Here is a 71,888-nt window from a genome sequence, read left to right as displayed (position 1 = left end):
TCCTTCTCACTCTAAGTGGGCTCTTGAGGAATATCAGATCAGCTGGAGACAAGTCTAAGCAGCTAGGCTTTCTCGGGGCACCTGGCTGGCTTAATCAGTTAAACTCTGACTTTGTTTTAATTTTTTTAAACGTTTATTTTTGGGAGACAGAGGGAGACGGAGCAGGAGCATGGCAGGGGCAGAGAGAGGGCGGACACAGATTCTGAAGCAGGCTCCAGGCTCTGAGCTGTCAGCACAGAGCCCGACGCGGGGCTGGAACTCACGAACTGCAAGATCATGACCTGAGCCAAAGTCAGACGTTTAACCGACTGAGCCACCCAGGCATCCCAAGCTCCCGACTCTTGATCTCGGCTCAGGTCATGATCTCAGTCATGAGATTGAGCCCTATGTCAGGCTCTGCATTGACAGCATGGACCCTGCTTGGGATTCTCTCTCTCCCTCTCTCTGTCCCTCCCCTGCCCCCACTCCACAACAAATAAGCATTTTTTTAAAAAAAAACCTGCTTTCTCCACACACCTCATTTGTAGTTTAAGTAAATTTGCAACTCTATGTATTCCCTAATGACCTTCTCATTCTAGACCAGGCTTTCTCAACTTCAGCACTAACAGCATGTTGGCCTGGATTACTGTTTGGGGAGCAGGGTAGGGGTGCAGAGGCAGGGAAGCCAGGGTCCTGTGCATCCTGAGGGGCCGCAGCATCCCTGGTCTCTCAAAGTAAGTGCCAGTAGCAATCCCCACATTGTAACAACCTAAAATACCTCCAGACATTGCCAAATGTTCCTTGGGGAGAAAAAATGCTCCTATTTGAGAACCCTGTTCGAGACTCATCCCTTCCAGACCTTTTCCCATAGGGGCAGGAGAAATCTAAGACAAGCTAACCACGAGCCTCCCTGGCCACATGATGAGCTCTGATGAACACCCGGGGCAGGCAGGAACTTCCATAGCTCCTCGCAGCCTTCAGAGGGCGCCCTTTGACCACAGGCCCTTTGTGAGTTGAGTCAACCTGCATTGGCATTTTGACCTCCTGCAGCCTTCACAATCCCCAAACATCACATAATGGCCTCAAGATTTGTTCATACTCTTGACACTTTGTATTTGCTTTCCCCTATGTCTACAATCTCCTTTCTCAACACATCCATCTCCCTGAGAGTTTTTTAAGCCATCAGACAAAATTCTACCCATGTGCCAAGTTGTACAAGTTCAAGGCTAGGCAATTCCTGTCAAGACTTTGTACAAATTGCAATTATTGGCTTACTCATCTTCTCCTAGAGATCAAAAATTCCTTGCAGAGTTTCTACGTATTCAGCACCCACCACCCCTGATAGAATTTAGTAGGCTAATACTTTCCCACACCTCTTCAAAATCGAAATTTTGAGGGCTACAATAATAAGGTTAAATGCCACTAGAGCGGGGGAGAAAAAGAGAAACATAAGCCACAAAGGAATATTCAGCAGGAAAAAAAAAAAAAGAGACTGAAATTTCTCATACGTAGTAAGGACATCAAGACAGCAATAGATATACTTTGGAGAACTAAGTAATCAACTAACTTCAGTCCTACGGATTTTTAAGATTGCTGGAGAAAAATAACCCGGGTTGAAACTAATTTTAAGCCTTCTCTTCCAAAAGCTGTGTACCAACCAAAAGCTACGTATTAGGTTAAATCTCCACTGGCTTCTCTAAATTTGTGTGCAGACAAATTGCAAACATCACACCATCCAGTGGTCACCAAGTCTGCTTTTAACAGGCTGATTGATTTTTATAATGTTCCAGGCAATTTCAAGTTGTCAGTAAGAACTAATTCTGTCTCATTACCGTCTTCACTCTTGGCAGCTCTGTGACCACTTATTGGTTTTTTTGTCTTCATGTTCATTTTCTTCTGCTAATTCTAAAGTCTTTTTTCCCCTCTTCAGCCCCATTCAAAGGTCTGAAGTTATAAGCATAGGATGCCCCCAGAACAATTATAGGTGCAAACCTTGGCTCTTCTCATGGGTTCCAAAGCTGAACCCTGAAGGTCCGTATCCCATGAAACCTTTTGCAAACCCAAAGCCATTAGAGCCTGCGATGCTGTATTGCTTCATCAATGCAGCGACTCTATAGTGGATGCCTTCTCTCGAGCTGATATTAAACCAACTTGTCAATCCGTAATTGTGCAATTCCACACTCTCATTTCATGCAGCTTGGCCAAAGAATCTGACCGACACCCACATGACCCCTCTACATCTATTTCCATACCATCTAAAATTCTAATAATTTATGAACTGTTTTACTCAGAACCCCTATGGTGGGTAAGGCCTCATCACCCTGAGATCTTAACAAGAGCATTTTGCAGTAGCAGGGTTATTAAACACATTCCTAACAGCGTTTGGATATTCAGAATAAAATTCTTGCCATTAAACAGAAACGCAGGCAATTATTCCCTTTATATCATACATGCTTCTTAGTGGAAGCCACTGTAAGACCTGTACTCCAAAAAGCACTAGAGACATAGCATGGCAAGTATTATAAATAAAATACTCTAGGCCTTTTTCCCTAGTTGGGGAGATCTAAATTTTAGGAGGAAAAAAACTGACAGATCTTCCCACAAGATATATCATACCTTATACCACATGGATTATTGAGAACCAAACATTTTTCAGGTGGAACCAGTAAGATGAATAAAATATGCTTGTGCCCTGAGGCACTCAAAATCAACTGAGGCCCTTAAAACTGAGAGACAGTGCCATAAAAGCAGCGTAGACTCTAGGGGTCCATGGAGGAAGGAAGCACCGATCACTTGAAACTGAGCACCAGAGAGAGTCAGGAGCAGTGTCTGGACAGGAGGTCCCAGAGAACAGAGAACGGCCAGGACAAGGTAAGACTTCAGGTCCCTTTCTAGAATGGTGTAGGCACAGCCAATAACGCCAGGGAGCATTAGTAGGCTTTAGGAAAAGGCAGTATGGCAACAGATGAAGCTACAGAGGCAGACATTGGAAATAGCCTGGATTATCCTACACACAAAAGAAATTTTAAGTTAATGATGTATCTGTTTTAGAAATCAACCAAGATTGCCTCAATACTCCCCTCGGCTTGACTAAATTTCTTCCTAAGCACCTGACCTCCCTTTTCTTAGAGCATTTTCTTTAGAAAACATAAATTCTTTCTCTGCCCGTTTGAAGTATACATACATCTTGATAAAAAGCCTCTTGCCAGTTTCATAGTCCAGGACTGTCTTAAAGACTTGGGAACCATCTCCTGAAATACAATCAAAAGAGATATACCCTCATCACCCAGTTTCTAGGATGAGAGCAGTCGAGGACAGTTGAATGCAGACCAAATTGTGTCCTCTCTCCTCTATTGCAATAGCCTTTAACAAAATCTTCCTTGCCAGTTTTGCTCTGTACAGGTTAGTTTTTGCCTTGACAAAATATTCTTCCTTCTTGGACCCTGAATCCCCCTTCAGCTAACCCCTCCCCCCATTTCTGTTCCCTTTTACAGCAAAACTCCTTCTTAGACTTGAGTATATCCTGTCCCCCAGTCCACCCCACTCCACTCTGACTTCTGTACCCACCACTCCACCAAAACTGCCCAGTCGACCTCACTGATGAACTCCGATTAGGACTTTGTTAAATCAACACTTATTAAGTGGAGCACAGAGTGCCCATAGGTGAATTGCACTTCAACAGACCTTAAGAGAAATTTAGATCATCAAGATGATTACTCACAGATTCTGGTGGAGGGGTGTGGTACACCTTGTGTGGCCACCCTGGGAAGTCAAGGCAGAATGCAGACAGAGAGGCAAGACTTGGGGCACATGCCTTTATTAGGGTCTGCGGGTAGAGTGCTTTGGGGTTCGGGGGCTATGACCGGATTGGTCAATTCAAACCAAGAGTAGAGGTTTGATAAGCTCTACAAGGGTCTTATCTAAGGGGAACATAAGGGGAAGACCCCAGGAGGCAGGGGAAGACTCTTGATCACAAGTGCTATTGGGGAATTTCTAGCAAGAACTGACATCTTCTTATAACTCTGTGGGCTGTTATCCAGGGCATGTGTTTGCATGAGGGGCTAGCATCAGTTCTGTGGGCCACTTAGCCAAACAAATGGATGCCAAGACAGCTACGTTATGGAGTCACTTAGCTAAGTTCTCAGCACTTCCCTTGCTAAATCCAAGGGAAACTTTCGGTCCTCATCCTACTTGACCAACCAGCAGCATGTGACTCAGCTGATCACTCCGCCCTTCTGGAAATATCTTCAGCTCCCAGCTCTTCACACTCTTCCTCTTTCCTCTAGCTGCTCCTTCTCAAGTTTCTAGTCACCCTCTGACCTGTAACTTTGAAGTTACACCTCTTCTCCTCAGATGCTCACTCCTAAGGGTTTTCATCCAGGCTACCACATTAAGTACAATGTATTTGCTGAACGCATCTCCAAGTGCATGCCTTCAGCCTCTACCTTGTCCCTAAACTCCAGATGTGCATTCCAATGGGTTATAGACAAGTGATTAGTAAACACCTCTACTTGCATATTTTACAAGCAAGTCAAACTTAGCTTGTCCAAGACTGAGCTGTTTCCCCTTCAGACTTGATCCCTCCTCCACATTCTTCCCCCTAAAGTTGCTTAGTTAAAAAAAAAAAAAGAGACATGCACGCACGCGCGCTCACACACACTCACACCTAGAATCGTCCTTGAGTCCACTTTGTTGTGTAACTACTTCCAGTTCGTCGACATCCTGCACATACTTTCAAAATATACCAGAATCCAGTCAGTTCTCACTTCTCCTCCTGCAACCACCTTGGTCAGAGTGGTCACCTCTTGCCTGGATAATCGAAATGACCTGCCGGCCGTCTCCCCTTCCTGCGCCACCCCCCACTCTGTCATCGCGGCGAACACATGATCCAATACATGACTCTCCAGCTCACAACTTCCCTGGGGTGTCCTACGTGGCGCACAGCCACGTCCCCGCAAGCATCTAGGAGGAATCCCATGACTGGCCCCCACTCTATCTACTATGTTATCAGTAAGACTTGTGGTCAACAGTAGGCTATTAGCAGTTAAGTTTTTGGCGAGTCCAAAATTATGTACCGATTTCCAACTGTGCAGGGGGTGGGGGTTGGTGCCCCTAACTCCCCTGTCCCTGGTAGCTCAATGGCCAACGGTACTTTCTATCAAAAGCTGTGATGCACATTGCACAGGGGAGTAACAAGCAACAGAAGTGCCTGGATCACAAATCTTTTCTTCCTAGCTAGCTAGTCCCCAGCCTGTGACAGGTGAGCCTCAGCGTGTCCCGCTCTGATGGCAATTCCAATTTTCTTCCCCAACAAGGCTAGTCTCAACCCTGCTATGCCAACTTCTGCTTCCTCTGTGTCTGAATGTCAGAAACTCACATTGAGGAAGAAAGGATAAAGCCCAGGAGAGGCACAGGCAGGTGGAACCCCACATTCGTTCTGACATCTGATTGAAGCACAAGTGAAATGAGCCTTATGCTGTCCTCACCAAGTTCTAAATATGATGGACTGTGCTATACACACAACCCTTGAATAAGAACTTGAGATAAATTGATTGGGAAACTTTCTCTCTGAAAAATGGTCTCAACCTGAGAGCACCAGTTTTTCTGCACCATTTTTAGTATCTATTTTTGCAAACCATTTTTCAAAAGTCACCGCTAGCAATAAGTCTAGAGCGTTCATTTCCAAACTTGAGCATTTTTATGCAAACTTTTCATCTTCCTGGGCTAGATAAGCCCAAGAAGAAACATTTCATTTATTATATGGGCTGCAGGGCGAAGGCTTGCCACATGAGACCACAAGCTCCATGAGAGCAGGAATTTCTGCCTGGTTTGTTCATTCAGTGACCCCAGCACCTAACCCAGTGTGTCCAAATCAAAAGAATACAATAGATATTAGTTGATTAATGTCACAGGATGACAGTCCTTGTGCTGTAGGATAGGTCTGGCACCACTCTCCCCTTGAGAATTCAGATATTGATGGAGCTTCCTTCAAGATCAATGGCATGCCCTGATGAGAAATAGGGATGTGTAGGAGGAAAGCATGTGAGCCAAAACTATCTATTTAGCCTTAAGTGGAAACTCTCAAGAGACACGCACCAAAGGAGCTGGTGGGAGGCTCAAAGTAACAGCTCTTCTCAGGAAGAGCTATGTCGTGCTAGGAAGTCACTTAACATTAATAACAACAAACACTTATATAAATGCCAGGCTTTAATCAAGTGCTTTGTGTAAATTACCTCACTTAATCCCCAGAACAGCCTGTCAAGCAGATACTGTTATGTCCCTTTAACAGACTGAAAAACCGAGGCACTGAGTTCAATTAACTGCCCATTTTCACATACCCAGCTTGGGTCAGAACCAGAATTTAGGCCAGGGAATTCTGTTTAAGTATCTGGGTTCCAGATATCACCACTGTGGCCACTTTGGCCTCCCAGGACCTCCAGAATCCCTGTTTCCTCTCTAAAGAGGGTAGGAAAAACCGGGGGAGGGGGGATGATGGATCAGTAGCCTTCCAAACCTCCTCAACTACAGGACTTTTTTTTTTTTAAGTTGATTTATTTTGAGGGAGAGAAAGTGCAAGCACAAGTGGGGGAGGGGCAGAGAGAAGGAGAGACAGAGCCCCAAACAGGCTCAGCTCTATCACCATCAGCACAGAGCCGGATGTGGAGCCCCAAGACACAAAACATGAGATCATCACCTGAGCTGAGATCAAGAGTCAGATCCTTAACCAACTAAGCCACCCAGGCGCCCCAGGACTGTTTTCTTAAAAGAAATTCTACTTGGCTAGCCAAATTCATCGACACAGGAAGTAGAATGGTGGTTACTAAGGGCTGGGGCAGTGTGGTGGGGAAAGGGGAGTTGTTGTTTAAAGGGGTTAGAGTTTCAGTTTCTGCAAGATGAACAAGTTCTAGAGATGTGTTTCACAACAACGTGAATATACTTAACACTACTGAGCCTTCAAGTGATTAAGATGGTAAATTTTATGTTATGAGTTCTTACCACAATAAAAATGAAAGAAATCTTACCTAGAGGCTCCATAAGTAAAACCGAAGTGTTGCTGCCTGATGCAGCAGAGCAAGAGCCTAAGACACCAGCCTCCTGGCTTCTTTTCCCAGGCTCCCACCAGAATGGAGCCCCGGGACTCTCTGTGATGCCTCATTTATCACTGTGACACAAAGGCAGTGGTGCTCAACCGCTACCCCAGCTGGGAAGGCTACTTCTATTCCCACCTTAGTCATGGGTGAGGCTCTACTTCTAGTCCATGGTCACCCCTGAAGGCCCAGCCTCTGCCTGTTCTGGGGACATAACGAGTGTCCAGGACTCCCAGATGGAAGGGTGGAGGGACTAGCTCAGAAAAGACCCCTCCCTCTCCACCCTGCCCCCCACCGCCAGAGAACCATTAATGACAGCCCATCCTTCCCTATCCTCTGTGCACAATATGGTTCTGAGCCTAAGGAGTAGATGTGGGCTGCCATAACCAGTTCATAGCAAGATAACCAAAGAACTCCAAAACCAAAGTAAGTGAGAGCATCAGCACCTATTGTTTCATTAAATATATATATATATATATATATATATATATATATATATCCTATATATATATATATCCTAACTAAAAGACAGAACAATTACCATCTTTGACAGTCAAGTTCATCTTCCTCAGGTCCTCAACTGACCTACTTCAATCACATGTACATTGCCCAGTACCTGAAACTTACCTCAGCACGTGTCTTCTCTTCTGACCCAGTTTATATGGAGCTGACTGAAAAGAGGCACAGATCAGGAAAAGCAGGATTTTGAAAGGGAAACCCTAGTTTAGATCTGCACCAACACTTTTGCCCACCCCAGGAAATTATTTGGTTACTCCTACAGTGTAACCCCTTTCTCTTTGTTTGGGAACATGGTGATTATACTCACAAGAGGGAATAAGATAAAGGGCCTAGCACATGCTAGATTTCTCATTTGGCCAGCAGAATGAGAAATCATCTGAACAGATCCCTGTGGAAAAAATAATCAATTTTTCATAGACTTGTTATAGGTTTCATAAAATATATCGTGCACATATTTTTAAAAGAAAATGGCTTTTTAATGATATTTAAAATATATGGCACAGCAAGAATTATTTAAAACGTGTTTCTGAGGCCTCAAGTTTGGTTCTCCCTGTTAAAATATAGATGATTTGGATAAGTCTGTCTTCTTAGGATAAATGTGTGACCTAGCTCATCTTGTTATAAAGCTCATGTGAAGGAACTTGGTATTCAGGCAGTTAAGGAATTAGTATAAATCCTCCCAAGGTATTCGATCCCCTGAACTTCTACCAGTTAGCAGTTGTCTGTTGACCTGTGTGCATTCAATCACTACTCTTAACCCAGGGGACAGCAAAACATGGTACGCACAGAGAAGTCCACACAGAGAAGAAGAGGCAGCAGAGCTGAAGCCAACCAAATGTGAACACCGCCCATCCAACACGTGTTTCCTGGGCTGCTGGAGCAGGTGCAGGAATGTAGGGATACATGATGCAGGTGGTCTGGGTTCTCAGTCCCTGATCCAGGCAGATTACCTTCGTTTTTTGTGAGTAAATGGCTTGATTTTCTATATTGGTGAGCATGCTTTTCATGGGAATACATGTCCATCCTAAGAGGAAGACTATGCCCCTAGACCCGTGCCCAGCCTCATATGAGCATTTAATGTAGGTCTACAGAGCACAGGTAAGAATTAGAGAACTTTATCACCACAACTGGGGAAACAGGCATCTTCAAAGCCATGGTTAACAAGTCATGAGGGTCTTGTCCATAGAGCATGGACTGGCTCATCTACCCCTGTTCTAGAAAACCAAGGTGTTTTCTCCACTCTCTGCCAAACAGAGACATGGCTGAAATATATCTGGCACCACACACACACACACACACACACACACACACACACACACACCTGAATGGATGGATGAATGGAGTTTTTTTCATCTACCTGAAGCAGATCCAATATACAAAAACAAGTTTGGGAAAAAAAAAAAAACTTGGCTTTTATCATGTAACAAGTTAAACATTACACTATTTTTGTGTCTAACATCTTCCTTCAAGAAGCTATGAAGACGTTTGACATCACTTATGTCAGAATAGACAACCCAGCTAAGATAAAAGGATATGCCCAAAACAAAGATCATATCAAATATATGACACCAACTTTAAAGCTTCAGGAGTTTACAAAAAAGAAAGTCACTCCAGGACCAAGTTGACTGATAGGATATGGAGCAGTGGGTGTTGAAGGCCTTGAAAGATGGTAGGCTTTAGATTACTAAAGGGGTGGAGGAGACATTTTGAAGAGACAGAACACAAGCCAAGATCTAGCAGCAGAAACAAGCCTCCTGTTTGCCGATAGCTAGGACAGCCCCAGCCCTGACCAGGGCTGCAGGAAATAGGGCTCATTATAGGGTGGAGGCTGGCCATAGAGGAAAAGCTAACAAGCTGTCTGAGAAGTTGATTTGTTACCTCAGGGAATCATTTTAGGATCTTGAGTAGGAGTAACAGGGTGTTCCAACAGGAAGGAGAGAACTCACCCCAGGACTGCTTTAAAGAACACACTCCTCTTGACACTGAGTCAGTGATTTCATTTGCACTCAGCTTTTCAATATCCTGTCTCAGTGGTTCCCATCTTACAGGCCACAGAGTTACGGCAGCGGTCCCCGAAGTCAAGTAAACGCTGCCTGGAGAATGACTTGCTCCCGGAACATGGCCGCTATCGTGTTCTCATAAGCGTAGACAGAGTGTGAGACCTAAAATGCAAATTCACTGAAAAGCAACAGTAACCAGAGTCACCCCAGGCACCAGCCCCGGTGTCACTGGCACCAATCTTGCCCTATTCAGCCGTACTTCAGCCTCCACCAAAATGCACTCTTCAAATAAATAAAATGACCCTCAAGCATTTCTAGAAGTTTCCGGGAATTTTGTACCTGTGCCCGCAAATGAGTTCATGCTCTCCAGACAGCCGCTGGGTGGCGCTGCGTCTGCAAGGCTCTGTCTCCAGCTCCTTCTCGCACCCCTTGCCCCAGACCCCTGCAGGGCCAGAAGCTGCAGGATGGTTGGTTCATCGAGAGCAGGGGAAAACCCTGCTTGCTTGCTTTTGAGCTACCCCTCCCAAAGCGGGCATCTTTGTGCCACACGTACTATTTTACCAAGGAATTTTTTTTTAAGATTTATTTTTGAGAAAGAGAGGGAGCATGAGCAGGGGGAGGGGGATAGAGAGGAGACAGAGAATCCAAAGCAGGCCCTGAGCTGTCAGTGCAGCAGAGCTCAATCTCACCAACCATGAGATCATGGCCTGAGCAGAAGAGGGACGCTTAACAGACTGAGTGCCCCACCAGGGAATTTTTTTTTTTTTTTTTTAAACAAAAAGACTACTTCTAAGGTTTTCATTACAGCCCCTAAACTATAAATGACAACCATCCGATACAGGTAGGTCAGGAAGACAACTACCAGGGACAGATCCCATGCTATGCTCATCATGGTCTCCCATACACTGCTGTCAGAAAGCAGATCCTCTTTGGCCCAAATTAAATATCAGAGCGTGTGAGTGAAAAGTGTGGGAGGATGTTCACTACAGATCCTTAGTTAGCATGCCGAAGAATACCAGGTATAGAAAGGGTTGTGACATTTCTATGGTAGGATGACAGGGGGCTATTAAAAACGAGGAGGTTAGCTCAACAGTACTGCTATGGAAGATCCAAGGTGCATTCAGTAAAACCAGTCTGTCGAAACTGGTAACCAGAGAGTTAACACGGCAGGTAGGCACAGCCCCACGCTTTTACCCCAATCTGCTCATTCTAGGAACGCAGCATACTACACGTTTCTCCCAGATTCTTGCCTGACACCACGATAGGCAAGTGTTAAGCGTTTTTGCAGATACTCCAGGTTTCAAGAAGCTGGCCAGAACCAGTCAGGACCACTGACCGACCTCCTCTGTGAGTACAACAAAATGAAAAACCCTCCCCTACTTAGTAACTTCCCTTATCTGATTTTGAGTCACACAGCTCCTATCCCCTTCACCCAGACCCTTTTCCACATGCCTTTAAAGATCATGGGGGGCACCTGGGTGGCTCAGCTGGTTCAGCACCCAACTTCGGCTCAGGTCATGATCTCGAGGTTCGTGGGTTCAAACCCCACATTGAGCTCTGTGCTGACAGCTCAGAACCTGGAGACTGCTTTGGATTCTCCCCCTCTCACTACCCCTCCCCTGCTCACACTCTGCCTCTTTCTCACTCTCTCTCAAAAAAAAAAAAAAAAAGATCCCGGACTCTTCCCCTTCCCAGAGGTGGATTTGAGGCTTACCATCCTGTCCCCTCCTGTGGCTACATCTTGAATAAACCCCTTCCTCACTGTGTACTTGATGTCTCAGTGATTGGCTTTCGCTGCATGCGTGGACAAATGTGGGTTCAGTTACACAATCAGGAGACATTAGGCATAATGTGATCCCATTTCAAAATGGAGGATGGTGGAGGAGGAAAGAAAGGGGTATATATGGTATACGTTGTAGTACTGACATTTCCCCCACCCCCATTCCTAAAGCGGAGTGGTTTCTTACTACACGGATCCATTTTAGAACTTACCTGGGAGACAAAGACAAGTGCTAAGAGCCCTCAGTTGGCTGAATTGTCTCCAACTGCTTAAAATCTGGACCATGGGAGGAGAAAAATCTGGCTGAAGTAGGATGTAAGCATCCACCGCTTGGTCAAGTCCCATGTAACCCCTCCACGGAGTCTGACAATAAACCCATGACCAAGATCTAGAACACCAGTGAGGTTTGGGAATCAGGCTTGTGTTTCTTTTGCCTGTTTCTGTGCTGCCTATGAGGTGAGAATAAGGAGCCTAGTTGAAGGCTGCAGGTTTAAGAAAGGACCAAAGAAAGACATTCCAGAAATTGTCCCAGTGGTTACCTCTGCAAAGTTAGATTAGGTACTAATGGACTTTGTTAAAATGAACATGTATTATATTCATGCTCTTAACAGCTCTGTCTCTTACTAACACTCAGACAGGAATTTGGGTGAGGCAAGTAGGGTGCAGAGTTTAAGGAAACATTGGCTCTCAGGGTCTTGCCAGCTCAGTCAGCAAACGCCCCCATGAGGGACTGCTTGCTTAAATTTAGCACCCTAGCCACCCTGCTGGCCTCACCCCAGTCCTGGCTTTTCCAGTTAACTCTCAGAGCTCTGAATCCCAATTTTTTTTTAATTTTTTAATGCTTATTTGAGAGCATGTGAAAGCATGAGCACAAGAGTGCGCAAGCAAGGGAGGAGCAGAGAGAGGGAGACACAGAACCACAAGATTGTGACCTGAGCTGAAGTCGGACACTCAACCAAATGAGCCATCCAGATGCCCCCCGAGTCCCATTTAAATTCAAGCTGGATGCTATCTGCCACACACACAATACAGAGCACGTGGTCATTGCAAAAGTATTTTCATATACCTATTTCACTGATTCTTTACAATAATCTTGGAGGAAAACAAGATAGGTATTGTAATTCCCATTCTACAGATGCAAGACTAGAAAGGTTAAGACACCCATCCAAGGGCGCACTGCTAAGTGGCATAGCACTCAACCCAGTTCAGCTGACTCCAATGATTCCCACCCCCTAGTGTTTCCATGGCACTGGGCACACACGACAAAAATGATACTGTTCTCGTATCAAAGAGAAGTGAATCTCTGAAGCGAAACATAACCCAGATATTCACATCTTCCATCAAATAAGGCTGTGCATCCGCCTTGCTCCCTTAGCAACCACAGCAAGCAGAAGCCCATAGAAGATGAAGGCACCCTCCAGTCAAGATGGCCGCACCACCAGGAGCAACCTTCCATGAGGGCTTACAAGCAGGTCCATGGCTGTGGGTTGGGACCAGGTGTGAGCCTTAGAAAGTTTTTGCAAGCCTGGGGGAAGGAGTGCACTGCCCAGGAGACCTCAATCTAAGAGAATCTGAGTTAGAAAAAGCTAACAGGAATGCAAGCCACTACTGGTGGCCAGCACGTCCAGTGTTTCTCTTAGACATTAGCGAAAGGGATAATATAGCACCATCAGCCGCAAACCTAAAAGCTCAGCCAGGTGGCCTGGTGACCTGGAAGTTTGCTTAGGGCGTTAGTTCAGGCAGCCCCTGAACGGCCCTTTCTGTCCAGCGCCGTTTTAGGGTATTGCAAGATCCCAACACTGCACTTGATAAAAATGAAGTCTATCTCTCCCCCCTGCCTTCTGAGGATTTGATTTTTCTCTGTTCCCAATGGTACTCTTTTAAAACTGAAGTAAATAAAAAAAAGAAACCGGAAAAATACTCTGGCTTGCTAAATGTGTGTGTCTGTGTGTGTTTCCATTCACGGAGGCTGTATCACAGCTGGCAGAATTCTTCCTGTTCTTGTTTACCTGCTCCTTTAAGAAGAAAAACAACTCATTCCTCTCTAACCTGGGGTTCAAGTATACTGTTTAGCCAAGTCTTTGCCTCCCTCTTCTGTTGAAAAGAGAAATGACATGCAGCAAATCCAAGTTCCAAATTTGAGAAAACTCTTAACGAGGAACTCTACCCTAGGATGTTTACATAAGCTGTGTAAAGTGGCTTTAAAGAGAGTCTGGTATTACAGTGTTATCCATATAACAGATTAATACTTCCCAGAAAAAATAAACTTTAAATCAGAAAAAAATCAGGGGAAATTGCACACCACCTGGATAACTGAACAAAATCAATGGAGAGATTCCTTGGTCGCTGGACTAAAAGATTCAAGATTGATTTTTCTCCCCTTTTTAGTAAAATACGAAACTCCCCAGCAAACTGAAGTATGACTGGAGGCTTGTATCTTGCAAGAATTTATGTGGCAAAGACATAGCAATTTATCTAAAAACTTTCCTTCAACAGCTATACAGAAGGCTGAATTTGCATGATCTCATCAGGCAATGATTTTTTTTTTTTTTAACGTTTATTTATTTTTGAGACAGAGAGAGACAGAGCATGAACAGGGGAGGGGCAGAGAGAGAGGGAGACACAGAATCGGAAGCAGGCTCCAGGCTCCGAGCCATCAGCCCAGAGCCCGACGCGGGGCTCGAACTCACGGACTCACAGACCGTGAGATCGTGACCTGAGCCGAAGTCGGACGCTCCACCGACTGAGCCACCCAGGCGCCCCAATCAGGCAATGATTTTTGAAAGCATTAACTTCAAAACTAGGGGGGGCGAGGGGGGGGGGGTGGAAACCCAAGTTTCCTGCCAAGTATCAGAAATCTCTTTTTTTTTTGTAAACTCAGTTATATCCTAAAATAATCAACTATGACCTCTTGCAATATTCAGGGATACGCAGGGCACTGTGAATTTTCTAAAGGGCCTCATGCTTCCATAAAGCCACGGAAGATTCCTTTAAGGGAGTTTTTCTTTTTGAGGCAGATGTCCGTGCACCATGGACTACTGCTGGGTCCCCTTTAATTACGAACTGTTTCCACGGTGGGGTGATCTGGTATGCACACAGTGCTGCTCCTGACCACTACTGAGCATTGTATTAGGCACCGTGCACATATACAATGAGCCACGATTATTTTCTTTCCCAGCCTAAGAAACTGAGAATTTAAAGTAACTTACCTGAAACGGCAGGTTAGGTGAGAGGCAGAGCCACGGTCCTAGACAACGGAAACTGGATGTCTGTGCTCTTGAGGGCAACGCCGCCTCTTTGGGGTTTTTTTAAGTTTATTTACTTCTTCTGACAGAGCGTGAGCATGTGGGAGAGAAGGAGAGAATCCCAAGGAGGCTCCATACCGCCAGCACAAAGCCCGCTGTGGGCTTAAACCCACGAACCTCGAGACCACAACGCGAGCCAAAGTCAGAGGTTCAACCAACTGGACCACTCAGATACCCCTACACTACCTCTTTTAAAAGCTCCTCCCTTACCAGGCAACAAAGCACACCTGAGACCAGTATTTCTCTGGTGATGAGAATCACCTGGGAAGCTTATCCACTACAGTTTCCTGAACTCCCTGCCCTGGAGATTCTGACTCCTCAAATACCAAGAAACCGTGCTTTTAACAAATGATCCAGGTGATTCTTATCCTCAGAAAATTACGGGAATGGTCTCAGACCAGGGGTTAGCAAGGTAAAGGGCCAGAGAGTATTTTTGGCTTTGTGGAACATATGGTCTCTCTCACAACCATTCAGTTGTCATGGTAATGCAAAAGTAGCCAGAGAAATTTGATAAATGAATGGCGTGGCTGTGGTCCAATATTTAATTTACAAACAACAGGTGGCTGGCTCTAGTTTGCTAGTCCTTATCCCAGACGTTCATGGTGTCGTTAAGAAGAGCCATTAATGCTTGCTGTTTGTCACCGTACTAAGGTTGCTTCTCAAGAGGGCTACTGATCCAGTGAAAATCTCCCCAACACCATGAGGCATCACCTACATCAAGAGGTATAGTCAAAGTTGTGTCTTCCCTCCCTCTTCGGGGAGCAGCACTTCTAATATCGGATGCAGGTTTGTGACCAACTCTGTCATCGCAACTCATGACATAGGGGAAGACATACGTAGGTCAGGCACAGGCCAATAGGCAAAGCTTTCACTTCCGCCTGTTGGTAAGTGCGGTAGGCAGAATTCTACGATGGCCCCCACGTTTTCCAGCTCCCTGAATACACACCTTCTTCCAATTATCCGAAGTGCCTCTCTGCAGCAATTTTGCAGATGTAATTAAGGCCCCAAATCGGTTAATCTATACCTTAAGATATGGAAATCATCTGGGGTGCCTGGGCGGCTCAGTCAGTGAAGGTCCTGGCTCTAGGTTTCAGCTCAGATCATGATCTCACAATTTCATGGATTTGAGCCAACATCGGGCTCTGAGCTGATGGTGCAGATCTTGCTTGGTATTCGCTCTCTCTCTCGCGTGTGCTCTCTCCCTCTCTCTCTCTCTGCCCCTCCCCCAATCGCACTTCCTCTGTCTCTCTCAAAATAAATAAATAAAAACAAAAACAAAGAAGGAAATCACCCTAGTGAGCCTGATCAAATCAATTAAGTCCTTTAACCCTGAATCCAGAAGTCATGGAGTCAGAACCAACATGAGAGGAAGATATGACTTGAGGGAAGAGTCTCTATTTTTGGCGTTAGAGATAGAGAGGGCCACGAGGCAGGAAAAGTGGGTGACCTATAGGAGCTGAGAGTTCCCCAGCTGATAGGCAGCCAGGTTAGGTGTCCTCAGTCCTACAACTATAAGGAAACGAGTTCTTCCAATGACTAGTGAGTTTGGAAGAGGACGTGGGACCCCAGGTGAGCACCGAACCCCAGCCAACACCTTGACATCAACTGGGTGAGACTCCAGCAGAGCAGAGATCCAGCCATGACATGCCTGGACTTCTGACCTCCAGAAACTGTGAGACAATAAAGTGATGTATGGAAAACTGCCAACTTTGTGCTCATTTGTTATACAGCAATAGAAACCTATTACAGAGAGGCCCAGGGCCTTGGGGTGTCCATGACTGTTAGAGATTTTTAAGTCCAACAATTTCTGGGTTTAAATATAGGTGGATGTGTCCTTTATAGCCATATTCATCCATCATGCCTGCCTCCTGTGATGCAGGCCTGTGTGCACTGCCCACCTTTCAGGAGTCTAGTTAAAGATGCCTACTGCAAGGGGTGCCTGGGTGGCTCAGTCAGTTAAGCGTCTGACTCTTGATCTGAGCTCAGGTCATCCATCTCACAGTTTGTGAGTTCGAGCCCTGCATGGGGCTCTGCTCTGATGGTGTGGAGCCTGCTTCGGATTCTGTCTTTCCTTCTCTGTGCCCCTCCCAAGTTGGGCACAGCTCTCTCTCTCTCTCTCTCAAAATAAATAAACAAACATAAAAAAAAAAAAGATGCCTACTGCAATGACGTTTATCCAAGATCAACTTGCAGACTTCTTTCAACACACCTGTCATATGCAAAGCATCAAACCAGGTATTGGGAGGTGGATGGGAGATCGGGGATGAAGTTTACATCTTGGATGAGTGAGGGACAGATGTTTGAAAAAATAACTGCCAGGGAGGCGTTATAACTGAAATGGAAGAAAACCGTACAGGGGCTTGGAAAGCAGGACAGTTAATTCCCATCAGAAAAAGATGGGATTTACCTGAGAGGCCACCATCTAAGCCAGAGAAAAGAAGTGCACAGTATTTTAAAGAACTAGAATGAGGTTGTAAGGGTAAAATGTTAGAGATGGTGGGGGGCTTTGGACTATGTTCTTTGTGTAATGGACCCCAAGGGCCCCCAGATCTCTTCCTACGTCCTGGTTACTAGTAGCTCTGACCACCAAGTAATCTTTCAGGGCACCTACTTTTCACTCCTACATCAGGATGACTGATACTTGGCTGAAGCCCGAAAAGCGTGTCATGTGCCTGTTGTCCTCTGGGGATGCCCCTGCCCAAAGGCATGAAAAGTCACTCAACATCACAGACCATTCAGCCACGAGTGTGAGGGCCTCTGTCACCTTATACAGCTTACAACAGCCAACAACCTCTTAAGATGTCCCCCCAGTGCAAGACAGAGGTGGGAGGGCGGGTGGCAAGGAGGGTGTGTGGCTTCATACAATGGAGTTTCTACTGGCACCGACTCCCAAGCAACCTTTTAACAGAGATGTTTAATTGATCTTTATTGAGCAGAACCTTCCCTTCTGCTTATAAAAGAAATGATGGCTCTTCCCCCTGGTTCTGTCTGGAAGACTTAATAGCCCCAGTATCCTCTTGTAGCAGAGGTACTTAACGACAGGGAGACCATCATAAATAGAGCTCATTGTCCGAGATACAAGCCATGTTCTAATCAGCCTTCACACTGAGATGACTTTGGCTGTGTCTGTTGATTTTTGAAGGGGCTTTTTCCCGGCTGACAAGTGCACTGCACTTGTCCATTCAGGGTCTGCTGACAAATTAACAAATGGCTTCAGCAAAATAATCCATAGGGCCTTGCCAAAGACCCTTGAGGATGCCGTAATGGGTATCGATTGGATCCCCTCGTGCAGTAGCTCCTAGATGAGGTCCAAGAGCCCAGCCATAATCATTTGCACGCAGTGTGCACGGGTACACAATGTGTGTGCGGGTATGAAGAGGCTCATTGCAATACTGTCAGGATTCAGAGAGAATTCCAGGAGTCAGGACAGATAGAACCATGCTTGGTGAGTGATAAAGAGTGAGAGGAAAGGTAATACTTTCTACATTGCTTTGGTTCCTTTTCAGAGGGCTTTATTCATGTTAGCATCACTCCTTGAAATAACCTTCAAACAAGCAAGTATTAATACTTCCATTTGGGGCGCCTGGGTGGCTCAGTCAGTTAAGCATCTGGCTCTTGACTTTGGCTTAGGTCATGATCTCATGGTTTAGGAGTTCAAGTCCCACATTGGGATCCACACTGACAGTACAGAGCCTGCTTGGGATTCTCTTCCCCTCCCCGCTTGTGCTTTCTTTCTCAAGATAAATAAATAAAGTTAAAAAAATATTGGGGGGGGGGGCAACACCTGGGTGGCTCAGTCGGTTAAGCATCTGACTTTGGCTCAGATCATTATCTCTCAGTTTGTGGGTTCGAGCCCCGCGTTGGGCTCTGTGCTGACAGCTCGGAGCCTGGAGCCTGCCTCAGATTCTGTATCTCCCCCTCTCTCTGCCCCTCCCCTGCTCACGCTCTGTCTCTGTCTCTCAATAATAAATAAATAAATGTTAAAAAAAATTTAATACTTCCATTTTAGCTAGGAAATTTTGTATTAAATGTTCCTACTAGTATGATATTTAAGGAATAACCTAGAGGCTAGTACTCAATGCCATAGAAAACTGTTAGTAGTATTTGGGGATTTGTTCTAGAATTATAGATTTTCTCGCTCTTTTTTTTTTCTCTCCTCCCTCTGGCTGACCTCGCCCACCTGTCACCTGCCCATCCCTCCCCATCCTCCAAGTGGGCATCTTGATATGTTAGACACCTTGGCCATAATTCCTAAACCAAATTTTGGAAGCTGTTTTATAAAAAAATACAAGTGTTCTTAAATGGACATGAGCACAGAATTTTTGAAATCAAGACTGTCCAAAAAAATCTAAGTTATATGATCACTCTAATAGTGAGGCTCTGACATATCTCTCAAACAACTAGCAGGAGGTTTGGTAAGGGAAGCACCTGTCATTTATTGACACACGAATATCATTAAGGCAGACATAAAACCTGGGCCTGAGGTCGCACCTGAAACATAAGGCTTTCCACTTGAGATGTTGGCTTCCCCCCCACCAGTGTTATTGAGATATAACTAAGGAATAACATTAGTTTAAGTTATACAACATAATAATTTAATATATGTGTATTTGTGTAATGACCACCACACCAAGCCTTGTTAACATCCATCACCTTGGGGCGCCTGGCCGGCTCTTGATCTCAGGGTCATGAGTTCAAGCCCCACATTGGGTGTAGAGAGTGCTTAAGTAAATAAATAAACTTTTAAAAGGATCCATCACCTCACGTGGTTGCAATTTTCTTGTGAGGAGCACTTTTCTACTTTCTTAGCAATTTCCAAAGAAACAACACAGTATGGGCTACAGTCACCATGCTGTCCATTACATCCCCAGGACGAATTTTAATTTTTTTTTTTTTTAATGTGCGAGTGGGGGAGGGGCAGAAAAAGAGGAAGACACAGAATCCGAAGCAGGTCCAGGCTCTGAGCTGCGAGCACAGAGCTGGACAGGGGACTCAAGCTCATGAACCATGAGATCATGACCTGAGCTGAAGTCAGACATTTAACCGACTGAGCCACCAAGGCGCCCCTCCAGGACTTACTTTATAACTGAATATTTATACCTTGGACGCCCTTCATCCACATCGCCCCTCCCCTACCTCTGAAAACCACCGGGCAGTTCTCTGCCTGTAGAAGCCCAGTTTCCTTAGATTCCACATGTAAGTGAAAACATACAGTATTTTTCTTTCTCCGGCTTTTTTCACTTAGCATGATGCTCTCAAGGTCCATCCTGGCTTTTTCAGTTGGTATCACAGTTAAACATTAAGGACCATGTTGGTGTTATTACCAGGTGCTTGTCAGGTGTTGTGGGCTGACTTGTGTCTCCCCGACTCATGTGAAGCCCTAACCCCAGTACTTCAGAATGGAACTGTATTCGGAAACAGGGCCTTCAAGGCAGTAATTAAGTTAAAATTTGGCACTAGTCCAGTCTGACTAGTGTCCTTATAAGAAGAGGAGATTAGGATCCAGGGATGCCCACAGAGAAAAGACCGTGTGAGGATGTAGGGAGAAGGTGGTTGTCTAATAGCCAAGGTGGGAAGTCTGCAAAGATCCTTCTCACAGCCATCAGAAGGAAACAACCCCGCTGACACCGTGATCTTGGACTTCCAGCCTCCAGAACAGAGCAAAAATAAATCTCTATTGTTTATACGACCCCAGACTGTGGTGTTTTGTTATGGTAACTCCAGCAAACTAATACGGTGCCCAAAAAATGAACATGGAAGGAAGTATGGGACAGCCGGTACATGACAAGCACTGAACTAAACACAAGGCACTATTATTCTCAGCCCCATTTTACAGATGAAGAAACTGAGGCACAGACGGGTTCAGTGAAGTGCCTAAGGCCATATGTCTAGCATGTGGAAAAACTGGATCGTGAAGCCACTTACTGGTCTGGGAGTTCTATTTTTCCTCAAATTTCTGCCTGTGGGGTGCCTGAGGGGCTCAGTTGGTTAACCATCTGACTCTTGATTTCGGTTCAGGTCACGATCTCACGGTTTGTGGCTTCGAACCCCACACTGGGCTCTGTGCTGACAGTGTGGAGCCTGCTTGGGATTCTGTCTCCCATTCTCTCTCTGCCCCTCCCCTGCTCTCACACTCTGTCTCTCGGAAAGTAAATAAATAAACCTGAAAAAAGTTTCTGCCTGTATCTCCCTAACGGCCATCTACAAAACCTTTCAAAACTGGTCTAGGAGGCAGCAGGGAAAGCAAACGCGAGGATACCGTGCCGCCTCTTGAGAGGCTGGGAATCGCCAGCTGGGTAGCATTGGAGAGACCAGGAAAGCCGGCTCCTCTTGAAGGCCCGTGGGACGGAAGGAAGCTCTACGTGGGCCTGATGCACTGAGGGCCCAGAGGCAGGAAGGTCTTCCCCACCATGGCGGTCATCCCGAGCCACAGCCCTGCCGGCAAGGGGCCTTGGGCTCTTCCAGGCATGTTGGCTCCAGTGGGCACATATACCTGATGGGGACTCAGAAGTGGCTCCCTCCCTCTCCAGCAGCTATTCCTCCAGAACGAGCAGGGGAAAAGATGCCAAACTGAGAGGCAGGGAAGACTGCCTTCGTCCTCCAGGCCAGAGTTTCTTGACCCTGGCTCTAGTGACAGTTTGAGCTAGATCTTTGTTTGTTGGGAGTGGGAACGGTTGCCATGTATGCTGTAGGATGTCTAACGGCAGCCCCGGCCCCTACCGACTAGATGCCAGTAGCACACCACCCACTTGTGACAACCAAAAATGTCTCTGGACACTGTCAAATACCCCCTCGGGGATAAAATTGCACCCATTGAGAGCTTCTCTATCCTCTAAGAAAAAGAGCAAACAGTACTTCCTCAAGACACGACTTCCATCTGTCAGAAAGCTGTCAAATAACACAAGCAAATGTTCTACATCAGTGTTGTTGTAGAGTGCACAACCTGCCCAAATGCACAGAGCAGTCCTCTTCTTCCTCGTTCCCTCTCAAGACTCAAAAGAGAATGAGGCTAATCTGCCCCACACTGCATCATTCCTTTCTATTTCCCATACTTCTAAGACGCTATGAGGAACCTGAGAGCTGACTACACTGTCAAAATTCTAGCTTCCTGACCTAAGCTTGGGGTTGGGTTTGGGATTGACCTTTCTCCACCCTGAGGTAAAGATTAAGAAAATAAAACCCATACTAATCCTTCTGATTTTCTAGTCCAGCCATTAATGTGACAGGCATGAGGTGCTAATAACACTTTTTCTCCCTCATTGCTGAAGCAATAGATAAAACAATTTTATAGCTGTGTTCCCCTACCCCTAAAGCAGGAAGTATTAATTAGGAAATAAAGCAGTGACAGGGTGTGCATTAATAGGCTATTAATGCCTGCCGTGGGTGCCCGGCATGGTCTGAAGCCAAAGGCCAGGCAATTTCCACCGCCCAGTAAGCGCGCTAATAGCCAATTAAAGTCTGTCCTAAATCGGCTCCTTTCTCTTCTTGGTCGGGAGTTTTTTCAATTTAAAAAGTCGTGAAGTTTCCAAGTAAGCATAGGTTTGTTTTAATGCATGCTCCTTCTCTCTTGCAATAAAAGGTGAATCCACCCACAGGGGAGAAGGGGAAGAAATGAAATAAAGAACAGGAATGACAGGGGCTGACCTTCTGACCCTGAAAGCCAACCTTTGACCCTGCCTGCTGGAGGCGAGAGGCCCCTGGTGTGGACTTATTTACGCCACCAATTTCTCCGCTTTGCCTCCCAGCTGCAGGAGGCCAGGAGGCTCACATTCTGTAGGAACGTTTGTCTTACAGATTCCTTAGTTCTGCTGACACCTCGTCTTCTAACAGTACTTGTCTCCTGGTAAAAATCAGAGCTAAGGTAACACAACCTGGGTGTTTACTATGTGCCTGTGTTGTTATCTCATTCAATCCGCATAATAGCCCCTGGGAGATTATGATTATCTCCATGCTGCTGATGGAGATACAGACACAGAAGGTTAAATAATTTACCCAGGAACACACAGCCAGGGGATATGAGAGCCAGTTTTTATTTGTATTTTTATAATGTTTATTTTTATTTTTGAGAGAGAGAGAGAGAACGTGAGCAGGGGAGGGGAAGAGAGAGTGGGAGACACAGAATTCAAAGCAGGCTCCAGACTCTGAGCTGTCAGCACAGAGCCTGATGCGGGGGGGCTCGAACTCACAAACCCTGAGATCATGACCTGAGCTGAAGGTCAGAGGCTCAACCAACTAAACCACCCAGGTGCTCCTAGTTTTTAAACCCAGACTCTCAAAAATAAATAAATAAACAAACAAATAAATAAATAAATAAAAATAAACCCAGACTCTCTGCCTCCAATTCCAGGTGCCGGAAAACAGACCCACAGCCTACAGGTCTCTTTTGCTCTCCTTGACCTGGTGGCACAGGCCTCTTGCCTGTGAGGGAAATAGGTTTCAGAAATCCCATTACAGGGGCACCTGGGTGGCCCAGTCAGTTAAGGGTCCGACTTTGGCTCAGGGCATGATCTCACGGTTCATGGGTTCAAGCCCCGCGTTGGGGTCTGTGCTGACAGCTCAGAACCTGCAGCCTGCTTCGGATTCTGTGTCTCCCTCTCTCTGCCCCTCCCCAACTCATGCTCGCTCGCGCTCTCTCTCTCTCTCTCTCTCTCTCAAAAATAAATAAACATTAAAAAAAATAATACTTCCCATCACAGAAGTTTTTTCAGCAGCAGACATCTGGTGCCGGGACAAAGACAAGAGCCCCTCACCTTTGCCATTACAAGTATGGTCCACGATCCAGCAGCATGACCATCACCTGGGAGCTTGCTGGGAACAGATCCAGGCCCCACACGAGAACTACTGAATCAGATCCTGCATTTTCACAAGATCTACAGGAGATGCAGACAAAATTAAAGTTTGAGAAGCACCAAGCTAGAGTCCAAGTGGCCCATCCCTAGGGCCAAGTTCTTCTCTGCCACTCATTAAAAGGAGGAAAAGATTCATTCCATGCCTACTGTGCCTCAGGTACCTGGTACCACACAAGCTCACTGAACACCCCCCACCCCCCAGGACTGCAAATGATACCGAGGGTCAGAGTGGTCAGGCACCCAACGTTCCGCCAGAGAACGTGACCAAGGCACACTGGAGCCCAGAGCCCCTGTCAGAAAGGCCCCTTAGCACAGGGCCACAGCACAGCGGCCCAAGTCGTGCGTCAGGACGGCAGGTTCACACCACTCTGCCAATGTCCTCAGCAGAGCACGAAACAAAGGGGAGAAGGAAATTCTTATCATGGAATCTCTGAATTTCGAGATTTAAAGAAGAAAAAAAACTCTTTTTCTGGGCTGGTTAAAATAGTGCTACCAGGGAGTAAAGAGAAGGTGTCTCAAGGCCCTTTCTGGACGGAGAATTTAATACCTATTTATTGAGAACCTCTCTGTGCATTTGCTCAGTACTACATCAAAATGGACTCGTTCTCTGTGCCCTAAAAGCTTATGATCTAAAAAGGCCACAGAAATGGGGGAGACGTAAAAAATGCCAGAACAATGCAACAGCTTTAATCAGACCATCTTTGCTTTTCTTTGCTTATAAGTCACTGGCTTTAAATTTAATATAGTGTCATGTCTTCATTTTTCTTGAAGTTTTCTTAAAAGACCATATAAAGATTTTCTTCCACGGTAAGACTTTTATATTGTATTTTTCTTAAAATGGAGTATGGTACATTTACCCTTCATCAGATGATTGCTTATAACTCACCTTGCTTTATTAAGAACACTGCTAGAGGCTTCTAGGCCCCTAGTAATAAAAATGTATTTTCAGGCCCATTCAAACCAATGAAAATCTGAGTTTGCAGAGCACAAGATAATGAAAATTCTCTAGATCAGTGTCTTTTACTACTTTTAATCTGTTAACAGACCCTGAGCGTCTCAGATGAAAGGTACTCTAGCGTGAATTGCTATCGTTAATAGCATTCCATACAGGTAACTCTTGATTATTCCAATTTCTCACAAATTTGGACACTTTTACTACCTCTATAACATCTCTAGGGGGTGTGAAAGAAAAGAGGCCTGTACAATTTATTTCTCAAAATATACACAGAAATATAATTGCTCATACACGGAGGGAACCTTCTCAATAATGTATGAGGAGTGGTAGGATGTCAATCCCAGAACTCCTCATTTGGAATGACAACACCGGTCTCAAAACGCCCCCTCACCCAAAGCGATGGGGAATCTTAAGGGACCACCAAGCCAGAGATGGAGAATTCTAGGAATCTGAGAGTTCTGGAAAATGAAGGTTCCTGACCACCTCTTTGAGGAAGGCAACAGTTGTCTTCCAAAATTGCAAAAATGGCCCACATGATCTCCTTGTATCCTCATCCTTGACAAGGTGACTTTATAGCTTCTCCCATGGAGAGGTAGACGCAGTTTCCCCACCCTAGAATCTGGGTTCACCATTTTGCAGGCGATGGCCAGTGGAATGTAGCAGGGACGACGGTGTGCTAGTTGAGAGCCAGGCCTCAAGACGCAGTGTCTACTCTGCCTCCTGGAAGCCCGCCACCACCGTGAGCACAAGATCTGCTGAGGGATGACAGACACGTGGCCCCAGCCCCACTGACAGTCAGTCCTGAGCTGATCCCACAGGTGTGCGAGCAATCTCAGCCATGATAAACTGGGTTTTAAGGGATGATTAACAGCGTACCATATGCTGTATAAACTGTTCTGCAAACAGGAGTGCTGGGTGACTCAGTCGGTCGGGCGTCTGACTTCAGCTCAGGCCATGATCTCACAGTTCGTGAGTTCGAGCCCCGCGTCCGGCTCTGTGCTGACAGCTCAGAGCCTGGAGCCTGCTTCAGATTCTGTGTCTCCCTCTCTCTTTGCCCCTCCCTGCTCACATGCTTTCTCTCTCAAAAATAAAATTAAAAATTAAAAAAATATATTTAAGCTGCTCTGCAAACATAAGATACTACTTTTTATTTATTTATTTTTTTAATGTTTATTTATTTTTGAGAGAGAGAGAGAGAGACAGAGTGTGAGTGGGGAAAGGGGCAAAAAGAGAGGGAGACACAGGATCCGAAACAGGCTCCAGGCTCCGAGCTGTCAGCACAGAGCCTGACGCGGGGCTCGAACTCACGGACCGCGAGATCATGACCTGAGCCGGAGTCAGATGCTTAACCCACTGAGCTGCCCAGGCGCCCCAAGATACTACTTTTTAAAAGCATTTTACTGTTGTTGTGAATCCTGCATGGGCATCTTAAAGGCAGCACTCTGTTCAAAGACTACTGAGAGTAAAATATACCGAGCACAGCCAGATTCACGTACGATTTTTATGAATTAGTAGACAATCGTCTGAAGAAAAACAGATTTCGATGAAAAAAAAATCCAAAGAACAAACGAGGGTGAAGAAACAGGTCGGTATAATACCAACTATGCCTGAAGGATAAAATGGAAAGTATATGTTTGGTTCTTTGCATAGTTTTGATCACAAAAGTGTGATTTGATTTGTATATACTTGGAAGAAAAAGCATTAAGATTATCTGTTGCTGGTGGCTCAGTCGATTAAGCATCAGACTCTTTTTTTTTTCACATTTTGTTTTATTTTTTAATTTTTTTTCAATATATGAAATTTATTGTCAAATTGGTTTCCATCACCCACCCTCCCCTCCCTCCCACCGCCCATCAACCCTCAGTTTGTTCTCAGTTTTTAAGAGTCTCTGAAGCATCAGACTCTTGATTCAGCTCAGGTCATGATCTCATGGTTTGTGAGCTCAAGCCCCGAGCTGGGCTCTGTGCGGGTGCAGAGCCTGCCTGGGGTTCTCTCTCTCCCCTTCTTTCTGCCCTTCCCCTGTTCGTGCTTGAGCACTCTCGCGCGTGCACGCTCTCTCTCTCTCTCTCTCAAATAAAAAAATAAACTTAAAAATAAAAAGAGTACCTGTTGGTTTGCATACTGGCCGTGGCCATGGAGGTCGGGGAAGACAGAGGACAGGGGCAGGCCGCTGCAGACGGACAGGTGTTGGTCTCAACAAGCAAGGGAACTTACGAGGCTGGTCTTGGGCGGCCGCGAGGCAAGAGCGTCTCTGCCAGAATCTTCAGAGTTTATGTTGAAGCCTTAACAGGGTTCAGAAGGTCTCAGTGACATATTGCTCTCCCAAGACTGTGTGCCGCCGTAGGAATGTCTGGCAGGAGGGTGTGGGGCGAAGAGCCTCCGCTGGCCCAGACCCAGCTTGCGGGTCAACTGGGGTCATGACCTCTCGATGACCTCCTCCAGCAGTATCAACAAGAACAAGGAAAGATACCAGGAAAGATAGCCTAGGGCAGGAATCACTCGCCCCATTATAAAGAATGCCAGGGCAACCCAAGCAGGAGGTAGGTACACAAGTCTCATTAGGGCTCGGAAGTAGGAAGCGTTTGGGGACTAGTCTTGGGCTGGTGCTGACTTCCGTCCCCTGAAGGACAAGGGCAACAGAAAACCGGATGGGGTCAAAAGAGAAAACGAAGAGGGGCGCCTGGGAGTCTCAGTCAGTTAAACGTCAGACTTCGGCTCAGGTCATGATCTCTCAGTTCATGGCATGGGTTCAAGCTCCGCATCAGGCTCCACACTGTGGAATCAACATGGAGCCTGCTTGGGATTCTCTCTGCCCCTCCTCTGCTCTTGCTCTCTCTCTCTCTCTCTCTCTCTCAAAATAAATAAATAAACTTAAAAAAATTTTTTAAACAAAGAGACAATAAAGAAAGGCAAAGCTATGGGGCACCTGGGTGGCTTAGTCAGTTAAGCATCTGACTTTGGCTCAGGTCATGATCTTGCGGTCCGTGAGTTCTAGCCCTGCGTCAGGCTCTGTGCTGACAGCTCAGGGCCTGGCGCCTGCTTCTGGTTCTGTGTCTCCCTCTCCCTCTCTTCCCCTTCCCCACTCATGCTCTGTTTATGTCTCTCTCTCAAAACTGAATGTTAAAAAAATTTTTTTTTTTTTTTTAAAAAGGCAAAGCTGGGTGCGGATCCAAGCACACCTGTCTCAGAACTGAAGCACAGCCCACCTGCTCTCTCTCTCCCGTTGCCCTTGACCCCCATCCGCCGGTGCATAGACTCAGGGCTGGCTCACTTGGCTGCCCCGTCATCTCCCCCTACCTACACTGTTGACAGTTCCTTGCCCGCAGTGAGCCAATCTCAAGGAACCTAACAGCTGCCAGAGAGGGGTGAGACCACCAGGAGGCAGGGGAGAGAGCAAGATGTCAATGAGGACCATGCGGGCAAGAAAGAAGCCACGCACAGTGAACTGACAGTGGACTGAAGAAGTAGGGTCCAGCTCTGAAGAGCCAAAGAGGGCAGGTGTCAAAACCGAGAAGGGAAGGGGGATGGTGAGGATACAGTCAAGTCCCACCATATGGACATTTAATTCACATACTTTATACAAATTCTGTTAGATCTGCTCTGAATAAAAACGAGACGAAAATGATCATTTCAGCCACGTCAGTGATTGTATCTCTCATTGTGCAGGAGGAGCTCACGGACAGAGTGAGAGGGACGTGGGGTGTGAGTCTGCCGTCCTCTCGGGAAACCTCAGGGCTTGCAGGCTCACACCGAAGTGTCTCCCCTTTTGCGTTTTTTTTAAGCAGATACCCGCCGTTGCTGCCCCACCACTTGCCTGAATGTGCTCTCCTGGACGCCCGGTGATTTCTCGGTAGATGGGTTCAAAGCTGTGCTTCTCAAGCCTCATCTATGTGACCTGTAAGCAAAGTTACCATCTCACACAGTCTCTATCGGGACAGTATCTTCCTCCCTTGGTTTCCGTGCTGGCCAACCCTCCCCAAGATTTTCTCTCTCGCCCTGCCCTGTCGTCCCCTGAGACCTGGTCTCAGGCGGCTCTCTGCCCTTCTTCCCCTACGCTGCCTCTCAGAGGATCTCACCCATTCCCCCGGCTTCAACTACCGTGGAAACCCGTCTCCCTCAGTCACCACTTGCCGCAGCTTTCCACCTGTGGATGTGACCACCTGTTGAACAGCTCCATTTAAATGTCTCGTGCAGGCCCCTCGAACTTACCGTGTCCATATCACTCCGTGGCCACTCAGAAAAATAGCCCCCCGGGGCACCTGGGTGGCTCAGTCGATCAAGCAATCCAACTCCTGATTTCAGCTCAGGTCCTGATCTCTGGGCTGGTGAGTTCAAGCCCTATGTTGGGCTCTGCATTGGGCGTGAAGCCTACTGAAGGAAGGGAAGGGAAGGGGAGTAGAGGGGAGTGGAGGGGAAGGGAGGGGAGTGGAGGGGAAGGGAGGGGAGGGGAGAGGAGGGAAGGGAAGGGAAGGGAAGGGAAGGGAAGGGAAGGGAAGGGAAGGGAAGGGAAGGCAGGAGAGGGGAGGGGAGGGGAGGGGAGGGGAGGGGAGGGGAGGGAAAGGAAGGAGCCCCAAGACAAGCAGTTTGATAGAGCAACTTTCATCCAGTGATGGAAATCTAAAAAGCCAGACAGAATGGCAAGACAGCCCAGAGTCACAGCAGCAGAAGCCACAGTCACCTCATGGCTGGAGGGACAAAGAAGTGGATGGTGTTGCCCAGGCCAGAGCCAGGCTGCCAGGAAGGACCTGAAGGCGCAGTGGGAATGGCTGCCTGGTGGGCCGGGGACTCAGAGGCCCAGCTGCAGGTGCCCCAAGAGAGAAGAGGGCCCAAGGGAGAGTTGCCCTGTCTTCGACCTTCCTCCCACCCTCCAAGCCCCTGCCAACGCTTTCCACGGCTGACCCTGTCTGGAAGAGTTGGCGAGCCAATCTGAGAGATGGGTTGCAGGGGCAGCCCCAGCCCCGAGCACAGCAGTGGAAAGGCAGGGAGCAAACAGGCAAATGACAGCACGCTACCGCCTTCTCCCTGCATCCCCCATCCCGGTGAGTGGGACCATCTTCCACTCTTCACATCACACTTGACCGTCCCTTCCCCTCACCTCCCACATGCAGTGGGAGCTCGTCCATCCCCCTCTCCTCCCCACAGCCACCACCATCACCCACCGTCTCCCATCTCCAGACTCCCCCCTCTGATCAGGACCTTTCTCGAATGCACATCTTGCATCGCTATGCTGCTTAACGGCCTACAATGGCTAATGTCTGTGCTTAGGATCAAGTCCAGATTCCATGGCAGGACTTCGTTGCCTCACTGTCTTCCTTCTATGACAAAACTCCTCCACCCACCATGTCCTGAACTTCATGTCCCTGAGTTCCCTGGGGTGGCTTGAGTCCCGGTCTTCACACATGCAGTACATCATGCTCTTCATGGAAGACTGCCCTACCCCCGCCCTCTCCCTACTAACCCCTGATGTGTGGGCCTCCATGGAAGTTCTAGGAAGCTTTCACTAGCCCCCTTGTATGTGTTCCCTTGCACCTGACACTTTCCCAGGTGGTGGGGTTACCAGATTTAGCAAATAAACCATGCAAGTTTCACTGGACTTCTTGTATTTTATGTGGCAGCCCAACTTGGTTTTGCACTTGACCCGGAGTATGACAATTGCACATAAACGTTTTCATTTTCCTACCAGGCTCCAAATTCTTTCAGGATAATGATCTTGCCAACACTGTTCCCCATTTCGTTAAATGAATAGGTAAGTGAGTGCCTTGGTGGATGGATGAATGACTTGGGTGTGGGATTTTTACTCAAACTTCTAAAGGACTGGGGGCGCCTGGGTGGCTCAGTTGGTTAAGCATCTGACTTCGGCTCAGGTCATGATCTCACAGGTTCATGGGTTCAAGCCCCACGTCGGGTCCGTCTGCTGTCGGCATGGAACCCACTCACTTCGGATCCTCTATTCGCTTTCACTCTGTCCTTTCACACCTTTCACTCTGTCCCTTCCCTTCTCATTCTCGGTTTTCTCTCTCCAAATACATAAATAAGTTTAAAAAATTCTAAAGGCCTGGACTTCAGACCTAAACAGGAAAGACACTTCAGGTACTAAAAGGAGACCAAGCTGGAGAGGGTCAGTTCTGGGCCAGGCTTTCAGGCCATGAGAGGAAACTGTAGAACGAAGGGGAATGACAAGAGGGCATAACTGGCAATGGTGATTTCATGCTTTCAGGCTGCACAGAGCCAACAGACCGACGCCAATTGGTTTGGGGATTGTTCTAGCTCAGTTCTGAGAGACCTTCACACAGCTATAAAGCTCGTTTGTATTTCTGTAAAGGTAAAAATGGTGGAAGAGGCCAGAAGGGTGGTACCAAGGATAAGATGTCTTATGCTTTTTGCCTTGGGATGGTTTGCTATTAGAAAGCTTAAACCTTGCTATTTGCAGACCCAGTACCCAAGGCCAGGTGGGTAACAAATATGACCCCAAAACTGGGCAAGGTAGAAGAAAGGCAAATTAGAGCCTTTCTCACCATAACAAGCAGCATCTACTGGTTTCAGACGTTTGTCACCACACCAGGCCAGAATGTTTTACCCCTTCAAGAAAAGACAAGTATCAAGAATGCTCCTTCTCATGATTTTTTAATGTGGCCATTAATTTAATAATAAGTAGTAAATGGTTCAAACAAAACACAACTGAATTTATCACTCTGTATGGGCTTCCAAAACTGAAAAACGCAATCAACATGTATCTCCATGCTTAGAGCTCCTCACCCTGCAAACCTCAGGCAGATGTCGATTCAACTTCCAGAAGCTTCTAGTAGAGAATCAATGCCTAAGACACTTCAGAATCTAGGGAAGCGTTTGCTAATTTGTTCTGGGGTGAAATCTTATCAGTATCAATCAGGCATGAACGTAGGTTATTTTCCAATGGCTGTCAATATAGTCATCCCTATGTTTAGCCAACATTTACTGGATATCACGTATGGAAGGTTTGGTGGTCCCTTGACAGTGGGAAGAGGCTGAGAAGAACAAGATACACTCAGGGTTGAAATCCAGCAAGTACAGACTCTGCTGCTATACAGTTGTTTACCTACTTATCTACTTCCGTCCTACATAGTTCACTGTCACCATCCAAGCCCCAGCCCTGCTGGCCCTCAGACCCCTGCAGGAAAGGGAGCGCCCCAGGCACCACAGTGGCCAATGCAGGGTGCTCATCCCGCCCCCTGTGGTTGTGGTCACCTGTGGTCAGCTGGTGCTTTCCTGCAGTCGTCCTCATGTGGTCACTCATAGGAACTGCGGCATCATGAACCAACTCTTCCAAAAGAAAATAAAATGATAAATGTTCCCCCCAAAGGCCCAAATGTCTCTTGTCTCTCCCTGATCTCTTTTCTTGATTAACTCCTGCTCTCCCATTCAGATATCAATTCAAACGTCACTCCCCACTTCCCAAACCAGACTGCATCCCCCTGGCATAGAGTCTCACAGGTCCATTCCTTTACTTCATATCTTGTACCCAATGATTTATTTATTGTCTGCCTCCCCTACTAGGCTGTGGGCTCTATGAAGGCAACAGAAAGCAGAATTGATTGGCCAAACCGCACAGGCTTCCATATGGTTTCGGTGTGGTTGGCCACCCACCCTACTATTTAGTTCAGGAATGAGAACCTGACTAGGACAACCCCAGCAGAGCGAGCCTGGACCCTCTCACTGGGGAGGCAGAAACACAGGTCTGTTGTCATCCCCTGGTCAACCTAAGTACTAAGAGCCGAGATCTGGAACTGACATTGCCACAATATTATCATGAAGCAAAGCAGGAAGGTCTAAAGGTCCTAGAAAGGTGAACCCAAAGGCTACACATCATGGGCCTCTGGAGCAAACCAGACCTGGTGGGCCTTGCCCTTGAATGTTTCAGTTATGTTAACCAATGGATTCCTTCCCTGCCTTTTTTTTTTTTTTTTTTTTTGCCAGTTTAGATCAAGTTTTCTATCTATTGTGACCAACAAAATCCTAAATGGTACAATACCTTGATTATTTGGCTTGCCCCTGTCTTCCCAGGAATGCTCATGGAAGACACTGAATTACATATCCACTGACCAATGTGCTACCAGGAGATGGGAAATGTCTTAAGGGGAAAATACCTGGGTGATAGTCAGCTGGAGCCTTCATTTGAGCAGATTTCTTTAGAAAGTGTGTAAGATTATCCTAGATTTATTATTTTTTTAAATGTATTTATTTTAAGAGAGAGAGAGAGCACAAGCAGTGGAGGGGCGGAGAAGGGGAGAGAGAGAAGTGCAAACAGATTCCAAGCTATCAGCGTAGAGCCCGATGGAGGGCTCAAACTCACGAACCATGAGATCATGACCTGAGCTGAAACCAAGAGTTGGATGCTCAACCAACTGAGCCACCCAGGTGCCCCATCCTAGATTTAAATGCATCAAAAAGTCAGAAATATTTCCCCCAGTGTATTTTATAGAATGGTTGCTACCTGAGGTTATTAACTTGCTTACCTGTCATTTCCTAAGAACTCCTAAGGATTTCTGCTTCAACCCCTGGACTTTCACCCTAAAGAAAGTGTATTTTTCAAGCGGGGGAAGGGAACAGGAAAAAATATTTAGCCGGCAGCAGCCTTCTACTCTGCTGGATAAGATCATTATTTTTCCTCCCAGAATGACCTATAACCTCTTATGTTTCTTACATTTCAGCTTCAAGTTTTATTTCTCAGTCATTTAAGATGCTTCCGGCTTTTTACCTGCCTAGATGGAAGCCGAGATTTTATTTTTCTCTTGGGGGCTCTTCTGCTAGGCCAGAATCTTCAGAAGCAACCTTAACTTTAGGTTGTTATATGGTATCTTTCAAAGTATAATGAGGCTGTGTGGTTCATGATCCGGCTATTAGATTAAAGGTCTGTGTTGCCAAAGCCCTGTACTTCTAAAAATATTGAGATATAAACAAACTTGACTGGACAGAGAAGAAAATTTCCACAAGTTGGCCCCTATATCCTGATAAGATTTTTTCCCCTTCTTTCCTGGTTCCCCAAAAAGCACACTTTACCCATACTATTCACATTTCCAAAATACATTTGTTACTCTTCAGGGGTCCTGGGATATATATCCCCAGCTGTTGGCTTCTGACTTCCCAATGTACTTTTTTTTGCACACCTTTGCTTATATTTTAGTGTTTTGTTTTGTTTTTCCCTTTGCGAGAGAGAGGAGTAGGTTGTAGAAATACTGGTGGAACATCAGCAATAAATCACTTTACCTTTTCCATCATGAAGAGCAGAATAGTCGAAATATCTCTCCATAAACTACTTACTAACCACAAAGGGACAAATGATAACTTGGCAGTGGAGAAACCTCATGGCACCACCTTAAGCAAGACACCGGTGAGGCAGATAGACAGCAGGTGCCTCTGGCGAGGACGCACGGAGGACATTGTATCACTTCTGCGGAAACAATCACGAGGAAACAGGACAAACTCAAACCGACACTATCATTTCACACTACACGCAGCTTACACTCTTCACACTCAATAGCATGAAGAACAAAGAGGCCAGACCAAAGAACTGTTCCATATTTAACTGAAACAGACATGACAACTAAGTACAGTGCATGATTGTGGACTGTTTCTCGGGCTAAAAGAAATAGCTATGAAGAATGTGACTAGAATAACTGGCGAAATTTGAAATATGGACCATGGATGAGTCAACGGTCTCAATGTTTCATTTCTGATTCAGATCATTGCGCTGTGGGGATAGAGAATGTTCCTGTTCTTAAGAAATCATCACCAGTTGGAGGTAAAGGGGCACAATGTCTCCAATTTATCTTTAAATGGTTTGGGGGAGGGGGAATGTATCTATGGAGAGAGGGGGAATGACAAAGCAAATGAAGCTAAATGTTAATAATTGGTGAATCTAAGTAACACAAGAGTTCTTTGTACTAATCTGTCAACTTGACTGTTTGAAATTATATCTATCTACATCTATACCTCTACAACTATATAGATATATAAAACAAACCACAAAATTCAAAATAAACTCATCACCCAGTGCGGCAACCTAAACTCCAGTCTATTTCTCAGGCACCATTAGGCAATCTGTATAGAAACAAGGACAGGATACCAACAGCGACCGGGTCAGCAGTTTCATTAATTATGGCCCTGTCTACATTTCTAGTACCACAAAGTATGTTTCATTTGAATAAAATGCATAGGACTTCCTTAAACTTAGTGCTAATTGCTAATATGCTTAAACACTTCAAGTACAAATTCCATACTTTCCCCCAGTGGGGCCCAAGGTTGTCAATATTCTCATGCACTAAATACTATAGCCTAATTACAGAACTTCTGTGCACGCAGAGTTTTTCTAATATGCCCAGGTCCCTATTCTCCTAGAAAATCCAATTTACATCTCTGAGATGTCAAATACCACAAATACCATGCTGTTGTTTTTATCACATCAAATAAACTATGTTATCCTTTACCTTCTTAAGAAGAAATTCAATAAACCTTTGCTCACTGCTGGCTTTTCTACCTCTTCCCCAATATCTCTTTCTTTTATCAAGCTTTTCCATCCACTCTGGAATAATCCAGAGGTAATTAGAACTTCTTACCTTCTTTAGGCCCAAAAGGAGCCAATTTATCACAAACTGTCATGGATTCCAATTCTAAATTACCAGGAGTCCAATTACCGACAGAGGCAAGGAATCTTCTTTCCAATTAAAGTGATTGATTTCTTCCCAAACCCAGTAGCATTTCACTTTTTAATTATGTTCATTCTGATCAAATGTGAGAAAATTCTTCCTCATTTTATTTTCCTTCCAAAGAACACATTACAACAAACATTAATCATGAAGTGATACGAGGCCAGACCAGCTAATGCCTTCGGCAGAAATGAACATCTCATCTATCAGTGGGTCTTGTCCATTTCATGGGTCTTAGTGGCGCTTTCACCTCCAAAGGAGGTGGGGGCGAGAGAATTATTATTTGTTACATCGCATAGTTCACCAAAGGGCTTGTCAAACCTTCCAGGATCAGCTACATTGTGATGAAACGGCATTGAACATTCAGATAAACATACAGTAGCGGGGGAATGAAGACCGGGACAGAACACGAATTTTGTTTCTCGTGCGAAGAACAGAACCACAGTATTGGAGACCAACTAGTGTGCGGAGATAAACACGAAGAACATGGGAACGATTTTTTTTTTTCTCATTCAAGTGGCATTAGAATGATTTATGTATGGGCAAGAATTTTGAAGGAGAAAAGTAAAACTCCAAGGTCAGTGTGGAGTGAGTAGAATTTGGAGCATCCGGAGGAATGTGAGGCCACTATGCCTTACAGATTGACCAAGGCCTGAAAGACACTTGTTTTATCTGCTTTGCTTTTAATCTTAGAGGGAAGACCAGCCGGTTCTGGCTCCTGCAGCCTGCTGACCCGGGAGGCTGCATCCTCAGATCCCCTTCCACCGCTCTCCACGTGCTAAGCAGGTTGGCATCAGTTCATTCACTTGAGATAATACAAAGGGCAAGGTTTTCACTGGACACACACCTCCCAGCAATCTGAGTCCCAACAAGTCGCTACCCTTGGCACTCACACAATGCTGTTGTGACCATTTCCCAAAAGCGTTCGCAGATTTAGAAGAATGGGTCTGGGAGCCCTTCAAGATTTTAAATCTCCCCATTCAACCACACACCTACTGGATCAGTTTAGCGGAAAATGGAAGTATGTTGTACCCTAAGCTTTAAAAATAATCCATGTATGTAAGATTGTACCTTTGCCTTTACTCCAGGTTCAGTTTGTGAAACTCGGGAAGACCGATATGACCTTCATTAAGACTTTTCATTCCTTAAACAGACCGTTGTTGGGTCCCTCCTAAGGGGAAGGATGCCGGTGCTGGAAGTAGAGACAAGGCTCCTTCCACGGTGCTCTACGGGGAAAGGGAGATAAGCAGATGTCTCAGGAGAGAATGCAGGTGTGTGATGGGATAAAGGGTCACCCTGGTGAGAACAAAGGAAAGGAGCATTGTTCCAATGGAGGCACAAATAAGGCAGGAACTCTAGGCCATTGTGTATGTGTCACAGCGTGGGAGAATGAATGCACGGACCATTCCAAGAACCATAACTGTAAGAAAGACGAGGCCAGGCCAGATGCTGCAAAGTTACAATGCCAGACTGAGAACCCTGTTTTTTTTTTACCTAGCACGGAGGAGCATGAGGGGAGGTAATACTCCAGCTGGCTGTGCAGGGGTGGGGGCTGGGAGAGAGGAGGCTGCAGAAGTAATCCTCCAAGGGCAGACAGCAGAGCAGGCCACAGCAACAGGAGTGGATAGAAGTGGCCACGAGGGGCACATGGGTGACTCTGTCAGTTGAGCATCTGACTTTGGCTCAGGTTGTGGTCTCACGGTTCGTGAGTTCAAACCCCACACTGGGCTCTCTGCTGTCAACCTGTTGGTGCAGAACCCACTTCGGATCCTGTGTCGCCCTCTCTCTGCCCCTCCCCCGCTCGCACTCTCTCAAAAAATAAAACATTAAAAAAAGAGAAGGAGTGGCATTTGGGAGACTCGGGATTAGTACAAACCACAGGAACTTACCGTCATGAAAGTATGAAGAAGGTGAGGCAGACGCTGAGCACTATTCCATGTGAATACCTGAGTGGCCTCCATGGGCTGGCTGGCTCTCACTATTTAAACATTTCTTATAGTTATTATTCATATCTTGCATTGAGCTCTCGTTTTAAGCTCTTAAACATCTCTGGGACAAGTGGGGGAATTATTTCAATCCTTCTTTTTACAGCTGAAAGAACTAAGACCAGGGAAGCTTAGCCCTGACCAGGGAACCTCAGTAACCCAACCTATTGGTGCAGAGCTGGGATAAGAGATCAGGAGTCCCTATTACACAAACCAACGAAACACAGATCACTCAGAACTGTCCTGCTGGCATGTTTCCGGCCTCCATGTGACAGAGTTCATAGACCTTTATACCAAGAGCTGTGCTGTAAGGTGGTTTCCTAATAACGTCCATTCCAAAAGCCAATGGAAAGCCACCAGTGCATGGAATCATTAAAAAGAAAAAAAAAAAGAAAGAAAAAAAAAGGGCGCACCCACGTCTCAGGTCTTACACCTACATACCATTGGTGGAACTAAATTACCCTCATCCGATGCTACTTTCACACTCAAGTTTTTCCATCATCAATTTTTTAACAGAACAATGCGCCTAAAAAGCAGGTAAAGTGGGGGCGCCTGGCTGGCTCTCCAGGTTGTAAGTTTGAGCCCCAAGTTGGGGGGCTTGAAAAAAAAATCAATAAATAAAAAGCAGGTAAAGAAATTCACTGACAAAGGTTTAGGTGTTTTAAGACTTTAATGTCCTCCACATAGTCATGAGAAAATACTGACAACGGATAAACAATAGGGGAAAAGACTCTTCAGCAAAGATCTTCCGGAACTCACAGCATCACTGGTCCAACACTCTAAAGAGAACCGTCAAGTGAACAAAGGAGAAGGGAGTTTAACAGAGAATTTTAATTTAACAGCCTCACTGAAAAATGAAGAGCAAAGCCACCAAGCAACCTTCTCTTCTCCCCACTAAAAGGAACGTAAAAGGGAATTTGGGAACTTTGAAATCTTGCAAAGCAGTTTTTTTAAGAGGGAAGAGAGAGGGGAGGGACATACCGTTGCAAGCGTAACGCATACTATGTGAGATCGATGATTCTAAGGTCTCTACATGCATCACTAGGAACCATATTATTAGAAACATGTTGCATAGAATATAAACTATTGGGTATTAAAAAACACACCTTGCTATATAAACATACAGTATATCACTTTTATCTCTTTATGAGAATAACAGTATAAAGAAAGATCCCCAGTTTGCCTTTTAGCCTAGAACCCCTAAACACTCACTACCTGGTCAGTGTGGACTTGGAAGTAACAGGTGCAGAACCCAGGACACCCCTCTGTGTCATTCTGTAAAGGATCAAGATTCAGCACCTAGAGGTCCCCACCCAGCCTCCATGCCTTGTTTTTGTGTTTCCAGAAAAAGTAACTTCAATTTGCATAACTGAGTCCACAGGCGAGTTTGAATACTGAGATCTAGCCAGGAAAAGTAGCAGCAAGGACAAAATCAGCTGGAACTCTCTAGGAAAGCAAAAGGTTTTTAAAATGCTTCCAGTTCAAGTCAGAATTAAGGTGGTGGCCGTTAAGTCTCCCCAGCTTTGCACAGCTGTGGACATGTTGCTGTTCTTTGAAAAACGAGATCTATGATAAGCATGTTCACCCGAGAAAAATACCGTGTCTGCTAAGTTTCTGTCATCATTGCCGAGTTACTTTCAATTTTGTACACTGTTCAAGGGCAGAGTACACACTGGTTAAGATGTGTTCACAGCTGATGCATCTCCAGAAAGTTCTTCATGAAGGCAGCCAGCTTCTGCACATCCTCAATCGTGACGGCGTTATACAGAGACGCCCGGATGCCTCCCACAGACCTAGAGGGACCAAAGATGCCACCATGAAGAACAAAAGCATCCAATTTAGCATCAAGACAACCGTCTTTCCAGTGCCCAGTCACCGGCTCCTGAGACCGACGCAGCACCTGAGGCCAGCATGCCCAACCTGTCACCTGAAAGCCTCACAGATGGCCAGGAGCATCAAACCTCTCATCATTAGGAAATTCTCCCAAATGCAGTGAAGGACCATCATGCTCACACATGACCTAGATTAACCCAGCTACGCATGTGCCTGCCGGGTAGGGAGGAGGGGGCCAGCAACCACTGCAGGACAGATGTCTCACCTCCCACGTGGCGAGGACACATTTTTTCATAGAGCATGCAGGACTTTCTGATGCCCAGCGGGAGCAAGAGTGATCCTTTCTCACCAGACATGAGACGGCAACCTCTGTGCCGTAAAGGTCATCTAACACATTTTCAAAAGTAATGTTGACAAAAGCCTGTAGACGTGGCTCCACCACTCACCCAGCCAGGGAATCATGCTAAGGGCTCTATAAGCAAGAGGAGAGGGGCGCCTGGCTGGCTCAGCCAGTAGAGCATGCGACTCTTGATCTCAGCCCTGTGTTGGGGGTGGAGATCACTTAAAAATAAAATCTACGGGGTACCTGTGTGGCTCAGTTGGTGAAGCGTCCACCTTCGGCTCAGGTCATGATCATCCCGTTTGTGAGTTTGAGCCCCGCATCCGGCTCTGTGCTGACAGCTCAGAGCCTAGAGCCTAGAGCCTGTTTCCAATTCTGTGTGTGTGTCTCTCTCTGCCCCTCCCCCGTGCATGCTCACTCTCTCTCTCTCTCTCTCTCTCAGAAATAATAAATGAATAAACTTAAAAAAATAAATAAATAAAAATTAAAAAAAAAAACAAAACAGAACATTACGCCAGTGACCTGAGCTTCTGATCTGGAAGCATACTCACCTATGCCCTTTCAAGGAGATCATATTGAGTTCGAGAGCTTTATCGAGAAATCTTTTTTCTAAAGCATCATCTCCTTTGGCATTGCCAATGCGGAATGGAATATTCATCTTGCTTCTATTCTGGGGCTCCACCGGACATCTGAAAAGCATGTTTATTATTCGCTACTTTTCCAAAATGTGCGACAGCCATTAACAATCAACAGAACAATTGTTTTAAACATTTTGTCTTTACAATAGAAGATTTAAAAAGTCTGCCCCAGGACATTTATAACTTTTACTTAAGGAGATCATTCTTGCATATGGAACAGTGAGTTAGCACTGCCTTGTATGACTTGTACTTACTTTCCATGAGCCTCAGTTTTCTCACCTAAATAATGGAAATAACACCTCCATTTCAGATTAGTTGTGATAGTTCAGTGGCACAACATACATGGAGCTTCTAACATATGGCAGCCACATGACAATGTGACATTGTTTCTCTACAAGGCTAGAGAGAAAAAATATGTCAGTCCTAAGAGTGGCTGAAAAACTTAATAATGAACAGCTTTCAAATCACTTGTCAACACTGATTGTCCCAAGCCGTGTGACCTTGAGTAAGTTACTAAACCTCTCTGTTGTGCCTCACTTTCCTCATTTACTGAATAGTGGGAAGAGTAATGGAACATACCTTCTAAGGTTGATGTGAGGATTAAGTGAGCCACGACTTATAGGGAGTTTTTGAGGTATATTGAGGTATATTTTTAAATGGCCACAAATTCTCTAGAGCTCTCCCAGCAAGAACGGGGTCTAGCTCTCCACAGCTTTTGAATCTGGGCTGGCCTTGTGACTTGCTTTGACCAAGAGACTGCAACGTAAGTGTTGCTGTGCAACTTGCAAGGGGAATGCGGCCTCCATAGCTGTCCTCTTAAAACATGGCCACCATATTAGCAAGCCTGAGCTAGCCTGCTGGAAAGAGGCCCAGGTAACAGCCAGCACCAACTCCTACACATGTGAGTGAGGTCACTGTAGACCACTGGCTCCAGGTGAATGATCAGATGACCTTGAACGAATAAACGTCTCAAGTGAGAGTGGCCGAAGAACCACCCAGCTAAGCCCAGCCCAACCTACTGACCCAAAGTCATGAGCAAAGAAAATGGCCGTTGCTTTGACAACTGTCTTGCCTGATCTGGGATGCCAAAACAGGTAACTGATACAATCCGAAATAGTGCCTGGAACATATTAAACTATACAAGTATCAGTTAAATTCAACAAATTCATCTTTTTATTCCCAGCACCTTGCTCAAGACTTATACAAACTCTCAAAAATGAAATGATGTGTGAATTTTTATCTAGGAAAGTTTAGAAATTTGACTTCGGTTTCAGATTTGAAAAATAAGCAGCCAAGATTAAGTCCCATTGACAATCAAAGGAGACAAATGGAAGAGCTGACATCTAGACCCAGAATAAAGAAGAGTCAAATATGTAATAACCCCTTCTCTATTTTCAAGCTCATCCTGTTTTGTTCTTACACTTCCACAGGGTGTGATTCATTAAAATTAAACAGCAAATAAAAGCAGTGTGAGGAGGCCCCTGTTAAAAGTTATGCTCTCCCCTAAGGGCACATACATAATTCCTGTTAAAGTTAATAAGAGTCAAGTGCACACCCACAGGCAGAAGAGACGCCAAGGAGGGAAACCAAATATCCGGTAATAGGCTTTGAGCCCGAATTCCACGCACCCCCCTTTCACGAGGTGGTAGGTTTCATGGCTGACATTTAAATTAAAAATTCATTGGCTACCCTCTTGATATTCTGCTGCCTCAGGCTCCCAACAGGAGGGTCCAATTATAGCACAAAGCACGTCTAATTTAAGAAGAGAAAAAAAATTAAAAGGAGGAAGAATGAAATATCTTATTTACAGTTCACCCCCACCCCAAATCTACCCCATTCTATCGTGAAAGCAGACGGCAGCAGGAGAGCCATGCGTTGGCACACAAGTCGTTCCCTCGAGCCCAAGAGGGTCTGTGGCGTAAGGCTCAAGGGAAGCAAAGATTAAAGGGGATTCACTGCCCCCATCTGGTGTGATGGCCGTATAGGGAATTAAAAAGAACAATGGCTCGCAGAGGAGAACAGAGTGGGAACACCAGAAGGTGGAGAGACCTGTTAGAAAGCTCTTACAAAGAGGTTTCCTGCTTGGAAGAATGAGGGCCTGTGACTAAGGCAGGGGCACTGGGGAGCCTCAAGCATGGGGGGTAAACTCAAATGCCAACAGGGGCCCCGCTGTCATATAAATGAGAACAGGTCCGTAGGCCACACCAGCACAAACTCCTTTTGTTACCTAACAAATGTGACTGCCCCGTTCTTTACCTCCCCAGGGAAATATGCTCCTTCTTCTTGAAACACATGGTCCTCCTGACCAAAGTCCCCCCCACCAGCCCCACTCCACTGTCAGGGACACATGGGTTATGAAGTAAGAAATCTGGAGTCAGTTGAGCGTCCAGCTTTGGCTCAGGTCATGATCTCACGGTTCACGGGTTCAAGCCCTGGTCAGGTTCTGTGCTGACAGCTCAGAGCCTGGAGCTTGCTTCGGATTCTGTGTCTCTCTCTCTCCTGCCTCTCCCCCAATCATGCTCTGTCTGTCTCTCTCAAAAATAAATAAACACAAAAAAATTAAAAAATGAAGAAATCTGGATTTTTAAAGATCTTCCCATATTCCGATATCGGCTTAAGTTGTGTTTTAAACACTCTGCGAGGTGCGCCTGGGTGGCTCAGTTGGTTGGGCCTCCGAATCTTAATTTCGGCTCAGGTCATGATCTCGCAGTTTTAGGAGTTGGAGCCCCGCGTGGGCTCTGCGCTGGCGACACAGAGCCTGCCTGAGATTCTCCTTCTTTCCCTGTCCCTCCCCTGCTCACGCTCTCTCCTTCTGTCAAAAATGGTAAAATTAAAATTAAAAATAAAATAAAATGAAATAAAATAAAATAAAATAAAATAAAATAAAATAAAATAAACGCTCTGTGAGCTTTACAAAGCACTGTCGTGGGCTGCACTTGGCCACTGCTCCCCAGTGTGCAATCTGGGGAGTTACTACTGAATTTCGGAAGCTAGCAGAAGGTGCCAAGGCTGAGAGAGCTAGGGTGGGTCCTGGTAGGCAGGGTGTAATCAGCCGGGTAATCCCAGGACTACAAAGATTTAAGGAGAAACTCTAAGCAGTGCTTCCCACTATGTCTATGGTAAAAGTGGATGTGGGAGGGATTACTGAAAAAGCAGTTCCATGGCCTGATAAATTTAGCAAATCCTGCAGTCACAGGGTTAAACCAGTTTCTTGACTCCTACTAAACTTCCCGGAGCCTGTCATGAATTTCATATGAATTTTAAGCTCCCCACGTGATCAATTCCTATAGGGATACAGTTTTCCTCAAATGCATGCGGCTGAGAAACCCTTTGGGTCTCTGGGATTAGAGCTCCAGAATGACCCTTGAGGAACACAAGGACTTCTCAAGGTTCCGGAGCGGACCGGGTGGGGCAAAGGCACTGCTTCAGCAATCACCCACCTCACAGAGGGGGTGAGGGTTGGCAGGGCACAGGACGTGAGCTTCAGCGATGTCCTTCTATGAGGAAGCTGAGAAGCACAGGGAGCAAGGAAAAGAATGCACCCGGTGGGACAGAAGCATGCAAAACACCATCACGAGGCCTCTCTTTACTGCCAGATTTTTTAAATGAAGCTAACTTTAGGGGCGCCTGGGTAGCTCAATCAGTTAAGCTTCCCGACTCTTGATTTTGGCTCAGGTTGTGATCTCATGGTTAGTGGGATCGAGACCCAAGCTGGGCTCTGCACTGGAGCCTGTTTAGGATTCTCTCTCCCTTTCTCTCTGCACCTCCCCCACTCAGCCTCGCTCTCTCTCTCCCTCCCTGTCTCTCAAAATAAACATTATTTTAAAGTTAATTTTAAATTTCTATACAACTTATGAAAATCTAGAGTCAAAATGCAGACAGCTACCATCCCCTTCCCCGAGACGGCTACCATCAGTAACCTGGTGTGCATTCCTCAGCATCTTTTTAAACATACAAATGTGTGTGCAGACATGTATATGTATGTTCATGTGTGTATATACACACCTATGCAGGGCTTACAAATATACATGTTGTGGTTTTCTAAGTGAAATAATACATGCATCATCCTTTCCTACACTTACTTTTCTCTTCTATCCCAATGACAGAACGTGGCCAGCCTCCCACGTCTGTTCACACAGACCTCCCTCACCCTTCTCACCGCACGCGTTACCCGATTAGGATGGACCCTAACTTCTTTCGTCACACCCCTCCTGATGGGCATGCTGGTTGTCTACAGATCTTCACCTAACAGCACTGGACTTGCAGGGACCAAATTAGGCATGTATCTGTATCCACAATTAGGCACACCTCTGTATCCACAAAGAGAAAGGACACAGGCATCTACTTAGACGTCAAACTCCTTGGGCAGAGAGCGAGAGTTTTGAATTCTGATGGGTGATGCAAACGTCACTCCAGAAATATCCAAATTTATACTTGACACACCAAGTGCGTTCCCTTGCCTGACGTTATCCATCTTTTTAATTTCTGCTGATCAGAGGGGAAAAACAAAATCTCCTGATTATAATCTGCATCTCTTAAGGAGGTTGGCATTCATTGCCTATTAGCCAGCTGGGTTTCTTCTGGGTCACTGGCTCAAACCATTAGCAACCACCCCATTTGTATTTGGTTATCGTTTTCCACTTGTGGGCTCTTGCCGAGGATAGTCATTTATATATTTTGCTACTACACATCTTTTCTCACGTCTGTCGTTTGTTTTTGTTTTCACTCTATTTGTGATGTCATGAGCTGTGTAAATTTTAAAGATTTTCACGTAATTAAGTGTCTTTTACTTCATGGCTTCTGAGTTTTATGGCTTGTTTAGAAAGACCTTCTATACTCCCTATACTTAAACTCTCTCCTATATTTTCTTCTGGTATTTTTATTTCAGTTTCTTGCATTTAGATCTTTTGACTAATTACAACTTGTTTTTTGAGCATGGCATGATGCAAATATCTAACTCTACAATTGGTCTCAATGGATTACAATGCTTCAAATATCAAAACTTTAGAAAGTTTCGAACATTCTTCTCTAATTTAAAATGCAATTCTCAAGTAGGAGCACCTGGGTGGCTCAGTTGGTTAAGCTTCCGACTTTGGCTCAGGTCATGATCTCACGGTTCTTGAGTTGAAGCCCTACATCTGGCTCTGTGCTAACAGCGTGGAGCCTACTTAGGATTCTCTCTCTCTCTCTCTCTCTCTCTCTCTCTCTCTCTCTGTCTGCCATTCCCCTGCCCAAGCTCTCTCTCTCTCTCAAAATTCATGAATTAATTAATTTTAAAAAATAAAATGCAATTCTCAAGCAAACATGGACAGCTTCTGGCCTTGACTCTTCCACGGACAGTAATACTGTCTGTCCCTATCACTGCCCCACTACATTCACATGGATGAGTTTTAGGAGACTGTACATTAACATTACATTTGATTGATGTAAATATGTTATTTTTTAAAATTTGCAGCGATCCTTTTGCATTAACTTGCCCAGATGAGCATCTGCATTTACTTGTAGATATTTTATCATTTTTGTGGCTACTACAAATGGGATCTTTTTACTTCATCACGCTTTTCATTGTTATTTCTGGAGTACAGCAAAGTAATCGACATTTACATATTTAGCTGTAACTAGTCACAATTCTGACCTTGATCATTTCTAAGGTTTTCCACTGATCCCTGCATTACGAATAGACAGTCACAGTCTATGAGTTTTGTAGTTTGCCTAGTGTAGTAGTTAAGGACCCAGGCCCCAGCGCCCCTGGGGTCCTTAATGTGCATATCCTCAAGTGCATATCCTGGCTTGCTCCCGCCTCCCAGCCGCCACCTTCACCTTCACCTGTCTGTGCCTCTGGAAAACAGGCTTACTGTCTGCTTCACGGGGCTGTGCTGTCATAAAATGTGTACCTTAAAGCACCAGGGCTTTGCCTGCTTTGTTTTATGCTAGTGTTATCACTAGACCCATCCATGCTCCCCTCTTTCCTAAGGTCTGATCCCCAAAAGAAGGTAACAAGAAAGGGGACCTCAGGTCTGGATACGGATGCCTTCACTTGGACATCTTTATAATATCAAAATTAGTATCTAATATATAGTGAGCACTGTGTGTCAGGACCATTCTAAGGGCTTCCCATAGTAACACAAAATAATAATATTAGGAACTAACATTTTTTAATTTATTTTTTATTTTTTTAATGTTTACTTATTTACTTTTGAGAGAGAGAGAAAGAGAGCAGAAGCAGAGGAGGGACAGAGGTAGACAGGGAGACACAGAATCCGAAGCAGGCTCCAGGCTCTGAGCTGTCAGCACAGAGCCCAACACAGGGCTCAAATTCATGAACAGTGAGATCACGACCTGGGCCGAAATAGGACGCTTAACTGACTGAGCCACCCAGGCGCCCCAGGAACTAACTCTTAAGGAATTTTCCCTAGGTGCCAAGTACTTCTTCCAGGGCTTTCTATAAGGTAACCCACGCTAGAACCCTTCTTCTGAACCCTTGTTATATATTCTTTATTCACATGGATTTTCATTTACTTCTCACAACAGTCATAAGAAGTATGTACCATTAGGGCACCTGGGAGACTCAGTTGGTTAAGTGTCCAACTCTTGGTTTGGGCTCAGGTCACGATCTCACGGTTTCAAGAGTTTGAATCCCGTGTCAGGTTCTGCACTGACAGTGTGGAGCCTGCTTGGGATTCTCTCTCTCCCTCTCTCTGCCCCTCCCCCTCTGCACTGTCTCTGTCTCTCTCAAAATAAACAAACTAAAAAAAAAAAGTATACCATCATTACACCCAATGTACAGATAAGGAGACAGAGTCTGGAGCAGTTAGGTCATTTGCTAATAAGTGGCAAAGAGGGGTTCACTGTCCACATGGGCTCAAGTCAGGGTCAACCAGCACCATGTGGATGGTTAGACTATGTAATGAACTCAGGGACTTCGAAGGCTGACTTTTCTAGTGTCGGAGTCCATGCCAGGGTCACTGGCAGAGCTGGTACAACCCCCTAGAAACTGCCCAGAACCATGTTCAGTAATGGGCTGCCTTATGAGTTGGGGGAAGCCAAAGCGGAGGGGGGAACAAAAATAAGGAGCTAGAGGTGGTGGTAAGTGACAAAGTCTAATTCTAGGCTATTTGGTATTCTTTAAAATTGCTCACCTCCCTCGGGGGCCATATGTCTATAGCTGAAAAGACAAGCGAAGAAGTTCCTGAAAATCCAAGTGAATACAGGAAGAGCTAGTAAGCACCCACTGCAAACACTGAGCGGGGAGCAAGCAAAAGGCCGCTTGACTCCAGTAACAGGGTCCCACAAGAACATCAGGCGCCAGGATGACATTTTCTGGGCAGGCAGCCCAGGGCGGATGGAAGTTCCCAGAAAGAGGTTTACTCTGAAGATGAAAATTCCGGGTCAAGGTTGTGCATAAGTAAATGAAAAGTGTTAGGTGGGAAAGTGACCTGATTCCTCAGGAGACAACCCGCCTGCCATGTTGGCTTCAGCAGGCTGTTTTCTGGGAAATGCCAGGCTGCGTGCTTGGAGTATAAGAACCTTGGGGGAAAAAGGAATTCTGGGGTTTCTCAGTGTTTCTCTCCTATGCCTTGTTTTGCTTCTAATTCTCTGGATTCTTCCAGAGGCATTATCATTCTTTCTGTCTTCTCATTTCATGCCTACACATCTCCTTAGAAATAAATGGAGCCAAAAGCTAATAGAAAATTTGGTCTCCCCTCCACAACAGCCAACTGCTTTCACTCACATTCAGGTTCTGAGTACTGTGGGGGTCAGGAAAGATACCTTATTCTTCTGTGTATCCCAGGGCCTAGAACAACGTTAGCCCAGAGAAGTGCTCAGGAAAATTTACTGGATGGATGGATGGATGGATGGATGGATGAGCGGGCATGTGGGTCATGATGGGATGGATGGATGGATGGACAGATGTGTGTGGATGGATGATGGATAGATGGAAAGATGGATGGATGGATGGATGGATGGATGGATGGACAGGTGTGTGGATGGATGATGGATGGATGGACGGATGGGCATGTGGGTCATGATGGGATGGATGAATGGATGGATGGGTTGGTGGGTGGACAGATGGGTGGATAGAAGGGTAGGTCGGGGGGTAGATGTGTGGATAGGTGGATAGGTGGATGTGTGGAAGACGAAACAGGCAGACTAAGTGTGTCTTCAGACCTTTCCAGACCTTCCTTCTCATTCCAGCACAACCATCCCCTCTAGGCAACCCACTTTTAGCTCCCCAAACACAATGTACTTTCTCCCCTCAGTACCTTTGCGGGGCTGGGCCCTGCCTTCCTAAAAATTCCTAAAAGTACTTTTGCCCTCCTCTGACTAACTCTACTCATGCCCAAGGTGCAATCAAGCTCATTCAAAACCCCCCCTACACCTGCAGGCAAAGCATTATCATCTTACTGCTCCAAGCTTATAGTAACTATCACTGAGCCCTTGGCTGTGAACTCCTCGGATCATCTACCAAGCCCCCAGTCTGTACTTCGCTGTTGTGCAGAACCAGAGTAGACAGAAAGCACAACGTGCACACCTCTCCCCAGACCACATGTGGGGGAGAAGCCTAAAGGCTAAGGCATCCATCCAAACCCAACTCCCCCAGGGCCTGTGGCTAGAGGGTCACTGCATGCCAAGAACTCACAGGAACAAGCCAAAAGCATTTTAAGGACAGAGAGGGAGCAGTAGCAGGCTGCTTTATCCTACCTACTCCACAAGTACACCCCCACCCACCACCCATGGGTGGTCAGGGAGAAGTATTAAAGTTAGGCCTAAAGCATCGTCTTGTCCATCTGTCGTGGCACACTGAATTCTCAAAGAAGAGTATACATTCTCTAGTTCCTATCAGTCAGTTACTATCATGGAACCCAAAGAGTAACAGTCACTGAGGAGGTCTCAGGCTTGGTAAATGAGTATGTGTTTATGTACATGCATACAAATGTGTACACACAAACATACGTGTATGTGTGTACATGTACATACATGCAGCAGAAAGTCTCCTACACCTGTATGCCACCTGGAAGGGGGGGGGTGGACGCAAACAAAAACACCATCTATTAAGCTCCCTGTGTGCCAGGCACTGTGCTAGGTGCTTCACATTCAGCATTCTGGTGAGAGGTCTATGGTAGGGGACTGGATAGTGGCCCCCCAAAAGGCAGATCCATGTCCTAACCCCTGGAAAAAGGGTCTTTGAGGATGTAATTAAGTTAACGGTCTCTAGTTGACAGAAACCATCTGGGATTATCTGGGTAGGCCCCAAATCCAGCAACCAGAAGCGAGGACACACAGCAAAGGTGAGGTCAGAGACTGGGGTGATGCACCATAGGCCACGGAATGCCTGGAGCCACAAAGAATGGTTCTTCCCTGGAGTCTCTGGGGGGAGCAAAGCCTTCCTGACACCTTGCACCTCAGGCCTCCAGAACGTGGAGAATGGATTTCTGTTGCATGAAGCCATCGAGTTAGTGAATCTTTGTTCCAGCACTTCTAGGAGACGAATACAAGGCCCATACGTTTTCTCTGTCCCTCACAGGAGCGGGTCCAGTAGTCAACACACATTCATGAATCTTCTGGTCACCAAAATGTTTTTTTGGTTTTTTAAATTTGTTGTTTGTTTTGTTTTTTTTTTTGAGAGAGAGAGAGAGACAGAGTGCAAGTGAGGGAGGGGCAGAGAAAGAGGGAGACAGAATCTGAAGCAGGCTCCAGGCTCTGAGCTGTCAGCACAGAGCCCGATGCAGGGCTCAAACCCACAAACCGTGAGATCATGACCTGAGCTGAAGTCGGTGCTCAACCGACTAAGCCACCCAGGCTCCCCAGTCACAAAAATGTTTAACTAGAAGTCTCCTCATTCACAGACTGCAGGCCCGGGATGGGAATATTTGTCCTGTAATAACGGAAGCAGCGAACTTCTAAAAAGGTAGGCGACCCGGCTGAGGGGATCAGGACTAGGTGTTTATACCAAGGGCCTCCAGTGGAATCCCTACATAAAGGGGAGCGCTTCCAGCAAATCTGCGTGATTTTTCCCGAGGGATGTACCAAGGATGCAGACAGAGGGAGAAGGGGTCTGCCCCAGGAAGAACTGAGACTCTTCCCCAGGAGAGATCTTTGGTGTGAGAAACATCACCACCCCCCGGGAAACAGGTCCCTAGGCCGGCGATTCCGCAGGTGGGGCCGTACAAGGGGAGAACCCACCTGCCTCCAACTGCTGGGGCCCATGACCACCCAGCTCACTGGCACTTCAACATCAAGAAAGGGAAACGTGTCCATTTCTCAAAGGCACACGTCATATACACGCGTGAAAATTCACAAGAGGCAAGGAGCACCCGGGTGGCTCAGTCGGTTTGGCGTCCGACTCCAGCTCAGGTCACAGTCTCACGACTCCATGAGTTTGAGCCCCACATCGGGCTCGCTGCCATCAGCACAGAGCCCACTCTGGATCCTCTGTTCCCCTCTCTCTCTGCCCCTCCCCCGCTTGCGTGCTCTCAAAAATAAATGAAACCTTTTAATTAATTAATTAAAGAAAATAAATTCACAAGAGGCAAGATGTGAGAGAAAGTCCATCAACTTACAGGTAGAATCCTTGCGAATTATCAATGATGTCATAAATCATCTGCGATTTGACGGAGCTGAGGTTCTCCATGGCTGCTGCACCGCCGTTGTTCTTGATCCACTCCAGGACCAAGCCCATGACATAGATGCTGAAGTAAAGATTCAAAAAAAAAAGAAAATCCATCTAGTTCAGCTTGGCAAAGGTGGAAAGACATTCAAGCCGACTGTTGTTTTGCAGCAAGCATCCTCCCCACCCCCACCCAGTTAACCCTTCACTTCCTACACTCACAGAGCCCATACGTCCCATAGTTTGTACCATTCACTCCTTTATTTTGTATTTCTCTGGGCCCACGATCTGGACTCTATGGTTGTGGAAGACCTGAAGCACAGTGTTCACCTTCTCTACAGCAGAGCCCTCACAGGGGGCCGGGGGCCCCCACCTGGAGGGAGAGGTGTGGTATGGCACTAGAAGCAGAGGCTGAGTCAGTCTTGACTCTGGTCCCACTGCCGCCACTAAGACTACCCAGGATTAGTCACCTTGGAAATCCAAACCCCGGCTTTCCCATCTGGAAAGACGGACACCTACCACCCTATGCTGGACACCTGGCATTTCAGCTGTCCCAATCTTCCTAACCCCACGCCCACCCGACGGGCAGACTCAGCAGGGTCCCTTGTCCTCTGGTCTCAGAGCTGGGCAGGGGACCTAACGGGGCCGATCAGAGCCCTCCCTGGGATTCTCTGACCTGGGAGTGAGGACAAAGAGGCAGACCTAGCGCTGGTCAAAGTGTGAGACTTGAGTAAGAACATGTGACAGAGACTCATCTGCTTTCCAGCAGAAAGAAGCAAGGATCAGAAACGGAGAGCACGTGGGGTGGGATTTGTGTCCCTGGTTCCAGGAGGAGCCACTGCACCCCAGCCCCTCCTGGAGCTTGGCAGTGTTCCTCTCTGAGCCAAAATGTCAGCTCGGCCACCTGTGAGACATCGGGGCTCGAGGGGACCTTAGGAGACAGATCGGGTGAAGTGCTTCGTGCAGGGTCTGGCACGTGGCAGGTAGGTGACACAAGTGTAGTCAACAGCATCTTCATTACGAAGTGCTCATAACTGCACTGAACACACATGTTGAAGAGCAGTGGATGGTTTCCCAGTGGCCTTCTGAAAGCCCATCTCTCTCTTTTTTTTAAGTTTATTTATTTTGAGAGAGAGAGCCTGTGTGTGCACCAGAGGAGGTGCAGAGAGAGAGAGAGAGAGAGAATCTCAAGCAGGCTCTGTGCCTGAGCCACCCAGGCCCTGAAAGCCACCCTGAAAGCCCATCTCTTAAAGGCGCAAACAGCTCCGTGTGTACCTCACTGAAAGTTTGTGGGGGCAGGAGCACAGGTCTCCAAGGGAAGAGATACCATCCACTTGAGCTGGGAATATGCAGATCAGCTCTCGGCTGTGCACTCTCCAGGAGTGGAAAAGAGGTCCCCACCAGGGATCTGTGCAAACCAAGTGGCCAGGAGTCAATGCCCAGCAAAGATCTGGGGTGCTAACCCCTGGACAAGAGCTGCCTCGTTCATTAACACCACGGGTCTGTTACCACCGTGACAGGTTGAAGAGGGAGATCACTGGATCTGGAAAGCACTCTAATGGCCAGAAGCTTGTCCCAGAGGAAGCCCAAGGCACCAAGTGGCTCATTCACTGTGTCAACCTGGTAGGTAGAGGACCCCGGTGTTTCCATCCCCAGAAGTTAGGAGAAGCCAACGCTGGGCTGCTCAGTAGGCAGTGGGCAGACAGCAGCCTGCACCCAAAGACGTGTAATAGCCTCTCCAGAAGCTTCCCCAGCTTGAGGAATGAGAAACAGTAGCTAGTGGCAAAAAGGGAAGAGAGAATAGAGTGGAGAACAGCCCCTGAGTAATTTAGAGCCTCAGCTGCAGCTCTGTGGATAATGACTGAGAAAGCAGAGGGACAAAGTGGAAAGAAGAAAGGCAGAGGAGTGTATTCCAACATCTATTAAGGGGCCAGGCAGGCTGCTAGTTGTTCCTTCTTTTCTTGATCACAATAATCCTGAGGTCGGAGCTACCATCATCCCATTTCACAGATGAGGAAACTGACGTTTGGGGAATTTAATTTGGCTAATGTCACCCATGTAGTGGCTGATAAAGCCAGGATGGCAACCCCGCCTGGTCGGACTCCAAAGCCTGGGCTTTTTTCGCAGTAACCAAGGCATCTGGTTTAGTAGGGGCTCCAGGACCCTCAGCCACTACCTCACTGGCTAGTGGGGCAGCCAGGCTGGCACCAAAGCTCAGACACAGCTGCCCGTGCGGCTGCTAGAGCAGCTTCACAGCACACCTGTGTGGATGTGTGTGTGTTCCAGATAGGATGCTGCCCGCCTCTCTCTCTCTCCGGAAAAAAAAAAGGGGGGGCGCCTGGGTGGCTCAGCCAGTTGAGCGGCCGACTTGGGCTCAGGTCATGGTCTCATGGTTTGTGAGTTCGAGCCCCACATCGGGCTCGCTGCTGACAGCACGAAGCCCACTTCGGATCCTCTGCCCCTTTCTCTCTCTGCCTCCCCCCCCGCCCCGGCTCTCTCCCTCTCAAAAATAATAATATAAACATTAAAAAAAACCACAGATATGACACTGCCCACCCACTCCTCTGTTCGGTGACCCGCTCTAGAACTCCCTTCTAACCCCAAACTCACTCTCCCACGAACCACAGAAGCACACCCCGCCCCATGACCCAGGCAAAGCCACTAGTGCCTATTCACTGACCGTACCCTTCCAAGGCCACATTTCGCTTTCACCTATAGCTTTGTTATCCTAGCGTTCCCTAGCTGCTTTCTCGCTACTCAAATCCAAGGCTGCAGCAAGGTCCACAGTCCCAGCCAGTTCTCCGCACCAACACACTGCCCTCTCCGTAGCTGTCATGCTCAGACTCAGTGCTAATCTTAATGGGATCTGAGCAGGCGCTCGGCAGAAAGCCCTCCCATCTTCCATGCTGTCCCAGAGCCGGCACCTGGAGCCTCGCCTATGAAGCCTCAGCATGAGGCAGACCGCTCGGAAGGAAGCGGGTTCTCCCTGTGGCTTCCGATTCATTATCAACTCAAGCTTCTAGCCTCACACAATCCAAACTCTTCAAACTATAGGGACCCTAAATGTTCGGTCTCAATTCTCCCCATTAACCAATTTAACATGCCTGATTCATGCCTTCACTTCTAAAATGCCACCTGCATCACACAGCATAGGTTTACCATCGAAGCTTGTCTATTAAGTTACTAAATAAATCACAGTAGATCCATTCTGTGGAATACCACTGGAACACCATACAGCAATTCAAAGGGAGGGAAAGGCAGGTATTTGAGCTTATATCACATAGCATAGTGTTCGCGGCAGATTGTGGGGTAGAAAAAAGAAATTCACAGAATAGTCTACAGGGTAAAGTCCCACTCACATAACTAAATACAGCTCTGTATATCTGCATACGCCCAGTTAAGGGTCTGTCGGGACCCACAACGAGCAGTGAATAGTGGTTACCCCGGCCGGTTCTGCTCACTTCAGAAATCTTTGCTAGGAACACATTAGGCGGCTCAGTTGGTCATGTGGCCAACTCTTGATTTCGGCTCAGGTCATGATCTCAGTTTGTGGGTTCAAGCTTCGCACTGGGCTCTGCACTTACAGCGTGGAGCCTGCTTGGGATTCTCTCCGTCTCTCCCTTCCTCTCTCTTTGCCTCCCCCCCCCCCCGACGCCCTTTACCCGATCTGAAAATAAATTAACTTAAAAAAATAAAATTATTTAAAAAAAAGAATACATGTTAACTTTTTAAAGCAATACAAATACTCTCTGTGCACTAAGGCTTAGAAAAGCACACCAGAAATACTCAGAAAAACTCTCCCTGGCTGTTTGTTCTGAAGATTCTAACTGCAGAAACTCATCTGCTTCTGGGGCTCATGAGGAGCAAGGCTAAGGCCCTGGGCAGGCCCTCACTCCTACTCTGATAAGAGAGGCGGCCTTGATTAACGGGGTTATTTTCTTATTAGTTACTTTACCTCGTACTACAGAGAAAAAACAAATATATACTTACAGGGTCAGAGAACTATTTGTGGGTACAGAGGGAAGTGTGTGTACCTTCTTGCCCGTGCATTCATTGGGCTTAGTGTGATGTACTAAAGGGTTAAAACAGAAGGCCCACGCGATCCTTTATTCCACCCTAATTCACAGCTCAGGGCTACAGGCAACTATGTGAAGCCTTACTCAGCCCAGTTCACACAAAATGCCCAGAGCCAATGGTCATTCAGCTCTGATTTTAAAAGGAAAAAAAAAAAAAAAGGCTTCTGTTCAAACAACTTGGGGCCTTTTCAAGGACTTCTGTGTGATTCAAAGCTCAGGAGTCTTCTGCCTGTCTTATTGGCTCACATTCAAGGATCGGGGAGGGCATCTGGCACAAATCTTATCTCTAACTTGGGGTTTGTTCTCACTGCGTGAGCTAAAATTTTCTAACCTTGAAGGTTGTTAAGTACCAACAAATGAACTAAGTTGGTTATCCAAGCCATAGATTTACGGTAATTGGTCAATTGAATGGACTTTTACTTCTCTCCTGTTCTCTTCTTTCTGGGTAAGAGAAAGGACGGCAACTTCCAGGGGGTCTTGGTCAGAACACATTTGAAACCGGTCTTTCTCTGCTACGTTTACACTATTCTAATCGAATATTAATGATTCTGCCCCTCGATGGTCTCAGCACTGTTCTGATCTGCCCGGGGGGGAAAGTTTTGCCCCTTTTCTGCCCTTGTTTCTGGTTCAGCCCCCTCTCCTGAGGCAGGAAAGCTCTGGGGAGGCAGTGACGGCCCTCCTCCACCCAATGTAACCCTCCTCCAGGTGACCAGCTGAGGTGACCAGCTGAGCTGACTGGTCAAGGCCCAGGCTGAGGCCTGCACAGGAGCTGGTAGGGAAGGGACCCTACATGAGAGTCACTGAGGAGTCCCTCTCTGGGTCTGACTCCACACACTGTTGTCTCCTATCATTTTGTCATATTTATTAGACAGACTGACCTGCTTTCTCACTGTTCCCACTGACTTTTCACCCTAATATTAACAAACAAACAGCATTTTAACATATTCATTGTATGTTTTAGAATTTGCTTCCGGTAACTCTTAGCTACCAGAGAAGGTGCCAGAGAGTGTGCCCTCCCCCCCTCTCCCCCCGCCCCTCCGGGCTGTGCTGTGATCTGAACTTGCCAGCTTTCAGACCACATTTCAGGACAGTGTTCCCCCCACCTCCTCCTGGAGCCCACGGTGGTCTCTGTCTCACCCTGAAAGACCCACCTGATGGCGAGCCAGGCCTTGGCCCCACCTTTTGTAACAGGGAGGACAAACACCACCTGTCACTGTGCAGCCTGGCAGCTAAGCCCCTTCCCCAGGCTCCCCTGCACCTGCATCCTCACCACTCGGCACTTCCAACTTGTTTCCAACTTGGCCAGTGATCACTGGCGCCTGGAACTGCCTGGAACCCCAGAAACAGGACCGATGGACAAGAGGTTCAGCCCCACCGTCCCCACCCTTAACAGGCATTTCAGAAACATTCTCAACCAGGGTGAAACAGAGTGGGGTTTAGAAGTGACCAGGACAGTAACCACTAGAACACCCCATTCCCCAAGGAAAACAGGAGACACAAATTAGCTGCTGTGCCCCCGTCAGCGGTGCAGAAATCCAGTGGAAATTTCCATCAGAATTTTAACTTTGAGGGGCACCTGGGTGGCTCAGTCGGTTAAGCGTCTGACTTTGGCTCAGGTCACAATCTCACAGTTCGTGAGTTCCAGCCCCGCACCCGGCTGTTTGCTGTCAACACAGCCTGCTTTGGATCCTCTGCCCCTACCCCCGCTCTCTGCCTCTCCCCTGCTCATTCTCTCTCTCTCTCTCTCTCAAAATAAATAAATTAACCTAAAAAAAAAAAGAATTCTGGGGCACCTGGATGGCTCAGTTGGTTGAGCATCTGACTTCAGCTCAAGTCATGATCTCATGGTTCATGGGTTCCAGACCCGCAATCGGCCTCTGCACTGACAGCTCAGAGCCTGAAGCCTGCTTTGGATTCTGTGTCTCCTTCTCTCTCTGCCCTTCCCCCGCTCATGCTATGTCTCCCTGTCTCTCAAAAAGGAATAAGTGTTAAAAAATTAAAAATTAAAAAAAAAAAAAAAAAGGGGGCGCCTGGGTGGCTCAGTCGGTTAAGCGTCCGTCCGACTTCAGCTCAGGTCACGATCTCACGGTCCGTGAGTTCGAGCCCTGCGTCGGGCTCTGGGCTGATGGCTCAGAGCCCGGAGCCTGTTTCCGATTCTGTGTCTCCCTCTCTCTCTGCCCCTCCCCCGTTCATGCTCTGTCTCTCTCTGTCTCAAAAATAAAATAAATGTTAAAAAAAAAAAAAAAAAAGAATTCTAACTTTGAGAAAAAAACACTTTTCCTTCCTAGAGCCAATTACGTAGAAGATTTTCTAGAAGCAGCCTCTATCAGGAAGAACTCAGACAAAGTCCCAACTCAGAGGGAAATGCTCTCTGCGCCAGCCTGAGCCTGCCTTTCCACATGCTCTTCTGAAAGCACTTTCCCCCTAGAAAATTCCATGAGCGGAAGAGCTGGACTCCAACAGTGATCTCCTAAGACGAATCCTTCAGACACAAAGAAACACACACTGGTAATTTCACCTGTGGAGAACACTTAAGGTACAGGGTGAACCCACCCAAGCTCTGGAACCAGGCTGTCCAGGTTCCAATCCCAGCCGTGCCACGACCTACAAGTATGGCCTTTGCTTCTTTACTTGCAAAATGGGAATAAAAAGAGTATTTACCTCCTCGGGTGCTCGGGAGCACTAAAAGGGTCATACAAATAAAGTATCACCATTCTATATCATACATGGCCTGAAAGGTAATCCATAAATTCTGGCTTTTCCTTCCCCTGCTAAAGCTCTGGGAACTAGCAACAAGAGAAACAGTAATAATACAGCAGCTAACATTTATAAATTACCATGTGCCAACCACCAAATGCGTTTTAGATGTAAGTAAGTAAATCAATCAATCAATCAATCAATCCTCACAGCACTATCAGCAGGGTACTATTATTAGTCCTGGAGGAACCTGCTACACAGACAGGTTAAGTGACTTGCCCAAGATCACACAGCTAGTAAGTAGTAAAAATCTCCCAGGCAACTGTTAAATCCTAAGTGTCACAAGATTTTCACAAAATATCTGAGGCTTGGCGTTAAAAGACCATGGGGCAGGGGAGCCTCACTGTCCCTGAATGTGCTTTAATACACTTTTCTCACTTGGCTAATAGGAAGCCAGGCATACCGGACAAGCACAGACTGGGTGAAAAGCCCAAGCCAGTATGTTCGCTGCCTGGTGGCCAGCTTTGTGCAGGCCCAGCAGGGAAAGAAAAGAAAGCCGGGGAGGTCTGGCCTTTGAAAGTCCTTTTCCAAAGTTTCATGGAAGCTTCCAAAGCTTCATGTTTGAGATGCACACCTGCCACTCATTTGCAGAGAGCTTTTGGGTTAATGGTAAACTCCTAAGGCTATCAAGACCTAAAAAGGGCAAGGAAAACTGATCTAACAGTGCACAGGGGATAACAGAGAGAGGTGAGCTGGGCAAAGAATCCTGATAGGATGTCTGAGCCATTAGGTCACTGGCTAATGAAAACGTGCTCTACTTACTTCAGAAAGCTACCTCCCTCCGCTTTGATGGGAAAGAGTGAGACCTCCTCCGTCCGTCCCCGAGGCCCCCGAGCCATGCCCCGGAGCTAACCTGAAGCACGGAGGTGTGTTGTACAGGGAGCCGTTTCCAGCCTGCACTTTGTAGTCCAGGACTGACGGGCACTCCCTGAGGGCGAACCCCAGCAGGTCATCACGGACGATCACCACCGTGACCCCGGCAGAGCCTACGTTCTTCTGGGCACCCGCAAAAATGACACCAAACTGAAAAAGAGAAGGCATGCTGTTGTAGATACACTTGGTCATTTTTCATAACTGTATTCAAATTTCCCAATGTCTTTCTAAAGTATGAGGAAGTGATTCTATCCTAATCTTGCTCAAAGTGCATTCTATTCTCTAAAGGCATCTCTGTCTGGGAGAGTTCAGAGGCCTGCAGGTTACACATGTCCCACTCACCAGCAAGGGGCCAGCCCGAACCAATCACTACAAAGACCTTATACATATTCCTATCACTGTGTATACGTCCTTTCTACACCCAAACCAATATTTAAAATGGGCCTGGGTGGCTCAGTCGGTTGAGTGTCCCAACTCTTGGGTTCAGCTCAGGGCATGATCTCACAGTCCCATGAGTTCAACCTCCCCGTCAGGCTCTCGCTTGGGAGTCTCTCCCTTTCCTTCCCCACTCACACTGCCTCTGTCTCTCTCAAATAAATAAATAAATAAACCTTTTTTAAAAAAGTATAAAAAAATGGGGCTAACTGTTCTTGGTAACCAAAAGAAACACAGTTTTGAATGCATTCGTGTTTGTATAAAAGGACAATCGGAAGATGTTGAGAAATAATAGACAAGCTGCCTGAAAGAGAAGAAAGTTTAGGCAACAGATGTTTAAAGGAACTTCAGAAAATTTTGTCATGTAAGATCCAGAACCCTCTCCCACATCCTCCCATGAACGCTTTGAATGCTTTATAAATATCAAACGGCATCCCAAGGATAAGGGGGGAAGACAGCCGGGCCTGATAGGGAGTACTTTATAGGTGACACTGTTTAGAATTGCCAATGCGCGGCAACTGGTCATCAAAAGTGGATTATTCACAGAATGTGGTATAACCGCACAACGGAAGATTATTCAGCCTTAAAAAGGAATGAAGGTGCGACCCCTGCTACCGCGTGCATGACCCCCGAGGACATTTTAAGTGAAATGAACTTGACACAAAATGACAAATATTGCCTGAATCCCCTTCTATGAGGGACCCGGAAGAGTCCAATTCACAGAGGGTGGTGGCTACCAGGGCCTGGGGGACGACTGAGCAGAATTCCGGCTTGGGAAGATAAAAAGTTCTAGAGACAGATGGTGATGCTGTTTGCACAACAGTGTGAATGTACTTAATGCCCCTGAACTATACACTCAGAAATAGTTAAGGTGGTAAATTTTATGTTATGTATATTTTACCGTAATTTTTTTTTTTTAAAGGCAGGCTACCATTTAGTGAGTTTGTTTTTAAATGCTTTAAAGGGGGCCCCCCGGGTGGCTCAGTCGGCTGAGCTTCCAACTTTGGCTCAGGTCATGATTTCATGGTTCGTGGGTTCGAGCCCCCATTGGGCTCTGTGCTAACAGCTCAAAGCCTGGAGCCTGCTTCGGATTCTGTGTCTCCGTCTCTCTCTCTGCCCTCTCCCGTTCACGTTCTGTCTCTCTCCCTCTCAAGAATAAAATAAGCATTAAAAAAAAAAAAAGGAAATTCAGGGCGCCTAGGTGGCTCAGTCAATTGAGCATCTGACTTCAGCTCAGGTCGTGATCTCGCGGTTTTTGAGTTCAAGATCTGCGCTGAGCTCTGTACTGACAGTTCAGAGCCTAGTGAGCCTGCTTCGGATTCTGTATGTATCTCTCTCTCTGTGCCTCCCTGGTTAGCACTCTGTCTATCTCTCTCTTTCTCTCAAAAATAAAAAAAAGTAAATGCTTTACTTTTTGCACCCCCTGGTTGCATTCAGCTGAGTGCTGTGCTCCCCCGTCCACCCTGGTGTGCCACTAGGAAAGGCTATATGCCCTGTTGATGCTCTGGGAGTTGAGATGGGCTCACGGCCAGGTGCAGCTCCTTCACACATCCCCTGAGCTTGGATAATCTAAATTTTCCCTGGAAGACAGCAAGCTACTCCCACTGTGTTGGCCCAAACACTTCTAAGAGGGACCCTCGAAGGCAGATAAACTCCCCAAGGACTCCAGTGTGACCCTGTGAAGCAATCATTAACACGGGGTAACATCAAGATGTAAGCATTCTGACAACCCACAGGAAATAAGCAACTGTCAGCCCATCGCTGTGAGCTGCCCTGGCTTCGAGGTCTCTGCTGGCCCAAGACGCTCTGGGCCTTTCCGTGTCCTGGTACGTATGTTAAAATGCTCTCACGGAATCCAAGACACTGGGGTGCCCCCGCCAGGCCCTTTCACACTCTACCTTGGAAACATCCACTGGCTTGGATAGGAAGTTTGAGGACATGTCACAAACCAGCACTGCTCCCTCGACGTCTGGGATAAAGTCAAACTCCACTCCGTGCACAGTCTCGTTGGCACAGTAATATACATAGGAGGCATCGGGGCTCAGCTTCCAGGTACTTGGATCTGGAATTTCTACCACAGAAGAAAAGGTGGAGACTCTGGACTTTCATTCTGCCTTCCTTGTGTAGATGGGACTGACACACTTCCCCTAGCAGCGAAAGGCTCATCCCAAAGCCCTCCCAAGTGAAACCACCCTATCCATCTTGCATTATAATCCCCATCAACAACCTAAAAAGATTATGAATCCCACCCCTGTGACAGTTATTGGGGGTAACTCATCTTCAAGAATGGTGTGGTGGGTATTTGTCGAGTTTTTTCTCATTACCCAGCATCCATCTATCCTATGTCCACTGAGTTTCTTCTTGGAGCCCCAGCCTCCCCAGCTCAGCCCACGTAGCTCCAGTGTGGCCAATTCCACTTGCAGTCACATGACTGATTGGGAATGGAACACAGGAGACGTCAGACTCTAACTGGAAATGCTTGAGCGAAGGCACTGAAACTTGGGAGAACAGAAGGTCAGGAGCATCTTCTAAAAGGGAGTACAGCTTTTCCGACTGTGGAGCCACCACAGAGGAGACGAGGGGAGACACCAGGACCTGCAGGCACTTGTTGGGGCCCTTGATCAAGCCATTCCTGAACCCAATCAGCCTCTAGGTTTTCAGGTAAGAGAACCTATGAATACTCTTTCTGTAGCAGCCAGTGAACAATCTTAACAAGTACAACCATCCAGTCTGAATGGTACCAAACCAACTATTGACCAGAAGAAGGAATTAAAAACTGCTGGTTGCCCTTGGCGGGGGTAACCTGACATCTAAGGAGGGACTACCCACCCATCAACATTTGTCAGCATTTCATTATCACTGCTGAACTCAGATCCCAGCACTTACTCGTGTAACTCCCAAGTTTGGGGTGGACGATATTCACGGTCCCAAACTTCTTGGCTTCTTCGGCAGCCTTAGCTGACCAAGATCCTGTCACCACATAGTCGGCACACCTTCCTGCTTTCAGGCCAATCAGGTTTAAGGGGACAGCACTGAACTGGCCAGACCCACCTCCTTGCACAAAAATCACCTTGTAGTTGTCTGGAACGGCTCTGGGCAGAAGCACATGTGACGGTAAACAGAGACACAAAGGGCGCAAGAATGAGTGATGCTCTCTACCAGCACTTTACCCTGGGTGGATATACTACAAGAAATATGGTAAAGTCCCCCCAGCGGCTTTGCCTTCCCCAATCCAGTCACTTATCTATTCCCTCCTTGGACAACCATTATCGGACTCTGTGTGGAAGCCTATGGGGAATATTTGGAGGGAAGTCAGTAACACCCTGCTGGTCATCTTGCTACCACTCTCAGACTACATGGTTCAAGGGAGGCCAACCCTCGCTCCAGCAGAAGGGCACATGACCCGAGCCGGCCAGTGGGGTTTGGTTCTGAGACCTTTGCTCAAACTTCAGGAAAAGGGGAACGCTTTCTACTGAGGGAAAGGATAAACCGGCTAATCCTACAACCCCTGGTGGCCACCTGGTGAAGCCAACACCTAAAAAAGCAGAGCCAAAAGATGAAGATAAAGACCTTCCTGAACATCACCTAATCACTCCTTCACTTTACGGTTACACACGGTAACACACCCCCTCTTTCACTTAAGCTAAGAGCTGGGCATCTGTCACTTACAACCAGAAGTCCTAAAAATAGATATGTGCTGGTCCATGCTATGAACCATGCGGACGGTGATAAGAATCGTAGATAACGTTTTAGGCCTAAGCATGTAATCACATACGGACATACATCAAGACTAACAGGGGGGCACCTGGGTGGCTCATTTGGTTAAGCGTGCGACTTCAGCTCAGGTCATGATCTCAAAGTTTGTGAGTTCGAGCCCTGCGTTGGGCTCTGTGTTGATGGTGCAGAGCCTGGAGCCCACTTTGAGTTCTGTGTTTTCCCCTCTCTCTCTGCCTCTTCCTCAGCCCAGCTCACACTCTGTCTCTCACTCAAAAATAAATAAACATTAAAAAAAAAAAAAACAAGACTAACAGGGAAATTTCTGGACTCCAGCATAGAAAATGAAGATGATGGTTGGAATGGCTCTAGGCACTAAGAGAAGGCCAGCTCCAGAGGGACTAGGCCATGGAAACTGGACCCAAACCTTTGAGTAAGGTCAGAGCTTGGAAACAGGTATATGGAAGGCAGATGGCTACAGACAGGCCCAGCACCAAGGTAAGAACCAAAGGGCAGGGCAACCCGAGAGGGTCCTGGGGAATGGGTGCTGTGCAAATATCTGGTCCTGAACTATGTCTGCCTGTGATCATCCAGTGCGTACTGCCAGGTCTCATTGAGAGGTTCTAAACATGAGGTTCTCAGCAGCTGAGAGGGTTCCAGGTCTATGTTATTCAGATGCCAGACAGATAAGAAGGCCAACACCTGGATGGAAGGACAGCAGATAGAGACAGAGCAGACAGGGGTACAAGGTAGGCACTTGGTTAGGAGACTAAAGGACAGGCCCATAAACTGAACTGAGAGTCCAGTCCCAGGAGGCTCACAGCCCACATCTTCTGGGGCCAAGGTTCCATGAAGCACAGGATTATGCTGTGGACAGGACACGGGACCCAGCAGGCAGACCCAGTGAGTGAAGTCACGCGAACGATTACTGGTTCTGACCACTCGCATTGCACTGGGCTTCTAGGAGCTCCTCACAAAAGTGTCCCCAAGCCTGCCCCATCTTGAAGCGTCTCATCAAGGCAATTTAAAAGGAAGTAGTCCATATAATTCCAATCTTGTTAACGAAATAATGCAAACATGAACCCTAAAATGTTAATAATAATTACCTCTGACTGATAGGGTTATGGATAGTTTAATTCTATCCATAGTTTAACTATCCAGTAGTTTAAATTCTAGTTTAATTTGTGATATTCAGGTTTTCCCCTAAACTTTCTACCATGAACATGTACCAGTTCTATGAGCAGAACGAAAATGTGGATTTCTCCCCCCCCACCCAAGATTACCATATTCATAACGTTTATGTGAATATGTATAGATAATATATCTCTCATTTAAACAGCAATCTATTTACAAGTAAGGTTTCCTCTGGGTAAGGAGAATGGTACAGATAAGCTAAGAGGGACCACCTGAGAAGTTCCTGGAGTGAAGAACTCTTAAAATTACCCAAAAAGTTTGCAAAAGATGAAGTTTCTACAGAGATTCGGATTCAGCTGGGCTAGAGAGGGGGCCCTGCACTTAAATTTTTTAATACCTCCCTGCAGCCAGGTGATTCTGACAGGTGGTCTGAGACCCACATTTTTAAGAGTCAGTAAACTAACCAAGATGACCATTTCTTTGTTATCTAAATCCCTATTAAGCCTGAAAAATCTTTCTTAGATATAATGATTCCAAATCTTTGGAAACACCACATAAAATAAAAACACACAAACACAGGACAGCAAACAAACAAAAAAAAGCATGATGTACTAATTTAGTGACTTTGGGAGAATCTTTAAAAGATTATTTTTAATTATGAAATATTCTTAACACACAGCAGAGTAAATACTATAACAGACACCCAGGTATGTGGATTATCAAACAAAAGTAACGAATTTGGTCTTTAAAATTTTGAACTTACAACAATTCCCGCACAAGATTCTCTGTGTTGTTAATAATCTTGGCAAAATCTGATGACCTGTGGCTCATTTCTGTGGAAGGAAAGAAAAACAAGAAAACGCAGTTCCAGTTCAAAACCAAATGAACAGAAGAAACTTTAGAAGCAAGTGCACAATTTGCAAATAAAATAATAACGGGAAATTGCAGTGATTTTGCAAATTGTGGGCCAAGGCTCACTTAGTTTAGGGGAAAAATCCAAACTGATTTTCCAATTGCAAACATTTGAGCCTTACAGCCACAGCGGAATGATTTTTCAAGTCGCATACTCACTGAATGAGCCATTTACTAATTCATCCTTCCGTCCCTGTGATTTCTCACAAACACGAACCCATGCACAAAGGCTACCCCCGAGAATAGCAGCACAAATTTCCGCACTGCAGCTCTCATTTCACAGAAACCCAAGTATTCGTCCCAAACCCACAGGAAGAAAATTTAATAGCAACAAGCATGCAGTTAACCCTATGATCTCTTAATACTATGTGGCCTTTGGAATTACCTAACAAGAAAAAGGACATTAAATTTTCAAGAGGAAATTTTTAAATTCCAAGGTTCTCTTCCTCAATAATGTAAGAGAAACTTAATGAAATTGTTAACGCGCAAGATCTTGAGCAAAGGCTTGTAGACCTTTAAACATTTACTGAGTTCATTTGTAAGTATAGCCCAGGCTGTACAATGAATGTGAGGCAATACTATAAAGGTTCAGAGCATGGTGAGGCATGTGATCTCCGATACTATCAACAGCAAAAACCAACCATGAAAGGGTAAGCGGAGAGGCAAGAACCCCTCACCAGCATGGGTACTGATTTCAAAACTGCTTCCATCAATCATGCGACCAAAATTACTAAAACTTAAAAACAGATCTACAAAGGCCTAAAGGAAGACCGAGGGGAAAAAATTCGAGGCTTGATGCATTTTAATCAGTTTCCTTTGGAACCTGGATATTCAGAATCAAAAAGTAAACCTTACCAAGAACACTAATCCCAATTCCTTTGTAGTCTAATAATTCCTTTTGTATCTCTAACAATACCTAGGAAAAAACAAGAGAAAATAAAATGATTTGGATATTCTGTGCAGAGCACTCCCTCTGGACATCAAAGAGAGGGAGTCCACCCACAGGGCCTGTGAGGTCCGGAAGCTTCTGTCGTGCCCACGGCCAATCCCCTTCCTCCCACCCAGCCCACAGAGCCCTGCTAATGCAATTGACACACAAGTTAAGTGTGAAATTATGTGATGCGATTGATGTTAAAATACAGCTTTTCTGGGGCACCTGGGTGGCTCAATCAGTTGTGCATCAGACTCTTGTTTTCAGCTCAGGTCAAGATCTCATGGTTCATGAGATCGAGCCCTGCGTCGGGTTCCACACTAATGGCACGGAGCCTGCTTGGGATTCTCTCTTCCTCTCTGCCCCTCTCCCAACTTGCTCTCTATACTCTCTCTCTCAAAATAAATAAAAATAAACTCAAAAAAAAAAAAAACAGCTTTTCCAAAAGCATGAATTTATTTAGGTATAAAAATTCACCTGGATTCAAAAAATAAAGTTCAAATAAAGAATTTTTCTGATGACAACCCTCAGCTGTCAAGATAAGACCTTTGGGAAAAAACGGACACGCTAGAAAATATCCCCTCCACTATCACATTTCTCACTCTGAATGCAGAAACACAACAAAATGCATAAAGTTCTGGGTTCAAGGAAAAACAAAAAAAGTCGGTGAGGCTGAAATTAAACTGATAACTCAATTTTCCATCTTTTTAGTCTAAGGTGCTCAAATGGAACAGGGTGGGTGTGCGGGAATTAGGAAGAGCCTGCTGTGAATGAAGGGGCTCCTGGGTGGCTGTTGGTTAAGCGCTGGACTCTTGATTTGGGCTCAGGTCCTAATCTCACCGGTTCCTGAGATCCAGCCCCCTGTCGGGCTCCGAGAAGCCTGCTTAGGAGCACGTGCTCTCTCTCAAAATAAATGAACACTTAAAAAAAAAAAAAGAAAGAAACACCTGTTGTGAAAGATTAATGGGCAGGGGAGGTAATGACATACCGACAGAGCCATGAGGGGGATATTCCTATCCCCAATGTGCAGATGAGTAATATCAGCCAAGGCTCTGAGGGCTATGCAACTGGCCAGCCCTTTGACCCCTCTACTAAGATTACTGCAGTCCCTTAATCACATTCTACCTTACAGGGACAACTGGGCAGGGGAGACCCAATTTACCACCAATCCCAAAGAGTCAGGAAATGGGGCACGGCTCACCAAACCTTACAAAACACAGCTGGCTTGGGGGGAGCCCCATTGATGTTTTGTTCCTCCAAAGTAAGTAAAATGCAAGTAACTACACACTGAAAAAAAACAAAAAAACACCAATCCTTTATTTATTTTTCTTAAAGAAGGAAGATAAAATCCTATCAGAGATGAATGTTAAAGTGTGAAATGACATGATATCTGGAATTGGCTTTATTGTTTATTAATTTTTTTTAATGTTTAATTATTTTTGAGAGAGAGAGAGAGAGATACAGAGAGCAAGCGAATGGTGGGGGCAGAGAGACAAGGAGACACAGAATCCGAAGCAGGCTCCAGGCTCTGAGCTGTCAGCACAGAGCCCGATATGGGGCTCGGAGCCTAGAACCATGAAATCATGACCTGAGCCGAAGTCAGACATTCTACTGACTGAGCCACCCAGGCATTCCTGGAATTGTCATTATTATTTTTTTTTATTAAATTTTGTTTAATGTTTATTTATTTTTGAGAGAGAGAGAGATACAGAGCACAAGCAAAGGGTAGGGGCAGAGAGACAGGGAGACACAGAATCCAAAGCAGGCTCCAGGCTCTGAGTTGTCAGCACAGAGCCCGACGTGGGGCTCAGATCCAACCAAGAACCATGAGATCACGACCTGAGCTGAAGTCAGACGCTCTACTGACTGAACCACGCAGGCGCCCCTGGAATTGGCTTTAAAATCATCCCAGAGCCGGTGGGGAGTAAGAGCGTGCTGGAGGAGGGAGTACTGAAACAAGCAAGACTGGCAAAACGTCCACAGAATTCAAAATCCTCAGAGATGGGTCCATGGATTTCACTGCATTATTCCCTCTCTACCTTTGTGTATGTGCAAACTGTCATGAAGTACAAAGAAAGGGAAAAAATGCCCTGAAAACATACATTAAACAGGTGAGATAAGCCCTCTGTAGAGGCATCCTGCCATCAGAGGTTTCCTCGAAAGACAGAGGCTAAAACAGGACGGTCATAAAACAATCTAAACTGGAGTGTGATTTGTCTAAAAAAAAAAAAAAAAACTTTTTGAGAGAGAGAGTGCGCACGCGCACAAGCAAGAGTGAGGGGCAGCAGGAGACAGAATCTTAAGCAATCTCCACATTCAGAGCAGAGTCTGATGCCAGGCTCCATCCCACCAACGTGAAATGATGGCCTGAGCTGAAATCACGAGTCCGATGCTCAAGGACTGAGCCACCCTGATGCCCCTGAAAAAAACAACATTTTAACAATAAAGAATTAAACAAAAGGTTCCTTTGGCAAGGGCGGGGGCGGGGGGGGGGGGGTGTCAATAATTTGTCATTGTTGGGACACCTGGCAGCTTGGTCAGCGAGCATGACACTCTTGATTTTTAGGTCGTGAGTTCAAGCCCCACTTTGGGTATAGAGATTACTTTCAAAAAAGAAAAGAAAGAAATCATAAAAGCTAGCATTAGAAAAAAGGATTTGTCACTATTCTGTAAACTACCGGATGCTTATTAGCACTGGCTGAACAAATAAACTTTAGTGAATCCATCTTTGAACTCCTGTTTAAGACTGGATTTCTCACAAAATAGATGAACACCGGAGAAGAGAAATAAAAATAAAACAAGATAAAAACAGAGAGGGAGGCAAACCATAAGAGACTCTTAAATATGGAGAAGAAACTGAGGGTTGCTGGAAGGGAGCTACGTGGGGGATGGGCTAAATGGGTGAGGGGCATTAAGGAGGGCACTTGCGATGAGCACTGGGCGTTATATGTAAATGATGAATGACTAAATTCTACTCCTGAAACCAATACTACACTAAATGTTAACTAACTTGAATTTAAATAAAATCTTGGACAAACAACAACAAAAAAGACTGGATTTCTCTTACAGACAGTATCCCCTAAAATGAGGTTATAACCCAAATCATTACAAAGAGTTTTAAAAGACTTCTACCCCAAAAATCATGCCCCTCTACTCCAGTGGAGTTTCTTTAGCTGCAGAGTACAATTGCTTTTGTGGGTCACAACTAACTTTTTTAAAGTTTATTTATTTATTTTGAGAGACAGCGAGCGGGGGAAGGCCAAAGAGAAAGGGAGAGAGAGAATCCCAAGCAGACTCTGTGCTGTCAGCACAGAGCCCAACACGGGGCTTGAACCCACGAACCGTGAGATCATGACCTAAGCGGCTATCAAGAGTCAGACACTTAACGGACTGAGCCACCCAGGTGCTCCTCACAACTAGTTTTTTAAATGAAATAGACTAGAGTGGAATAGAATACAAAACTATGTATGTTGTAGTTATTTAGGCCAAATATTTCATAAGACCTTAATATAAGGCTTTCATTATAATTATATGCATATATTTTGTCATTTTGTAAAATATATTTTTCATTGTGGTCACAGTCAACAGTAAAGTTTGAAAACCTTCTCTAATCCTAACAATTCAATCAAATCAAAACTCATAAAAAGCAACATCTGCCCACTTCCTTCCGCCCACCCCCTCCCCCACCCAGAGAGGGCATCTGAGGGCAAAAATCTTCCCAGGGAAACAATAATTACGTTACTGATGATCACAACTGCCATTTTAAAAAATGCATAAAGAAACTGCACAAGGAGGGGTGCCTGGGTGGCTCAATGGGTAGAGCATGGGACTCTTGATCTCAGGGGGCCTGAGTTCGAGCCCCATGGGGGTGGGGAGAGATTACTTAAAAAAAAAAAAAAAGAAAGAAAGAAATTGCACAAGGAACAAATAGAAGATTCCAAAACAGAGAAGGAAGGTGAGGCAGGTACAAGAAACGTTTGCACAGCTCTGACAGGGAAGGAATCTCGCCTAAAACCGACTGTAATAGGTGAGAAAAAACAAGCCCTGTTCTCTCAGCTACCGCGAGCCCTGCCCCTAGAAATGCAAGAAATCCTTTCCCTTCTAAAATTGTAAGATTCTCTGTTCGTACAACACAGAGGAGGCTCTATCCCGGGGAGATTTCTACTCTGTTCAACAATAGATAATTGTAAAGCATTTGGCTATGCCTCATGTTGCAACAACATATTATCAGTCATTCTGGTTAGAAAAATAAAAATATAACAGCAGCGATAGCAGTTTGTCATTCAAGGCAAATCACAAACTGCCTTCTTCAAAACTGGGGAGTGGGGGAGGGGTGATGGGGAAAGGAGGAATGGGTGTTGGGGGAGGAGCTGGAAGCTGGCATGGTGCCTAGGAAGGCAGGGAGTCAGTTCCACTAGGACTTGAAAAGTCTGGTTGTGGCCCCAGGGAGAATTCAATCATCCCATTTCCTCCAAAACAAAGTGAAGCTAACTGGGCAAGCAGCCCAAAGCCTAACAGAATTTGAATACTCGAATGCTTTTAGGAAACAAGCCAGTTTAAAAAAAAAAAAAAAAAAAAAAACAAAACCTACGCGTGGAACAGAGCTGAAATAAAGGTGGCGGGGGGGGGGGGGGGGCAGCTTCTCTAGGGGAACAAGGAAAGGGTGGACTGAAGGCTTTCAGATTTACATTTCTGAAAAGCAACGTTCCCAATTGCCGGCTAAACCAAACACTCCCTACGAGGAGGGGTCATGCGCGGGACTCCAGTTTGCCATCCCCTCCAGTTAACGCGATCCTCATTCACCATTCATTCAAAGTATCCCTTCACAGATCCACTCGGCACTGCCTGGCTCTCAATGCCGGCCGGGCAAGGCGAACGCAGAGATGAGAGCTCTTGCCTTCCCGCCGCGCCCCGGGCCCAGCCCAGGAGAAGGCACAGCACCGGAGTCTGCAGGTGCGCCGCACGGGCGAGCCGAGTCGTGCACGCCGCGCCAAGGGCAGTCGGCGCCAGGGGCAGCTGTAGAAGCAAGTCGCCGAGTTTCCTTTCCCCCAGATGCATTCTTCCAGAAGCCCACTTGCGAGGGATCCTGAACTGGGCATGCACTCTGTTGCAGAACGCTCGGAAGACTCCGAGCCGGGAGAGGGGATCCGAGCGCCCCGCCTCGGAGATACACTGCGAACCGCGCGCGCTCCCGCCCGCACCGCACTCTCGGCTCGCGCTCGTGGGGACTTACCGAGCGCGGCAGCTTGGCAGGCCCGGGCCCGAAGTTGACCACCTGCCTCCGGGCGCTCATGATGCGGCCGCACAGGAGGCGAGGGAAAACGAGAGAACTGACCGCGTGGGCAGCGCAAGTCTACTGCTGGCTCAGACCTTCTGCCTCCTCCCAGCGCCCAGTCGGCGCCCCCATTGGCCCGCGCTGTCGCAGGCCCTGCGCTAATTGGTTCGCGCTACGGGGCTCGCATCCCCATTGGTCATGCGCCTCAGCCAAGGCCCAGGACCAGTTGCTCCTCCTCTCGTCTACTGCCTCAGCTCCTCTCTTTCTGATCAGTGCAAGGCGCGCGGGAGATTGCACCAGCCGCCCAGCTCGGCAGAGTGCCCGCCCTAGGATCGTGGGCGGCGGGAAAGGGCTGCCCCTGCCAACGTGGGTTCGTGCTTCTGCGGCCTGGATCCGGACCGTTTCCCCCCTCCAACCGCAGCCCCTCTCTCTTGGTCGCACTGGGAGACGTGGAGCAAATCCTTCCCCAATCCAACCACTTCACCCGCCCCTGGTCTGGGCTCTGATGCATGCTTCAGAACCAGCGGTTACTAATTCACGAAACTTTTCTAAGCGCCCCCCACCAGCCCCGGATGCCGCATTGGAGAGGCAGGGCTCTCAAGAATGGAACTACAGGGTGAAGGGTGGACGGACGGGAGGGGGAGTGCGGGGGGAGGGGGAATGAGATTCCCTGCATGGATAGATGGACCAGGAGTTCCTGCAGAATGAAAGGATGGAGCGGCCAAGCACTCGAGGAGGAGCACTGGCCTGGGAAATCTGGATGCCCCACCCCCCCCCACCCCCCCCCACCACCCCCCCCCCCCCCACCACCCCCCCCCCCCCCGCCCAGGCAAGTCCTTTCAAGTTGCTGATTCTCCATTTCCTTTTGTGAAAAGAGCGAGTACGACCTGGCATTCGCTCTCAGGTTGCACCGGTGCTGACAAGCTGTGGGTTTAGAAACGTGAGGAGATATTAACGGCAATGAGAAACCACTAGGGAGTCAGTGCAAGCCTAGGGAGAGGCCCAGAGTCAGTCTGCAGCCCAAGCCAAGCCGGGCGCCAGGCCAGCGCTGCTCAAACTTTTCCACAGACGCATCCTTCTCAAGAGAACTCCCGTGGAGACCCGCATGGTGCTCTGAAACAGGGAGGCCCCCCTTCCCCACAAGAAAGACATTTCTTTGGATTCTGGAATTTCATTATTTTTTGAACTGCGAAGTCTGCTTTCTACTCCATAATTTAAC

General features: G+C 46.5%; 1 protein-coding gene across 1 annotated transcript; it reads right to left on the bottom strand.

Moving 5' to 3' along the window:
• Positions 1-37,793: 37,793 nt before the first annotated feature.
• On the bottom strand, positions 37,794-70,758 carry LOC122205170 (phosphoserine aminotransferase). Its single transcript, XM_042913316.1, has 9 exons — positions 70,628-70,758; positions 65,319-65,379; positions 64,315-64,384; positions 61,590-61,795; positions 60,602-60,774; positions 58,249-58,418; positions 50,516-50,644; positions 39,867-40,004; positions 37,794-38,935 (listed from the first exon to the last, which is right to left on the bottom strand). The coding sequence occupies exons 1-9, from the start codon at positions 70,685-70,687 to the stop codon at positions 38,830-38,832; spliced, it is 1,113 nt and encodes a 370-aa protein (XP_042769250.1). The 5' UTR covers positions 70,688-70,758; the 3' UTR covers positions 37,794-38,829.
• Positions 70,759-71,888: the final 1,130 nt, after the last annotated feature.

This window comes from Panthera leo, chromosome D4 (genome assembly GCF_018350215.1).
Source record: "Panthera leo isolate Ple1 chromosome D4, P.leo_Ple1_pat1.1, whole genome shotgun sequence".
Lineage (NCBI taxonomy): Eukaryota > Metazoa > Chordata > Mammalia > Carnivora > Felidae > Panthera > Panthera leo.
The sequence above is the reverse complement of the archived record's forward strand: the minus strand, read 5'-3'. Positions and strand labels throughout refer to the sequence as shown.

Bases quoted from the DNA above. Each gene is read 5' to 3' on its own strand.
- LOC122205170 (XM_042913316.1), bottom strand. From the start codon at position 70,687: ATGAGCGCCCGGAGGCAGGTGGTCAACTTCGGGCCCGGGCCTGCCAAG. The intron at 50,645-58,248 runs GTTAGCTCCGGG...TCTTTACTTCAG, and splicing joins AACACACCTCCGTGCTTCAG to CATCTATGTCATGGGCTTGG. The intron at 38,936-39,866 runs GTGAGTATGCTT...TGGTCCCTCTAG, and splicing joins ATCTCCTTGAAAGGGCATAG to GTCTGTGGGAGGCATCCGGG.